The sequence below is a fragment of the Solenopsis invicta genome, chromosome 4, assembly GCF_016802725.1.
Source record: "Solenopsis invicta isolate M01_SB chromosome 4, UNIL_Sinv_3.0, whole genome shotgun sequence".
In the NCBI taxonomy this organism is placed as follows: Eukaryota; Metazoa; Arthropoda; class Insecta; order Hymenoptera; family Formicidae; genus Solenopsis; species Solenopsis invicta.
Genome location: NC_052667.1, coordinates 11029020 through 11101108, shown reverse-complemented (window position 1 = coordinate 11101108; position 72089 = coordinate 11029020). Strand labels below are relative to the sequence as shown.

At 33.7% G+C, this 72089-nt stretch overlaps 2 protein-coding genes across 2 annotated transcripts; both read right to left on the bottom strand.

Annotated features, from left to right (window-relative positions):
* Positions 1–2399: 2399 nt before the first annotated feature.
* Positions 2400–3140, bottom strand: LOC113004587. Its single transcript, XM_026138344.2, has one exon. It carries the CDS (start codon positions 3138–3140, stop codon positions 2400–2402), a length of 741 nt encoding a protein of 246 aa, XP_025994129.1.
* Positions 3141–22764: 19624 nt separating this feature from the next.
* On the bottom strand, positions 22765–70687 carry LOC105192954 (translocon-associated protein subunit alpha). The gene is made up of 5 exons (XM_039447742.1): positions 70455–70687; positions 62261–62434; positions 52760–53019; positions 46767–47034; positions 22765–23326 (listed from the first exon to the last, which is right to left on the bottom strand). Exons 1-5 carry the CDS (start codon positions 70516–70518, stop codon positions 23253–23255), a joined length of 840 nt encoding a protein of 279 aa, XP_039303676.1. The 5' UTR covers positions 70519–70687; the 3' UTR covers positions 22765–23252.
* Between the last annotated feature and the right edge of the window lie 1402 nt (positions 70688–72089).

Here is a 72089-nt window from a genome sequence, read left to right as displayed (position 1 = left end):
TGATAGTTAAACAATATCGAAAATTTTGACATATAGGTAATGGACCAACAATGTCCATATGGACGTGTTCAAAACGTCCTTTTGGTGTTTCGAATTTGTCAGGAGGATTCTTGGTGTATCGGTGTACTTTGCTTCGTTGACATGCTAAGCATGTGCGAGCCCATTCAGCAATATTTTTGTTCATTCCAGGGGGTCGATCATGAAACTTTTTCCCTAGGGCGGAAACGTGAAAAGTGAAAATCTTTACCATTGAAGTTAATGGAGAAATTTTTCACTTTTCACGTTTCCGCCTTAGGGAAAAAGTTTCATGATCGACCTCCTGGTCAGAAGAAACTTCTGCTGATTAGCTTCCTCGACGTACGGCCACTTGGATGTGATAGTCCATGTGTCAATGTAAAAATCTTCCTTCGTAGTGAAACTGGAACGTAGGGCCTTAGGTTGTCTTTTGTCACTTCACAGTATATGTAGACGTCTGAGTCATCGACCTGTATTCTGTGTAAATTCCACCTATTTCCGTTCTTGAGTATCTCTTGAAGTTCGTCGTCTGTCGTTTGAGTGTTTGCTAGCTCGGTAGTTGAGACGATTACTGGCATGTCGATGGTTTCAATGCGCGATAGCGCATCTGCGACTGTTATCTGTTCCTGCAATATGTATTATTTTCGTTGAAAATTGACCGATAAGGTCTAATTGGCGAGCCTGCCTAGGTGATGCCTTATCTGCCTTTTGATGAAAGGCGAACGCCAAAGGCTTATGATCAGTTTTTATGATTAAGTCTCTTCCTTCGATCATGTGCCTAAAATATTTGACACTTAGGTAAATAGCCAGCAATTCACGGTCATATGTGCTATATTTGCTCTGAGTTTTATCCAATCTATGCGAGTAGAAACCGAGAGGTTTCCAGTTTTCCTCTGCTTTTTGTTCTAGGACTGCTCCCACCGACACGTCCGATGCGTCAGTCCTTAACGCCATTATTGCTGCATTTTTAGGATAACTCAATAACGTCTATTTAGCCAATAGTTGTTTGCATTCTTGAAATGCGCGTTCAGACTCTGGTGTCCAATTGATTACTCGTTTATCTTTCTTTCGAGCTCCTATTAACCATTTGTTCAGTGGTATCTGAATCCTTGCAGCTCCAGGAATAAATCGGCGGTAAAAATTGATGATTCCTAAAAATCTTCTTAAATCACTAATCGTTTTTGGTTTTGGATGTTTCTGTATTGCCTCGACGCGTTCCGCCGCTGGTGATATTCCGTTTTGGCTAATCTGACAACCCAAATATTGTACTTCCTGTTGAGCAAAAACACATTTTATGATATTTATTGTTAACCCGTATTTCCTAAGACGTTCGAAAATTGTACGTAAGTGCTTTTCATGTTCTTCCTGTGTTTTTGACGCTACGATAACATCGTCTATGTAGCAGTGACAAAAATCCAGACCTCTTAGAACAGTATCCATGAAACGTTGAAAGGATTGTGCTGCGTTGCACAATCCAAAGGGCATGACGTTGAATTCAAACAATCCAAATGGAGTAATTACAGCTGTTTTCTGTTTATCTTCTTGTGCAAGAGGTATATGATAATAGGCCCGCGCCAGGTCTAATGTTGAAAAAAACTTACATCCGTGAAATTGGTGTGCTACATCTTGTATATGTGGTAATGGATATCGGTCTGGAATCGTCACGCTATTTAATCGACGGTAGTCCCCGCATGGGCGCCATTCCCCTGACTTTTTCCTCACCATATGCAACGGGCTGGCCCACTGACTGTTCAATGGCTGACAGATTCCTTCTTTTAACATAAACTCGAACTCTGCCCTTGCTGCCTTGAGCTTGTCCGGTGGTAGTCTTCTAGCTCTTTCGGCGATCGAGGGTCCTTTGGTCGAAATGTGATGCTTCACTTCGTGTTTCGCACAATAGCGACTTGTTGGCCGTGTGATATCGGCGAACTCTTCTAAAAGCGCTTGGCAGTGATTATTTCGGCTGATGGTAGATATGGTCTGCAACTTTGCGTTATATATGTGCCCGCTTGTATGTAATTTAGTGGTACCGTCGATGAGTCTTTTATTTTTTATGTCTACTAGCAAATTATAGCGATGCAAAAAATCGGCTCCAAGAATGGCTCTTGAAACCTTAGCTACTAAGAATCTCCAAGGAAATTGACGGCGTAAACACACATCTACTGTTAATAGTTTTTCGCCATAAGTATCTATGGTCGTTCCGTTTGCGGCAAACAGCTTGAAATCTTCTGATGGGCGACGCTTGTGTACGATTGACCTAGGAAGGACAGACAAATCAGCACCTGTATCTATTAGAAAACGCATACCTGTAGTTTTGTCGGCTACTATGAGGCGGTAATTGTTTGCTGCGCCGCCTCCCACTGCCTCTATAGTAAACGGCGCGCCTAGTTTTCCTTGTCCTCCGTTTTTTTGTTTTCTTTCCATGTGCATGGTTTACGGCATTTCCAGGAGTCTTTTTCGAACTTATTATGAAAATAGCACATGCCTGTTGAGCGGTCTCGTGATTTATTTCTAAATCCGTCTCGATTTCCGGAAAAGTTTCTTCTGCCACGACTTCGGCTTCTGCTGCGTGCTGTCCTCTTCATCAGCATTTCTAGCTTTCCAATTCGCTTAGTTAGTACGGCGATTTCAGAATCCTGTGGTTGCGCTGCTGCTGCAGATATAGATAAAGAAGATTCTTTGTGTGCTACTATCGATAGTTCTTGTCCACCTCCTGATCTTTCCATGGCCTTATCCGCGATTTTAGCTAACTTATTCAATTCCATTTCTCCCACTACTGTAAGGAGTTCTTGTATTCTTTTCGGCAATCTCTGTAACCATAATGTTTGTAGAACACATGCAGCGACATTACTGCCCGCTAACCGTGTCATTTCTCTGAGTAATTCAGACGGCTTTCGATCGTTTAACTCGATACCGGTTAATAATTGGCGTAGCTGTGCTTCTTCGGAAGCTGCCACTCTAGTTATAAGAGCGTCTTTAATATCACCGAATGAATTTTCGGACGGTGGGGCGGCAATAATGTCGGCTACTATCTTTGTCGTCGGCGTGTCTAAATGTCGAATTACCGCTGCGCATTTTACGGCATCCGATCGAACGTTATATGCTGCGAATTCGCGTTCGAGCATCGCGAACCATAATCTCGCCAAAACTGCGGCAATTTTGCATTTCTAAATTCACTTGCCTGAATTTCTGGCCGATCTTCCTTTATGGTGACTGTTCCACTACCTGACGTTTCCGACGTCGATATGATTCTTTGTCAAGGAGAAACTTGAAACTTCGTTAAACGGGTTTCGGCACCAGATGTGGGGGACTTATAATTATCCGATGTTAGGGAGAGCTCGTCGGATGGCAATGGGTATGTGTGTATAAACAGGATTACGTAGGATTAAACCTTTTTTATTTTTAATATAAACTCTTTACATGCGCTCAGGTAACCAGAGAAGAACACAAGGTATATAACAAGGGAGATAAGCTAACTCTATGCGCTTCTAACGCCACTATTTACTGAGGCGCCACACTTATAGCGTTTTCGATTGGGATGCACTGGCTGCACTCAGTGTCAGGCGCGTGTTCGATTGGCAGTGCCAATGCGCACTTGGCTAGTATCACGTGTTCGTTTGAACGCACGACACTCGCATAGTGCGCACTCAAGGGCCTCGCACATAAAATGCATAACAGAGCATAAACGTAGCATAAAGCCTCTGAACCAATAGGAATCTTATGTAAATTAATATGGCGACTTTATGTTGGATGGTCATTAGTCCATCAGTCTTATGTTGTGCTTATGTTATGTTATGCATTTCATGTGTGAGGCCCTTCAGTGCGCACTAAGTGGCACGAGATATTTTGACCGTGCCAGTTTAGTGCACTGGATGCATGCAAGCATCAGTGCATTATTGTAAGCAATAACGAACAAAGTTTTAAATTTGAAAGAATGAGCAATCCGGATTTGGATCTTTTTAATATTTTGGAGACATTTTTGGAATCTTCTTCTAGTTCAAGCGAGGAAGAAGAAATAATTGCAATCTTTCGAACTAGAAAAATGATTCCAAAAACTGTAAATTAGCATGTGTAAAAAAATGGATAATGACACCGTAAGTGTTATATCTTTTATACAAGTACATCAATTTTATTTTAAAATATAATTTTTTAAAATATAATTAATTACTTGATGTAATATAATAGCATTTTTTAAATAATTATATACTATTTAATTTCATTTAGTAAAAATCATTACTTACTGAACACGAGATTACTTTTTCGAGATTACTTTTTTCTTTTTCGCGTGATCTATTATAATTAACTCAAGTGACACTTGCACTGAAAATTTGGGCGTGTTCTTTTGCATTTGCACTATTCAGTGCAACTCATGGAACTTGTCCAGTGTTGGCGTGAACTGAGTGCGCACTGGTGCGCACTAACTTTTTCCCAATCGAAAACGCTATTAGTAAAAAGCACAGATTCGAATTGAATCAGAAATCTATCCGTAGAAAATCCAGACCCATTAAAGAAGGAATTTTACATTATCCAACGTAGGAATAACTTCTTTACAATGCTGACAAAAGAATAAACTTGCAAATTAATCCGATGAAATACGTATGAATAATGAACAATCAACAAATGCATGGTTTCTTAGGCTTATATTAGGAGTATAAATAAGTTTCCGCCGTTTCACAAAAAATGGCGCCACTAGTATGTTATGGTTGAAATTGTCTGTTGTAAAACGTTATATCGTAAGGTTGGACATCTGGCAACAACATAACCTTAAAATAGTAGCGATTTTGTATCAGTATTATATATCTTTGTTCGTGCAAAAATGTCGAGTTTTGAGCCGAATAAACATCATTTGCGGGAGTTTTTGATTTACTTCTTTAATTTGAAGAAATCTGCAGCCGAGGCGCATCGATTGCTTGTAGAAGTATATGGTGAGGCTGCCTTAAGTGAGAGAAGTTGCCGTGAGTGGTTTCACAAGTTTAAGAACGGTGAATTTGACGTCGAAGACAAAGAACGTAGCGGAAGGCCAAAAGTGTACGAAGACACGAAATTGGAAACATTATTAGATGAAGATTCGTGCCAATGGCAAGAAGCACTTGCACTTACATTAGGAGTGACTCAACCAGCAATTTCACATCGCTTAAAATCATTGGGAATGATTCAAAAACAAGGAAACTGGGTTCCATATGAACTGAAGCCGAGAAACGTTGAACGCCGATTTTTCACATGTGAAATGCTGCTTACCAGGCATAAACGAAAGGGTTTTTTGCATCGTATAGTCACTGGTGATGAAAAATGGATCCACTACGATAACCCAAAGAAGAAGAAATCATGGGGACTACCTGGCCATGCTTCAACATCGACAGCCAAGCCGAACATTCATGGAAAAAAGCTCATATTGTGTATTTGGTGGGATCAGCTTGGTGTCGTGTATTATGAGTTGCTCAAACCGAATGAAACCATTACTGGGGCTCTCTACCGAACACAATTGATGAGACTGAGACGAGTACTCAAGAAAAAACGTGCCCACTACTACTCCAGACACGACAAAGTTATTCTTCTGCATGATAATGCTCGTCCACATGTTGCGGCGCCAGTCAAAACCTACCTGGAAACACTCAATTAGGAAGTTTTACCCTACCCGCCGTATTCACCAGACATTGCTCCTTCTGATTACTACCTGTTTCGATCGATGGCGCATGGCCTGTCTGAGCAACACTTCACATCATATGAAGATACAAAAAATTAGGTCGATTTGTGTAGCTTCAAAAGATGAAGCATTCTTCCGCGATATCCGTATGCTGCCAGAAAGATGGGAAAAAGTAGTGGCTAGCGATGGACAATACTTCGAATAAAACATTAGGTACCGTTCTTTCACAATAAATGCCCAATTTAAACGATAAAAAACGGCGGAAACTTATTTATACTCCTAATACAATTCTTTAAATAAAAATAATTAATATTGATTACCATCTAAGAATTCTGGATCTGGTACATTATTTTCGAACACGAGACATTTTTAGTAAAAATATAAGTCCATTGTGTTAATTTAAAAATGTAGCATGTCACCGACGAGAGACTGTTGTTGTACCCTGTACAACTACGATAATTATACGCATAGCAACAGGAAATCAAGATTCCTATTGCTATGCATACGCGTAGCGGACTCGAATTCCGCATACGCTAGAAATATCGAAAAGACGCTGATGGTCTGTCGGGCTTCCGGCCCGCAACACCATCGCGCTGCGCCAGCTAATGCTGAGTCGCTTTCTGGTATTCGGATTTCGGCTAAGCGTGGGAGCTGCATGCCGCAAGGAACACGATTGGCGGAACCAAACGACGAATTTCCGTATAAATATCGCGACAAAATCGGAAAGCGACGGAAGAGTTTGACAAACAGCTGTCCGGTGTGTTACTCGCCGTGCGTGACTTACACGTCGAGCTTGTAACACAATCCGGAGATAACAGCCGACCTATATATACCGGGCCGTCCGGGAGAACAAGAAAACGAGCGACATACATAATCATACTACAAGTGTAACGAAGGCAATACTGAAGAAAATACATTATTTTAACGTTGGAACGAGCTAGTGTTTTATCTTCAACCACCGAGCGGCCCTTCCTACGAGTCCTAACTCCTAAGGCGCCAAAAAGATCCCGATATACCTACTGACGTCCCTGGAGCCATCATCGGGGCACAACATTATATTTGGTGGCAGCGGTGGGATCACGCTCAAAAGGACGGTACACCCGCAAGTCGTGACGACGACAATCGAGCGGAAGCGCCAGGAAGCAGCACGCCCAACGACGGAGACAACACCTGCGAGATCACAACGGAAAGAAGAGGACCCAGAGTCACAGAAGACGTCAACAAGAACGAGGCATCAGGATCGCCGACCTACCTCAACAGCCAGCGCAACGTAAGCCGAGCCAGCTGAGGAGAAGCAGATAAGCAGCACTCGACAACATGCGAGCGACCACGGTGATTTTATTGTAAGTTAGAAAATTCTTTTGTAAATGCCCAGACGGAAACGCGCTCCTGAAGGGACACGTAACGACGAAAAAACAAACGACGTTAGGTCAGACTCATCATCGTCCTCAATAGAAATCGCGGCAACCGCGTTAGAAGATATTCGCGACACAGTTAATAGAGTGTTAAACGAAACGGCGAGCGAGACAGACGATACAGACTTCGTTATAACAACTAGAGAATTCCCTGTAAAATTACACGACTTTAGTTTACTAAATATGGACGGACAAACCGGTACCTCGACACAACAGACTGATGCCACAACGGCACGCTCTCCCGTCGGAACGTCGAGAAAACTAACTGCCAAGGTAGCAGAAAATGATACAACTCAGCAATACGCCGAGCCCGTAGCAACGCCAAGAACAACTTACGATTTGCCAATAACAGAAAATTTCCTAATGCATGAGCTATTGCGCGAAATAAGGGAACTCCGGGTATCTTTCACAGGAACCGTACCATGGTGGAAGGGATAGCATGGTGTGTGCAGTTCGGCTAAACCACGCCCACTTTTGCTCTGCAAGGGTTATAGTTAATAAGACAGCCAACTGTGAAAAGTAAAATTATTTAGTGTCAGCCTGTTGGTATGCTGGATCTATCTTCTTTGTTTCACACATGTTAGTTTCTCTTTCTATCCTTGTATGTATATTTTCATGGCTCGATTTACATACGTCAGAAGGAAGGTGTGATTTGCATGTAAGTGATATTTTTTAATATTTTACAATTGAACAAGTTTGTTGTTATATCAAAATTAAATATTAAATTGGAAAAACTTAATAATAAGACAAGCAAATACAGTTATTTTTGTTCAGTTAAATTCTGAGCGTCCTCATTATTGTATAGATTTTTAGCAATAAAAAGTATATAGGTAAAAATTAAATAAGTAAATAAATAAATAAATAAAAAATAAAAAACAATAAAATTAAACCTAAGAAACATATAAAAATATAATAATACGAAAAATTTTGTAGTTATTAAAAAAATAAATATATATTAACAATAGACGCCATAAAGCAGATATGGATGGGGCGCGTGTATAGCAATATAGATATTTTTAGTTTATTTCTGAAAAATGTGTCTTCGAACTATAACTTCACCATACATGTTTGAATTTGTTGTTAAATATGCTATAAGTTTTGATATAAAGTAAATTTTAAATTTTTCAGAAATTTAGAAGAGAAGGAAAATTTCGAGAAAAATAACATTAAAAAAAATCTAAACAAAGTGTTATAAAATACATAGAAATATATAAAACTTTTATTTAAAACTTTTTTTTATATTTTTTACCATTTCGATGGTATTACTTAAGTATTAAGATTTTTTAATTCAGAAATTAAAAAATCAATTTATTTCAAGAGTGTGTTTTATCCTCTTGACAATCATATGGGCCCGTTGTTATACATATAAAAATACGTGTCCCACATTTTTATCTGTATTACAACATATTAAAAGCTTGTCAATTTTTTGCACACTCTTACGCTGTTTCCTATTTCTTTCACACGTGTTCTTACGATGAAAAGGAAATGGAGGAAACTAACCAAATGAACCGAATCTTCGGTCAAAAATTAGTGTAACACTTCACGTGCATAACTGTTCCCGATAGAAAGAGAAGCAGATACTTGAATAAGTGCATGAAACAAGGATAGATGACTCAGCATACCAACAGGCTGACGCTAAATAATTTTGCTTTTCACAGTTGGCTGTCTTATTAACTATAATCCACCGATAGACGAAGAGGGCAAATTTTTAGAGAGAGACACGCGCGAACTGCACACACCATGTTATCCTTCCACCATGAACCGTACCCGAAGCCCGCGGTACCCCACCTAGGGACACGAACCAAGAAACAAGGAGTTTCCATGATCACGCCCGCGAACTTTCTTATGGCCGATCAGTATACGATATTAGAAATCAGAGAGGATCAACTGTTAATTTTTTAACGTTAAAAGACGCTCGAAACATGATCCCAGATGTAGACGGAACTTCCCGGGATCGCGTAAAAGAATTTATAAACGCTAGCTCATATGCTATGAAAAATATTCACCCAGCAGAAGAGCACTCACTGCTTGAGGCCATGATCTGCACAAAATTTAAAGGAAAGGCAATGACGGATTTCCAAACACGGGATATAAGAAGTTACGAACAATTAAAAAGAGAGCTAGAAAATGAATATTTAAGTAAACGAAGCACTGCGCATTTACAAATCGAATTTAACTCACTAAAACAAAATAGTGGAGAAAGCGCACAAGACTTCGGACGCCGAGTAGATAAACTGGCAATGGATCTGTACGAATCAATGGAAGAGGGCAAGGAGCATACTCAAGAACAACAACGAGCCATTTTAGAAAGCATTAGAGAACAAGCCCTCCATAATTATCAAACCGGATTGCACGAGGATATCAAGCTCCTCGTACGCGCACAGCGATATCCAACGCTAGCTGAAGCGATAATCGGTGCAACGGCCGAGGAAAAGATTAAAGGCCCAAGCAATCGCAATTCGAAGTTCCAAAAACAGATCCCCTCGTATAGAACACCGCAATGCAAAAAATGCTGGAAAACAGGGCACTACGGACAGGACTGCCGTAGTAGCCGATATACAAACCGCTTCTCATTACCGAGACCGGACAATCGCTCTCACATAAATACTTTCGAAAAATATTGCAATCATTGCAAGAAGAAGGGGCACACCCGCAAAGAATGTTGGTGGCTAAACAATCAAAGAGGCATCGCAACGAAAGAAACAAAAACATACCAAAACGGTAAAAATAATAAAGCAGAAAAAATACGAGCCATAAAAAACTCGGGCGCACAAAGCAGCGAAGAAGAAGAGAAGGAAGAGCCAAATAAGATAACGTCGCGCAACGCCGCCGCGTATCGAGTATCACACATGCGACACGCGCCAAGGGAAGATACCGGGCTGGATATGATATCGCTGTCGGTAAAAGAGGCCCAAAGAAATCATATTGCTTTCTTGTTCGACACAGGGGCAACGATCTCAATTATAAAATTGAAGACATTAAAAGATGAAACTATAATACAAGATGAAAAAATAAAACTAACTGGGATAACAGGCAATTCGATTACTACACTTGGGAAAACGTATCTACATATACAGGTACGAGATGCAAAAATAAGCCCAGTATACGTAATTAAAGACAACGAACCTCTAGAGTACGATGAAATACTCGGGGCCGACTTTGTCAGGAAAAATAATATGACATGCGATTATGGATCGAGAAAAGTGACCATTGGCCAAACAAACTTCAACTTATTTCCATATCGAAGGATAATACTAAAACCACGAAGCGAAACTATCGTACAAGTGTCAACAAACCAAAATAAAATTGGTATAATCAAATCAGAAGAATTAAAAGCAGGAGTCTATATCGGATGCTGCTTGGTAGAACCAAATGAGTTCACGTGCCCCGCGAGTATATTAAATACTACGGAAGAAGAAATAGATATCCAAGCACCACAGATAAAAATCGAGGAATTAATATGTGAAGATACTCTCGAAAAATCAATAAATAAAATCGAGAAGAAAAACGCACCAAAAATTTCAAGAAAAGAGCAAATAAATAACCTCTTAAGAATAAGCCATTTAAATGAAGAAGAGAAGAAAACTCTCTTAAATATTTGCGAAGAATTTAGCGATATTTTCCACTTAGAAGGAGAACGGCTAACGTGCACCTCTAAGGTTTCGCACGAGATAAAAACACGCGCGGATACAGCAAGTGTAAATGTCAGACCGTACCGATTACCCGAAAAACATAAAATCGAAATAAATAAGCAAATAAAAAACATGCTAGACCAAGAAATAATACAGCCGAGCACAAGTCAATGGAATGCGCCATTACTCGTAGTCCCCAAAAAATTAGATGCGTCAGGCAAACCAAAATTACGCATCGTAGTCGATTTTCGAAAACTAAATGATTTAACAATTGGAGATTCGTTTCCAATACCCAATATCACTGACATCTTAGACCAGCTAGGAAATGCGAAATATTTCTCAACACTAGATTTGGCATCGGGATATCATCAAATCCCAATGTCCGAAAATGACAAACAAAAAACAGCATTCTCGACAGCGCACGGACATTACGAATTTAATCGAATGCCGTTTGGATTGAAGAATGCGCCTGCAACCTTCCAACGCCTAATGAATAGTATTTTAACAGGATTGCAAGGACTAAAATGTCTAGTATACCTCGATGACATCGTAATATACGGTTCGAGTTTACAGAAGAAGAACATAATAAACGATTGATTGAAGTATTTAAACGACTACGGAAAAGTAATCTAAAACTGCAACCTGACAAATGTGAATTTCTAAGAAAGGAAGTGATATATTTGGGACACATTATAACAGAAAAGGGGATCTCACCAGATCCATCCAAGCTCGAAGCTGTAAGCAAATATCCGACTCCACGTCGAGTAAAGGAAATTCAAGCTTTTACGAGGTTCAAAAAGTATCGCGAATTTTGAATTTTCGCGGGTTACGTATATTCGAATTTCGATCTTTTTGTGGCGTTATGTTGGTACTCATGTCTCTCACTTATGCCGACAAGCTCGGCCATTTTGAATGTTCACTTAATTGTTGACAGCTGCTTTGCTTGCACGTGTTTTGGATCGTCTTCGATTTTTACCTATTCAAAAAAATGGATCAAAGAACCTGTATCAAATTTTGTGTGAAAAACGAAATTAAGTGCGCGGATGCATTCCGAATGTTGACTGTGGCATACGGAGAAGCTACCTTGGACCGAAGCAACGTTTATCGGTGGTACAAAATGTTCTCAGAAGGCCGAGAAGATGTGAACGACGAAGAGCGTGCCGGACGCCCGAGCACTTCAACAACAGACGAAAAAATTAATGAAGTGGAGAAAATGGTATTGGCCAATCGTCGAATCACCGTTAGAGAAGTTGCTGAGGACCTAAACATATCGATTGGCTCGTGCCATTCGATTTTTATCAATGATTTGGGCATGAGACGGGTCGCCGCGAAATTCGTACCAAAATTGCTCAATTGCGACCAAAAACAGCATCGCATGAACATTGCTAATGAGATGTTGGACTCTGTCCGCGACGACCCAAATTTGCTCCAGAGGGTCATAACTGGTGACGAATCGTGGGTTTATGGTTATGACGTGGAAACCAAAGCTCAATCATCTCAATGGAAGCTGCCGCACGAACCAAGACCGAAAAAAGCGCGCCAAGTTCGGTCGAATGTGAAAGTTTTGCTGACAGTTTTCTTCGATTGCAGGGGCGTGGTGCATCATGAGTTCTTGCCACAGGGTAGAACGGTCAATAAGGAATATTACCTGCAAGTTATGCGCAATTTGCGCGAAGCAATCCGCCAGAAACGCCCGGATTTGTGGAAGAACAAAAATTGGCTTTTGCACCACGATAACGCCCCTGCTCACACATCGTTGCTTGTGCGCGACTTTTTGGCCAAAAACAACACACTAATGATGCCGCAGCCACCGTATTCCCCAGATCTGGCCCCCTGTGACTTTTTCTTGTTCCCTAAACTGAAGAGGCCCATGAAAGGACGACGTTACGCTACGCTTGACGAGATAAAGACGGCATCGAAGGAGGAGCTGAACAAGATAAAAAAAAATGATTTTTTGAAGTGCTTCGAAGATTGGAAAAACCGTTGGCACAAGTGTATAATATCTCATGGGGATTACTTTGAAGGGGACAAAATAGATATTCATGAATAAATAAATAATTTTTGAAAAAACACAAAATTCGCGATACTTTTTGAACACACCTCGTATAGGATTAGCAGGATATTATAGAAAATTTATAGAAAATTTTTCAAAGATCGCCAAACCGCTCACTAAATTAACGAAAAAAGGAGAAAAATTTGAGTGGACGAACGATCAACAAAATGCATTTGATGCATTGAAAAATAAGTTAATTACGGCGCCCGTACTGAAGTATCCAGACTTCAACGCGGAGTTTATCGTCACGACGGACGCATCAGATTACGCCATTGGAGCCGTACTCTCGCAAGGGATCGTAGGCCAAGATCAGCCGATCGCATATGCAAGCCGAGTGTTAACAAAAGCCGAACAGAACTACAATACGACCGAAAAGGAACTATTGGCCATAGTCTGGGCTGTTAAACATTTCCGACCATATGTATACGGTACAAAATTTAAAATTATCACGGATCACAAACCACTGATATGGCTATTCAATGTAATCGATCCGGGTTCTCGACTAATCAGATGGCGGCTTAAATTAGAAGAATACGATTACGAAATAATTCACAAGGCTGGTAAAATAAATAAGAACGCCGATGCCCTGAATCGAAATCCGATTCAAACGGACGAGCATATAAACGCGATAAAAGATGACGACGGCAAGGAAGGAGAAGACGAAGAAGATGAAGAAGGACAAGTAAATTACTCCGAAGATGAAAAGGAGAAAATATTATATGAATACCACGATGGCCCCCTCGGAGGACATCAGGGAGTAAAAAGAACTCTTGAGAGAATTAAATTAAAACATCAATGGTACGGAATGAAAAAATACATAGAAACATATATCGCGAAATGCGAATATTGCCAAAAAAATAAATTAAGGCAAAAAACTAAAATGCCGTTAGTAATAACGGATACGGCTAAAAAGCCATTCGAATTATTGTACGGATATCAGGCAACCATGCCCACGGCGTTAACAAAACCGCTAAAACAAGAATATACATACGATAATTATGCACAAGAAGTGCGAGAACGAATAAGAGCCTCAAATCTAGTGGCAAGAGAAAAATTAAAAGAAGAAAAACAAAAAGCAAAGCTCCAATGTGACAAAAAAACCAACGAAGAAAATTTTCGAATAGGAGATCAAGTACTACTGTTTGATGAAACCCTACGACGAGGAAGATCGAAAAAACTTGACTCAAAATGGACAGGACCATACACTGTGATCAAGAAACACAGTGACATAAATCTTACGATAAAGAAAGGCCGAAAGGAAATACGCGTACACGCAAACAGATTAAAATTATTTATAAATTATTAACGCGACGCGAGCAACAAAAATAAAATAAATACGGAAAAATGGTAATAATAATAATAATAATAACAATACACAAAAAAAAAGGGGGGGGAAAATTTATATATACAACTATATACATACTTATATACAAAAGAAAGAATAGCGTAAACATAATAAACTCACCAAAAAGATGGAAAAAATCCAATAACCCAGGAGTAATCTACAGTCCAAAAAATTGAAGTATAATCCAAAGGAGAAGAACAAAATAAAACAGAAGTCACTACACTAAACTATAACTAACTGCACTACAAACTAAACGTTTCCTTATACCAAACTACTCAGTCAGAGAGGACCTCGTCCTCGTCTTCCTCCACATCGGAATTGTCCATAACGAACATTGGAGGAAAATCCGGATCCAGCAAGAATTGAACGTTATGTTCACCATTCACTTCTTCGGAAAAAATAAAGTCAATGTTACCGACGTCACCCTCGAAGTCATCGGGAAACTCGTCGAGTATGGGATCATCGGCAAGCTCCCCATCGCCCTCCGACTCATCATCGGAAGGACGAACGTCTTGGGGATGAGGAAATTCATCATCATCGCGGACCTCATCAGGAACTTCCGCGGCGAAATGCAGCTCTAAGAGCTCGGGATCCACGCCAGGATCCCCGGTATCCCCGATAACCCCCGTCTCGAGCTCCACATCCGGCTCAGGCACTAAATCAAACATATTCTCTTTATGCAAGCAACGTAGCAGTCAAAGGACAACTGAGAAGAAATGAAGAACAGAAGTCGCAAGAAGAAAAAATAATCAAAGCTGAACCAGCAGAATAAAAAATTATCAGAGGAAAGCGACACCAGGTAAAAGAACCTGATAGTCGAAAAGAGAGAGAAAGAGAGTTCAAAGACTTTAGAGAAACTCACCAGAACCTCTCCAGGATCTGCCAGGAAGAGCACCTCCAAAATCAAAATCATCTAACAAATATGTCTCTGCAGAAAACAATTATCATCGGACGACCTTTCGTCATCCGAGAGTACCTCCGGCCCAGGCTCAGGAAGCACGCCAGGAACCTCGTCAAATTCAAACGGTTCCTCATAACAATCATACACTGTACCGGGAAGAGTAAACCGATCCCATATATTAATAGGAGATTCCTCCCTAACGACCGAAATTGCCTCAATATACGGGAGACGAGACATTTTCCCAGACACTCGACAAAAGCGACGAGAAGACTGATAAACCGAGTAAAACATAAAGACGGCACAACCAGTGCCAAGAAGAGGATCCACGGAATAAAATACGATAATATGTAACCGGATGATTACAGGTTATATACCATATGGACCAGCGTACAGGAAACGAAACAAAATCCCACCTTATCAGAAGATGTAAGAGAATCAACGAGCAACGAGCCGTACGAAGTAGAAGAATTTACTCACCATCCAGGAATATATTATGAAAAATTAGGAGAATTACACCCATTAGAATCAACATGGAAAATAGTTATAGAAATAGACTTTACCTCACTAATAAAACGACAAGAGCAATTACATGATTACATGCAAAAAACAAAAAACATGTGCCAACTACTCGCATTCGCGCACAAAGAAACATGCGACAACCTCTACGAAATAGCAAAAAAAGACTTCGAAGAAATAAATAAAAAAATGGAAAAAATAAAATTAATGTATCAACCATCACGGATAGAAAAAAGAGGTATAATTGATGGAATAGGAACCATCGCGAAATCTCTGTTCGGCACAATGGACGCAAATGACGAAAAATTAATTAATGAACAATTAACTTTATTACAAAACGAACAACAGACAATACAACACGCGACGAAAAACCAAATTAAGATACTACAAGAGACAATAGCCCACATAGATAAAACCGAGGAAACAATACAAAAAAATGAAGACTTCCTCGGAAACGTGACGAAAAATTTAAGGCAACAACTAAAATTCAATGACAGACAAAACAACATACACGAACACTTTCTAGTAATCAACGCGATATTAGGAAATTTAAAACGTGACACAAAAGACATAGCAGACTATTTAGTATTAATAAAACAAGGGATACTACACCCACAATTAACGCCAGTAACAAGTATAATAGATAGTCTAAAGGAAGCAAACTTGCAATTACCGGAAGGACTTTATTTCCCATTTTGGATTAACATAAATAAATAGTTTGAAATCGAAAAAATAACCACAATAAACGCATACTATAATAACGGTAAAATATTTACGATATTAAAATTTCCGTTAATCTCACACACGGAATATAGCATACTTAACGTAATTGCATTATCTATACCTATACCAAGAAATGAAAACCAATATGCAATCATTAAAATAAAAAATCCGGTAATAGCAATTAGCACAGAAAAACGCTCATATATTGCACTCTTGCAAAACAACCTAAAAACATGTAAAAATATAGATAGAAAATACTTATGCGAAGAAAACTTTTCAATACAACGCATAAACACAAGTCCAACATGCGAGATAGAGATATACGTAGAAAATAAAGTACAAAGCGACAATTGCGAAATAAGATACATAACTTCTAATAACACAATTTGGATACCTCTAGGTAATCCGCATTCATGGTTATACTCGACAACAAGAAAACAATCAATAATCATCCAAAGTAAAGACCACGGGAAAATAAAGAGAACGATTGAAAATACAGGTAAAATCACATTAAAAAATAATTGCAAATTAATAACACAAGAGGTAACACTACAATCACCTAAAATATTAAACGAGACAAAAATTGAGGCATACATGCCAGATTACAATATTTCATTACCGAAAGAAATAACGCATGAAAAAATGAATATGTCTCAAATAAAAATAGAAAGAATAGTGCAAGACCATCCAAAATTAAAAAATTTAGAAACTAAGTTAAAAGAATTAAATAAGGGTCTTGACACTCCGTATTTTCAATCAAAAAACTTTATTTACCCTATGGCAACAAGCAGCGTTACCATGTTGATAATCGTAGCAGTTGCAATAGGGATAATATTATATACTGTAAAAAGGAAACGGAGCAAAAAGAGAGAAACGTTAGAATACGAAATCAAGCATTATAATACTTTACCTAGATCAATTTTAAAACGCACACAAAGCACGCGTTTCTAGATACCCAACAAACTAAAAATATTAAATCGATCTAATATATTTTATAAAATGTAAATAATGATAGAAAACTACGTGCCTCCGTTTTCTTTCCCGGCGAGGGAGGGGTGTTAAAAGCGAAAAACTCCTTTTCCTCGTTTTTCTTTCCCGGCGGGGGAAGAGTGTTGTACCCTGTACAACTACGATAATTATACGCATAGCAACAGGAAATCAAGATTCCTATTGCTATGCATACGCGTAGCGGACTCGAATTCCGCATACGCTAGAAATATCGAAAAGACGCTGATGGTCTGTCGGGCTTCCGGCCCGCAACACCATCGCGCTGCGTCAGCTAATGTTGAGTCGCTTTCCGGTATTCGGATTTCGGCTAAGCGTGGGAGCTGCATGCCGCAAGGAACACGATTGGCCGAACCAAACGACGAATTTCCGTATAAATATCGCGACAAAATCGGAAAGCGACGGAAGAGTTTGACAAACAGCTGTCCGGTGTGTTACTCGCCGTGCGTGACTTACACGTCGAGCTTGTAACACAATCCGGAGATAACAGCCGACCTATATATACCGGGCCGTCCGGGAGAACAAGAAAACGAGCGACATACATAATCATACTACAAGTGTAACGAAGGCAATACTGAAGAAAATACATTATTTTAACGTTGGAACGAGCTAGTGTTTTATCTCCAACCACCGAGCGGCCCTTCCTACGAGTCCTAACTCCTAAGGCGCCAAAAAGATCCCGATATACCTACCGACGTCCCTGGAGCCATCACCGGGGCACAACACTGTTAAAGACCGCTAACCTTACGGGAGTTTGTGTGACTGTTAAATTTTTAATGATAAACTGATAATACAGTACTAATTTTATAATTTATTGTTATTTTGAAGTTTCATAGATATGCTTATGTATTTGTAACCCAAAAATTCTCGATTTTTATTAAAAATTGCAGTTTTGATGTTAACATCCAAGTTTGATTATCGACAGAGATAATAACTGATCAAAAAGTATTACAATTTTAAAGCAATATACAATGATATTATTAAATATAAGTATGCATATTTGCTTATGAAGTATTTGTATAATAAAAAAATCAAGATTTTAATAACGTATTACTCAAATATTTGTATTAACAATCATATAGTCGATAACATCATTGCTCTTCAATTACCGCCGGGCCCCTCGGGCCCTAGTAACGGCCTCGAAAATTTACCCAGGGTTGACGGTCTTTAATAGTCTCTCGTCGGTGAGCATGTAAAGAAACGAAAAGTTCAAACTATAATTTTAATTTTGTATGTTAAGGCGACGAAACATGACTGAACATGACTGAACATGATTAAAATGTACCAGTACCATACTTGAAAAAATAATTTATTTGCCCGATGTGTTGGCGCTATTGATGGCTGACACGGCCAAACTTAAGATTGAGCTGTGTTTTGCAGTGTCGCTCTGTGTCTCTCTGGCCGGTATTCATAGGCCGGTATTCATAGTCGAGTCTCAAGTCAGCACTTAAGATCGTCTTGGCGAAGATCGTCTTATTTGAATAAGATCGTCTCAATAGTAGTATATTTCATAGTCATGACTTGAAGCGACCTTGGCGAAGAAGTTCTTGCTCAAGTTGTGCTTATTTGATATAAGATCGTCTTCGCGAAGCAATGCTCAAGCTAACGCTTATTTATGAATCGACTGTTTCCGTGATATTTCCTATGAATTCTCCAATAAGAACATTGCATACATTGAGCTAAACGGATCAGACCAAATATTCCATTGAATCTGTTAAACTATAAAATCAGCGAACTCAAGTATTATACCTATATAAATCTTATAACCTCAACAGTAGACTCGAGAATTTCGAGTCAATTAGTGTAATATGATTAATTTAAACTTTATTAGATTACATTGATTGTAAACAATTAAAATAGTCGATAATCGAAAAATTTTATTTATTTAATGAAAAAAAAAATACAGCAAAATATCTCAAAAAATTCTACAATGCGGGATCATATAAATTAAAAGTAATGAAGCATAAAATTTTTAAAAAATATGATTAAAAGTAGGGAGAATGTTATAAAATATAAGATTATTTATTAAAGTTGTGTTTTGTGATTATATATCAAATAATATCCCAATCAGTACACAATATTTTTTTTAATGCTTTTTTAATATTTATTTACTATTAATTATTTATTGTACAATTCATTATAACAATAATATTTATTAAAAACTTTATAAATATTTATTTAACATTAATTAAATATTTAAAATAATGATTTTAAAAAATATTAATTTAATATTTATTTAACGTTTATTTAACATTTAAATTTCATTTATTACTCATTTAAAATAATGATTTGGAAAAATGTTTATTTAATGTTTATTTAACATTTATTTAATATTTATATTATATTAATAATTTATTTCCATTAATGATTTAAAAAAACATTACTTTAACATTTTTTTCAAAATTAATTAAATATTTATTTTACTTTAATTTTTTATTTAAAACTATAAATTTAAAAACGTTAATTTAACATTTATTTAACTTTAATTTAATTTATACTTTACATTAATTTTTTATTTAAACCAATAATTTTAAAAACATTAATTTAATGTTCATTTAACATTAATTTAATATTTATTTTACATTAAATTTTATTTGAAACAATAATTTCATAAACATTAATTTAACATTAATTGCATATTTATTTTATATTTATTTAATATTTACTTAATATCCATTAATGTTTAATTTAAATATTATTTAATAGTGATAGATATAATATTTATCGTCTCGGTAAATCAATAACATATGGTTATCCGCTGCCAAAATTGCGTTTCCGCGGAGATTTTTAATATATTTAACATTTTTAATATATTTTTTTCTATCAAACATTATTGATTATATTATTATATTTATATAATTGTAAATCATTCTTATATTTTAAATACCATAGTAAAAATTATAATTATAAATTTTAACAATTATTTTATGCAATTTTTGCACATATCAAAGAACTGCATAAAGAGCATGTTAATGTATATATAAGTTTTAAAAAAAACTAAAAATATTTTTTATATATATATATTTTTTTAATACTAGTCATGTTTTTACAAGAATAAAGGAATTAAAAATCTACGATTAACTAGTCTTGTCTTTGCTGTCATTTTTTTTAATTTAAATATTTCAACTCCAGCAAACATTAATTTGAGGTTAGAATAGTACTCTACAGCTTTGCTTAAGTCTACTTCGACCACGACTTGGCGAAGATTGTCTTATTTGGCTGTATATACGTCATACAAGACGTCTTATTACGACTATGAATTCATGACTAATAAGATAGTCTTAAGGGGATGCTAAAGTCGTTCTTTTTTACCGACCAAACGTTAATTTTTGGGCATACCGTTCTTCTAATTGCATTTACAAATTTAAAAATCCTTTTCCACAATAAAAGTATAGACAGTAATGTATAATGGACGCTATATAAGGATAATGAAAACGAAAAAAATTGGAAAATTATTCTCAATTTTTTTTGTTTTCCTTATCCTTATATAGCGTCCATTATACATTACTGTCTATACTTTAATTGTGGAAAAGGTTTTTTAAATCTGTAAATGCAATTAGAAGAACGGCTTGCCCGAAAATTAACGTTCGGTCGGTAAAAAAGGACGACTTTAGCATCACCTTAAGTCTGGTCTTATTTTGAATAAGATCTGTCTATGAATCATGTCGAGACCAAACAAGACGTTTCCAAACAAGATCGTCTTGGACAAGTCTTGACTTGAGATTTTACTCAAGCATTTGCTTGATTCATGACTATGAATCTAGAGGGTAACTTAAGACCGTACTTAAGACGATCTTGAAAATAAGTCACGACTATGAATACGGGCCTAAGTATCTTCGAATATTGGCGTTACAGAATCACAAAAACTTTTTATAGAATTGAAACACGTATAAAAAGAAGAGGTGCTTAGATAAATTTTACAAGAAAATCGAACAAAAGTTAATAAATCATTAAAAATTCATATAATCATCACCTGAGATTAACTTTACCTTAATACAGAAGTTGTGTAACTCGTACATACAAAACAAGAGTAGAGCACCCTTCAGAAAACACGCACGAATAACACTGACCGTGTGAAATTACGATTGAACGCCTAACAAAAAAAATATCCTAATGTGCTTTTACTGATGCATATTTCGCTCTACGAAGCTGAACTATTATAAACAGAGCAGTAATGGTATCCAAAACTAGTTGATAGGTTTTTTCGCAGATGGCGATATAATCAAAGAACAAAGACAGATCTATGTGTTGGACAAAAAGTGATAGCCTTAGTTCAGTTCAGTTAATTTAATGGTACTCGTCTTCTTGGTAAAATCCGGGGCGTTACGACCAAGTGTCCTGTGCCATTTTCAACCTTCCACAGGATTTTCACAATATATATATATATTCTATAGATTTTTAGATTTCTTGTGTGAAGAAGCAAGTCTCAAATGCATTTTCCCAAATGGATAGCTTTGGTATGACGACGGCGCCATTCTGTTACTATTACTAATTTTATGTAATTATGTAATAATTATAACATTAAAAAATTAATAATTTTGAACAAGTTCTTTGTTTTTTTTTTAATCTTTATTTTCAGATAAACCTACGGAATCAGATAACTTTTTATTCATTTCTTACGTAAGGAATGAAATCAATATTTAATTTATTAACTTTTCATATTTTGAGCGATATGGAAGAGGTTAACGATCGATATTCATTGATTCTACAGTCTTAAAATGTAACTAATTATAACACCATCGTATCAGCATCTTAAGACATTACTTACAACCATTAGCCAACGACTACGTACAAGTGAGTGAGAAGCGCGTGCGCCGGCCCTGAGCGCCGCAGAGCCAAGAACGCTTATTCGTTAATTTTAACATGCTCTCCTGCAAAAACTATTTGTCGCACGCAATTTTTCTAAAGGAAAAAGTTGTTTTTTTTATCGTAAAGTATCACGTCTTGTACTCCAAATGCGCAAATTTTGGGACACCCTGTATATGGTGATCAAAATCAATTCACAAACACATTTACTTCGTGGAAACATTATGCAAGTTATTTGTGCAAAATAAAAGCAGAGTCAGCTGTAGAACAAATGAATGAATAATGTTGACTCGTTAGAATTAAGTCAGGAAGCCAAATTTAAGAGAAACAACATTTGACAAATTTGTATATGTGTACATACGTGAGATTTCGATGTAGTAATATGTAAGAGTTTGTTGACGTTTCGTAAATCGTACGTATGTACTATAAATCATATATCTGTAAGTTTATCGGTTAAAGTGATTCCAACATCGTCTTAATAATTAACACGAACAATCCATATCGAATTTATGAGCTGTGTTCAAAAATATCATCCGAGTACTTTCATGTATGATTTTATCTTTGTTTGATATTCGATGAACAACAAAGATGAAATGATATATGAGAACACTCAAGTGATGTTTCCAAATGCAGCCTTAAAATAAATTTAAAAAAATATCTTCATACAAAAAATTTTTTTATTGAATTTTTACATATTGATACAATATAATTTTACAATAATCAAATTTTATTTCCAGACGCATACATACATGCATATTCATATTATTTGTAATAACATAGATTAAATTTAAAAAATGAACAATTATTCTAAATGAAAAGAAATTATATTATAACTCGTATTACTCTTAAGTACTATATACGTGATTATGTATAATTTCTGAACAAAAATAAATCATTGAGTATCATTATACTATTCTCTCTATTGATTTGGAACATATATAAAGTTCAACATATTCACAATAATATTACAGAATGTAGTCATATAGTTTTCTTTACAATAGTATCTCATTAAACTCATTGAGAAACTCCACGTTCTGTACTACTTATTAAAAGTAGATATTTCTTATTCATGTAATCTGCTTTACACTTAAGAGATTAGAAAACCATGAATTATTTTTTAAAAATTATTGCAATTTTCTCGTGTGGTGCAGCAGATTTACCTGCATTTTTTAAATAATACATAAATATTAATATAGTTCAATCATCAAAACCAGCTGTTCTTTTTGTTTTCCTTTGCCTTGGGCTTTGCTTCAGAGTTCTAGGAGATTTATCTGTAAACAAATAAACATAATTCGTTATTATTTTGATATTCTAAAGTTCTTTACGCAGAATCTTTAAGTAATAAAAATTAATAAAGAAATTTGTAATATCAATTATTTATGCTGCTTGTAATAACAGATAAACAGCGAGATTTGTTATTATTAAATAAAAAGATTTTAAACGGGCTAATAAGACTTATGACATTTTCTTTCAGGATCGATGGTATTATACATGAACGACTACTTATCATTAAAATAATTTGGTAAATATACCGATGAAGGAAGGCAGCCCCCGATGACCTTGACCCTGACATATGTTGTCAAAGTCATGACGCTGAGTAACCTCCAACAAGTTTTAACCGTCGCTCGTCCTTCGTTAAAAAGTTATAATCATAAAAAGTTTGTGAAAATTAAAAGTAAAAACACATACTCACATATACACATAAAAATATGGTACAGAGAACACGTAGGCGGGGGGGGCCGCCCCTCCCCTTGCACCCCCCCGTATTTTTTCTAACCTAACCTAACCCATAATTTCAAATCTAATATTATTACAACTTACAAATTACAACAAAAACAAGGATAGGTTAGGTTAGGTTAGAAAAAAAACGGGAGGGGGTGCAAGAGGAGGGGAGGAACCTCTCCCCGTCCACCCGTTCTCTGTACCACATATAAAAATTTGTGTATGTGTGTGTGTGTGTGTGTGTATTTTTTCTAACTCACAAGGAGTAGGCAAGAACTGTAAAATGCGAAATGAAATGAATCATAGCTCATTCGAAAGGGGGAACAAGTATATTAAAGGTGTAAAAAGGTTAGCGTGAATGGGCCTTACTTTTTAAGAAAATTGCAATTAGAGTTTAACATTTGGGCGGGTGGGTGTGCGTGTGTGTGTGTGTGTGCGTGTGCGTGTGCATACACACACACACACACACACACACATATACAGTGTGTCTTAGAAAAAGGGTCACATATTTTGATAGCAGGTAGTATTGATCAAAACAAGAAGAAAAGGTCTAATTAACATGTGTCCTAAAACTAATATCTTCAAAGATACAAACTATTTTGTTATTCGAGCTCTTTGTCATTTTCTTATTAGTCGTGTCATCTTTAGAATGTCTCCTGATATTTACATTTGCAATAGATACTACAAGTCAAACGACATTGCGTAGGCCTTGACGAATGTGAGCAGCCCTAGTAAACAAAAGAGTGTTTACTACTGTTGATATAAGAGAGTTCGTCAGTACGAGATTAATCGTCTCAGTCAACATTAAAATTTTTTGTTTTTTGTAAAAAAAGGAGTTTTTATTTTGTTATCATATGTACATACATTTAGTTTCTTTATTTCAGTTTTTTTTTATAGAAGATTAATGATTACATTTCATATTAAAATAAAAATTATTTCTTTATCCCTTTTTATTTATTTTTTATTTTTTAAGGCACCTAGAAAAAAGATATTCTTATTGTACCCCACTCTTCCCTACTCCTTTGTTCATTACATTCTAAAGATGACCCGACTAATAAGAAAATGACAAAGAGCTCAAATAATAAAATAGCTTGTATCTTTGAAGATATTAGTGTCAGGACCCATGTTAATTAGACCTTTTCTTTTTGTTTTGATCAATACTACTTGCTATCAAAATATGTGACCCATTTTTTAGACACCCTGTATATATACCCTATGATCAGAAAGTACCGGGAATTTTTAAATAAAACAAAATAGAGTTAAATTTCAGGCAAATTTATTTTATCTCCTTCAAAATATGATCCATCTGAAGCAACACACATGTGCCAACGCTTGACCCAGTCCTCCATGCATCCCTGCTAGGCCGACGAAGGGATGGCCTTTAGTTCCCTCGTCGCATTCTCTTTGATCTCCTCGATCGATTGAAATCTCTTTCCACGAAGTGGCAACTTCAACTTGGGGAACAAAAAAAAGTCGCACGGGGCCATATCAGGTGAATACGGTGCTTGCGTGATGGTATTTACTTGATGTTTGGTCAAATAATTCAATACAATTCGGGCTCGGTGCGATGGTGCGTTATCATCATGCAAAATCCAAGAATTGACGGCCCACATTTCCGGCCGTTTGCGACGTACAGCATCTCTCAAACGCTTCAAAACGGATAAATAATATTCTTTGTTGACTGTCTGGCCCGGTGGAAGGTACTCATAGTGCACAACGCCTTGGCAATCGAAGTGAACAGTCAACATCACCTTCACTTTTGAGCGGCTTTGACGCGGTTTTTTCGGTTTCGGCTCGTCTTCGAAGCGCCACTCGGACAATTGTTGCTTTGTTTCCATGTCAAATTCATAGACCCATGTCTCGTCGCCCGTAATTATCCGTTTCATGAAGGTTGGATCACTTTGGGCTTCAGAAATCATCTCTTCAGCAACTGTCTTTCGGTGGTGTTTTTGCAAGAAATTCAGATCCTTCGGAACGAGCCTGGCTGCCACGCGTCTCATACCCAAAACATCAACCACAATATGCTGTGCCGTTCCATATGCAATGCCAAGTTCACTAGACATCTCTCTTAAGCTGGTATGACGATTTTCAAGCACCATTTCTTTCACTTTCTTCACGTTTTCATCGGTGTTCGACGTCGATGGACGTCCGGAACGAGAGAAATCTTCCACCACTGTACGACCACTTTTAAAGTCTTTATACCACTCGTATGCTCTTGTTTTTGATAGAGCAGATTCGCAAAATGCTTTTTGCAACATTTTCAGTGCATCGGCACACGAAATTTCGTTCGCAACACAAAATTTCAAACAAACTCTTTGTTCAACAAAATTATTCATGGTAAAATGCGGCAAAATGAAAAAAGTTGACTGATGTAAACAAACGCCAGGCAGACACTAATGATCGGATGGCACTAAAACCTGACAGATGTGCGTCTTAAGGTCGTACCAACATAAGAAAAAAAAATAAACCGGTTCCCGCATGCGCGGTACTTTTAAATAAAAAATTCCCGGTACTTTCTGATCATAGGGTATAAATATATATATATTCACGCACGCACACACGCGCACACAAATTTTCACATGTGATACAGAAAACGCGTGGGCGGGAGAGCTCCGCCCCTCCTGTTGCATCCCCTCCCCGTATTTTTTCTAACCTAACCTAACCCATAATTTCAAATTTAATATCATTACAACTTACAAATTACAACAAAAATAGGTTAGGTTAGGTTAACAAAAATACAGGGTTGCAAGTGAAGGGGCGGAGCCCCCCCCCTCCCGTCCGCATGTTCTCTGTACCCATATGAAACAATAGTTACAATAATATAGGCCTCGTCCCGCGTTGAAAATTCATTATAATTTTCACAAACTTTTTATGATTATAACTTTTTAACGAAGAGCAAGCGACGGCTAAAACTTGTTGGAGATTACTCAGGGCCATGATCTTGACAATATATGTCAAAGTCAAGGTCATCGGAGCTGCCTCCCCTCATCGGTATATTTACTAATAATTGATTTAAATAACTTCTATTTTCAATAATATGAATCAATATAAATCAAACAGACCTTTAATTAAAAAATATAATATCCAAAAAGGATTAATAAGAGTCAAGTGCGGTAATTAATACACAGTTAAAATTATTCAATCTTGCAACATTTACCTATTTCCTTTGAGATTAATTTAATCTTAGAATATCCCAGCAAACGGAAATGGATTCAAAAAATTAAAAATGAATACAAATAGATTTAAAAAAATCAAGAATTTGAATTCAGCAATAACCATTCAAATTCATTTTTATCCAATTAAATTTAAGAATTTCTTAAATTCATTTCAATCTATGAAGAAAGATTAAAATTACGGGATTTTTATTTTTTTCAATCCAAAACAATTATGCGGTCCATATAATTCATTTTAATCCATAAAACGGAATTGAAATAAAGTGATTTCTGTTCTCTTAATTTAAAAGGAGTTTTCGCGAATAATCAAATCCATTTTAATTCATGTAGGATTGAAATGACTTAATTGCTGTCTGTTAATGCACAATGTATTCAAATGTATTAAAATGGATTATAAATTTTTTATCTATTTCCGTTTACTGGGATGTTACTTCAAATGTTAATCAGCCAGTAACTCAAACGTTTATGAACTAAGGACAAGTGAGTGCATTTCAGTAATATTATTTCGGTAATACGCTGAGGATGATTCCAAAGTCAAAACATTTGTAATTTTAATTTAATCAAATTTATATTCAATAAATGTTGAAAGATTAAAAAATTATAACAGTATATTAATAATTTATACTTGACGCTCATTAGCCCTTTTTTGATATTGTTTTTCTATTTGAAAATATAATTAAACATTACATTTTTGTATTATTATAAACATACAAGTTCCATAACAATTTATGTAATCTTTATTATGTAAATTGTTATGAAATTTGTACATAATATTATGTTTTATTTTTAAAACTTTTGTGAAATCATATTGCATTTTGATATCAATTCATTTTAATCATTATAAAAGTTTATAATTTTATAATAATATTATGATTGTATGTATGAGTTTTTCGTATATTTCTGCATATAACTCTACATATCTAAAAATAAATTAACAATTTTACAATGTATGTAAAATGATATATGTATATAGAATTATACAATATGTAGAATTGTGCAAAAAACTCATGCATACAATCGTATGCAATTTAATATTATTATCATTATAAAATTCTATAATGATTAAAACAAAATTAATATTATTAAATTCAATATAATTGCGAAAGTTGCAAATCGTGCTGACTACTGAGATATAGCATAAATGTTGTTGGAAGTACAAAAATATCCCCTGAAATAAATCGGAATAATACAAAGGTGATGTATATCACAATTGTTAGAGAAAAAGGAACACTTATTTTCATTTTATTAAGAGGATGCTAAATCTAAAACTGAACTTCCTCGACGTCGATATTGCAATAAAGGGGAGCGCTAACACCAAACTAACTAGTGTCCATAGACCTGTCTTTGTTAAGGCACTAAAAATATTCCTATAGTCCGCCAGTTTTAGTCCTTTCCCCCCTGCCTTCTCACTCCTTGCCTATATGCTGCCTCGTGACGATGGCAAAGCGTGAGAAGACGGGGGGGAGGAATAAAAATGGCGGACCGTAGAAATACCTATATCTTTAGTGCTCTATCTTTGTTCTTCGATTGTAACGCCATCTGCGAAAAGACCTATTAACTACTGTTGCATGCAATCACTGCTTTGCTTGTCATCGTTTACGTGCGCTAAGCAAAATTTGTACATATACAGCTGTTCAGAAATAAAACTTTTTTGTTAGGCTTTTGATTGAAATGGCACACAGTCAGTGTTGTTCGTTAGTTTTCTGCACTGCGAGACGGTCTCATTTCATACATACAAGCTATAAAATGTCAGTAAATGACAAAGGTTAATCTCGATTGACAGATCGACGAGCCAAAAAAAAAAATTTTTTTAACTTTTTTTCGATTTTTTCGTAAAATCACTCGTATCGCATTTTTGTTTGGTGCGTACTTTCATTCAACAAAAGAATTTGTGATCTGTCGAGCCAATTTGAAGATTAAAAACAACTGTAATGCATCGGTAATTGCTGTTCATTTAGCATCCTCTTAAATAACATTGTCAAAAATTAATATTTTATATGGAAACTTGAACGATTATATTCATCAAAGTGTTGTTTAACAAATTCTAGATTTAAAATAACAAAATATTTATTACTTCCCTATAAGCATACAATATTCCTAGAATATTATTCAATATTTTTAATATTACAAATTAATAAATATGAAAATCCATACTCTCAAGATTTAAAATCAATAACTCAAAACAATCCAGTAAACAGAAATAGATTAAAAATTTGTAATCCATTTTAATTCATTTGAATACATTTTAGATTAAAAAATAGCAGTTAAATCATTTCAATCCTATGTCATGAATTAAAATAGATTGAATGACCCATAAAAGCTCCTTCTAGATTAAAAAAATAAAAATTACATCATTTCAATCCCATTCCATGGATTAAAATAAATTATATAGTCCACATAACCTGTTTGAATTTAAAAAAATAGAAATCTATTAATTTGGATTTCACTTCATGGATTAAAATTGATTTAAGGAATTCTTAAACATTAATTAGATAGAAATGGATTTGTGTAGTCATTGTCGAATTCAAATTTTTGATTTTTTAAATTCAGTTTTATCCATTTTGAATCCATTTCCGCTCTTAGAAAGGACTAGTGAGCAAGCTAGATCAAAATAATAGTTATAGCAATGGTTTAATAAACATAAACATAAATACTAAACCGTAATTATGTCAATCTCAGTGACATAACATACAAATAAAAATAACAATTAATTTAAATCGCAATACATAAAAAAAATTAGCGCGCTCGCAACTTTACAAAAATTACAGCTTTTCCAGTTGAAATAAATATTAAACTTGTTTCATTATACAAATGAGTAGATCATATACTATTCACGGAGTAAATTCGAGAAAAATTCTAATGTATTTCCATGATTACTGTAAAAATCAGGGTGTTTAAAACTATGAATTTGTTTTCACCAAGTATGCATCTTAAAATTGCTTACAGAATATTAAGCTATAAATGTAATATTTATTTAACAGAATTTAAATTAGAAAATTATTAATATTAATTTTATTCTTCTTCTTTTTATATAATATTCCTGTTATCACTTTCGCTTTTCATTACGGAGATATTTAACTACGGATTTCTTTTAGTTTTCTCCTTGTTTCATTTCTGACAACTATCAGGTACTGATTATTTTTAAAATTATCATATAATCAAAATTTATTTTTTCCTTTTTAAATTATATATTAATTATGTTTTATTTTAAATTTCTTTCACTAAATATTATATAAGGTTTTTCCTTTTTTTCTTCCCTTCTTTTATTAAAAATTTTAATTTTTGAACTTAAATTCTGTTAAATATTACATTTACAGCTTAATATTCTCTAACGGACTCTATTTTTATTCATTTTAAATATTTTGAATCCATTACCGTTTGCTTAGGTAATCTTAATATGTATACTTGGTAGAAACAAATTCATCATTTGAACAACCTAACTTTTGCATTAATTATGGAAATACGTTAAAATCTTCCTCGAATTCACTCCGTGAACAGCCCAGAATCCATCTATTTGTATAATGCAACAAATTTAATGTTTAATTCAATTGGAAGAGCAGTAATTTTTGTAAAATTACGAACGCTAATTTGTTTTTTATGTCATCATTACGTAACCTGCCGCGTCCACTGCTGGATATAGGCCTCCCTTCCTTAACCCTCCATTGCTCTCGTATGAGGCGGATGTTCAGATCACATCTAATTTTTTTAATTGCATGAACGTGGCATCAAATTTAACTATGAAACTTTTTGACTTTTTACTTACAACTTTCTAGATTATATTTGTATGATTATTTTCTCAATTTTGTTTCATAAAATTTTTATTAAATGCTTTGAAAGTATTAACGTGTGATACGTCTGAGCGCCGCACTCATCATGTTGTAAAAATACTAGTATTCTTACACCATGGCACTCATGACAAGAGCAAATACGTAGTCGTGGAGATAAGAAATAACAGGAAGGAAGATATTGCCCCCTTGGCCAGGCTAAACAGACGTAAAAGGGAATAGTGAGCGCCATATTGGTATGGCCTGTCAAAGCGTGACATTTGAAATAGTCAAGAAAACAAAATTGAAAAATTCATAAATAATATTAATAAATATGATATATATGTATTATATACATATACAAATATATTGTGTTATGTTTTGGTATGATAACAGCTCATATGAAATCGACATCAAATTGACATTACGGATTCCATTATCATTTCTTGCTGGGAGAAGAGCGGAATAAAGATTTAGTACTTTATTTAACTTATTTGCTAATACTTATTAATTGCTAATTAATATTTAATACGTAAAATTATTTGTAATTACTCGTGGAATGTTATTTTTTTCATTGATCCTGATTTACAGCTGTATATGAATGAAAAAATATATATGTGCGTGTGCTTGTGCGCGCGCGCGCGCGCGTGTGTGTGTGTGTGTGTGTGTGTGTGTGTGTGTGTGTGTGTGTACACTGCCCAAAAAAGCGGTACACTAAAAATTTAGGGATAATTTACCAAACTTTAAACGCTTGTAAAACAGGAAATATTTATGATACAGGGGTGTTTCAAAAAAGGAATTAAAGCTTGAAACTAGTACTTTGAGAAACTTTTAATGCCGATTAAGTGGCATGATTAATTTGCTAATAGCCGATGATACAACAAAAACTTGCAAAATCAATAAATAGAACGTGCAGTTTCTAGAGTTGTGTGGAGTGAAGCAGTTGACATAACTCAAAAAGCGCGTGAAAATTCGAATTTTTCCCTTCAAAATGCAATTTTACGGAACTCTTAGAACATATAGACATGGAAGCAGAATAGCAGACTAAAATGTGTCCGGAGGAAGTGAGAAAAAAAATCATAGTTGCCTCTCTCTTGTGAGTAACTACTCGAAAATGCGCATGCGTCCCAATTTGACGCACACAAGCATCGTATCTGTAGATATAGATATATGTAGATACTTTTGTCTTTTTTACCACATAAAATACAACATAAGCCCATTGTTTAACTTTTGACAGTTCGCGAAAGAGTACGTATAACAACTTTGGAACCTTAAACGATCTTAACCTATTTTCATGAATAAAACCGGCCAAGGACTCGCGTTCGAGACGCCGTAGCGATCGGACGTGTGTGTGTGGCGCTGCTCTGAGCACTCTTATAGCAATAACGTACTGGGAGAACCTTGTCACGGATTGTGGCGGGAGGAGGAGCTTTAATTAAGTGTAAAACCAAAGGAAGGCAGAAAGAATGCCGCCGGTTCCCCCCATCGGAAGGGGAAACACAACTGAAACTGCGATTAAAAACAGGATGTCCACTAGAAGTGGGAACAAGAGTAAGGAACCAAAGAGACAGCAATCTACAATGAGTGGAATGAAGGGGGGAAAGATTAAGCTGATAATGGAAGATTTAAAAAGTGGAAAAATTGAAGAGGAAAAGGCTATGGAGAACGTGGCGATAGAGTTAGGAAATATAGAAGAGGAAATGATGGACTCAGCAAGTGAAACAAATTACATAGTGAACAACGAGGAAAATGAAAATGAGGAGATGCAAGAATGTCAGGAGAATTCGAATAAAGACAAGGACGAGCCGAATGGAAGGCAACAAGTAGGAAACAACACAGAAGACAATCGAGGAGGTCAGAGTTAGAGAGAGAACTGTATATCGTGGTTAACGAAAGGTTGCAACGAAGCAACGGTCGCGATATGTTCGGAAAGGAAAATGTAAACATTGAGAGATTTCCGGAATGTTATACAGGGTGTTGTAATGTTCATTGTAAATTCTCTGAGGCAAACGGATATACAAACGTAGGTAAAAATCAGATAATCTTACTAAATTGGTGTAATAAGAATAAAATTAAATTTGAAAACTTGACAATGATAAAATTTAACTTGGCTATCGTCTCGTTCGAAAAAGCTCAACAAGCGAACTTCTTTTTGAACATCTCAAAAGAAAATTTAAATAAAGGTTTTAAAACGTTTATAGACAAAAGAACTTTAACTAGTAAGGGAGTCGTTGACAGCTGGCCTTATAGTATTCCCGAGCTTTGGGAAAATATTTTAGACAAACAAGATATTGTCAGCATAGAAAACATGAAAAAAAGATTATGGAATAGAACAACTAAAAAGGTTGAATACATTTACACTAATAAATTTTTAATTACTATGAGAGGCAGTAAAATCAGGGACTCCATTGCTATATTTGAGAATGTAAGATTCGGTTTAAAAATACGTCCATATATAGAATCGGTAAAACAATGTTATAACTGTTTTAAGTACGGTCATATTAAAGCTTACTGTAAAGAAAGCACAAAATGCATTAGATGTAGCGATGAGTCACACGGATTTTGTGACAAACCTTTGAAATGTGGAAACTGTAAAGACGAACATAGATCGACTAATAAGAAATGTCCGGTGTATGGAGTAAACAAAACATTAAAATGGTTATGGGACATAACAACATATCATTTATAGAAGCAAAAAATATGATCTTCGGAAATAACAAAAACAGAGAATATGATAGATTTAAAAATCCAGGGGGATGGCCTACTTTAAAGTTAGATACTAGTTCAAGTAAAGAAATTACTAATAGCAAGACACCAAAGGAATCTTATAGTAGTAAACTCAATAAACAATATAACGAAAATCATAAAAGTAAAGATAATAGAACGGGGGGGTCTCGAGAACGTGAGGAAGTTATTAGGAAAAAAAATACATACCATAACTTTTATCAAAACTTTAATAATAGAGAATTAGAAATCACTAAAGAAAAAAGAGGGATTGCTTTGAAAAGATTAGAGAATGTCAATATAGAAAGAAAGAATACGAGCGATGATTCCTTCCAGGAATTCAACGATAGAGAATTTTTCAATAATTTCAAAAAAATTTTTTTGACTTCCGGTAAAATAAGAAATGATATAATAGAGTGGATTAGCAGTTTCTCTATGGATGAAGATAATTATAAAACAAATGAAAAAAGACAAGATTCAACAGAGGAAGACAATCATAGGGTACTAGATAAAATTTCAATATGGAAGAATCGTTTTGAGGAGGCCAAAAATAAAAGAGAATTACTGTTGAATAATAATAGAAAGAGTTACTGGATAGATAGAGACCGATTAATTGAATAATTTAAAAAAAAAAAAAAATCAGGTATGGCTAAAATTTTAATCTGGAACGCGAGAGGGATTAGAGGTAAAAAACTAGAAATTGAAAATCTAATTAAAAATTATGATATCATTGTTCTATTGGAAACTAAATGGCCAAATGATAAAATTTTATATTTTTCAGGTTTCAAAATAGTAAAAAGTAATAATTTGACAAACTCAGGGGGGGGGTAGCTATTCTAGTTGCAAATTACATAGATTTTGCAATCATGGAAGACTGGAGAATTAATATTAAGAATTTTGACTTAGTCGGAGTGAAGATTAACAATTCGAATAATAAATTTAATTTAATTGGGGTATATAGAAAACCGGCGGGAAATAATTGCTTAACGGATTGGAAAAAAATATTAAGATTCAAAGAAGTTAATGAGAACTGCTTAATAATAGGTGACTTTAATGCACACCACACTCTATGGAATTGTGAGAATATTGATAAAAATGGAGAATTCTTAATGAATACAATGTTCGATAAAGGGTATATTTGCATTAATACTGACACCAAGTCGAGACTTAATTATGACAATCAACGAGTTTCAAATTTGGATCTAATATTTGCTAATCAATACTTGGCAGGAATCATTGATTACGAACAGGGAAACGACACTTGGGGACCACTTTCCTATTTCAATGTCAATGGGTAATGATACTTATTTATATAAAAAACGATCCAATAGAATTACTAACAAAAAAACAGCATGGGCACAGTATACGGCTTTAATGGATGAACTCTTTTGGGAACAAAACTCTGGAGAAATGAATAATTTGAGGGATATTGAGCAAAGCTACTCTAAATTCGTTAAATTGATAGTGAGAGCGGCTAGATTGGCGTCAGGTAAACCTGCTGAGGACAACTTGATAAATGGCAACGGAAATATAAAAATTAAACTTAGTAACAAACGTCAAAAACAACAGGTAAGATGGTGGGACCAAGAATGTGTGGAAATACTGAAACTAAGAAAAAACAAATTAAATAAATGGACACACACTCGCAACATAATAGATTTCATAGAATATAAAAGAATTAGAGCCATTGCAAGAAAAATTTTTAAAAGAAAAAAAAAAGAAAACTTTATAAATTTCTGTAACAGTATCAATAGATTCACAAATCTCAACTATGTGTGGAACACCATGAGAGTTTTTAAAAATGTCAAAAAAAAATTAACTGGAATAGTTGGAAAACAAAAAATAGAGAGGAAGAAATTATGAAAACCATCGAGGAGTTGTCTCCAGCATGGGTGCCAGTAGATTATTCATTTCAGATAAATGTTGATTTAGGGACAGATAATTATCTAGATAGCCCCTTTAACATGTACGAACTTGAGAGGGCCGTGAGCATGGTTAAAAAAGATTCAGCCCCGGGAGTGGATGGGATAAGTTACCCTATGATAAGTAACCTACCAGAATCTGCAAAACAAGTATTATTAACTATTTTTAATATTTGGAACGGAGCGACCATTCCTAGGGATTGGAGAAGATACCAAGTCTTCTTCATAGATAAAGTAGGGAAGGAAAAGGTTAGACCAATAGCATTGTCTTCTTGCTTGTGCAAAATAATGGAAAGACTCGTAAATGAAAGATTCCTATGGTGGCTTGAAAACAATAAAAAATTGAATAGATTACAAAACGGTTTTAGGAGGGGAAAATCCTGTTCAGAAAATTTGGCCAAAATCATTGCGGACATAAAAGGCTCTATCTTGTTGGATGGATACTCATTGGGGGTATTCTTAGATGTGTCCTCGGCATATGACAATGTAGATTTTAGTACATTAAAGAGAAAATTAATTTCGGAGAGATGTCCAAAAAGAATTTTCAATTTTATTAACAGGTGGTTACAAACTAGAAATACCAAATTTATTGTTAGCAACAATAAATCACTGTTTAGAAATGTTGACAAAGGTTTGCCTCAGGGAGCGGTACTCAATCCAGTTTTGTATGCGTTTTATACGAATGACATAACCAACGAAATAGATAATGTCTTACAATTCGCGGACGACATCGCGTTATATAGGCGTAGCTATAGTAGATTAGACAATAAGAATCGTATTGAAGCAGCTGTGCAAACAATTGGGAAAAATTTAAGTAAAATCAATTTAGAATTAGAACCAAAAAAAACAAACCTCGTAGAATTCTCAAAATCAGGTTTTATTGATAAGAATTTGAACATCAAAATCAAGGGAGTGGAGGTCAATAACCAGGGGACAGCAAAATTTTTGGGTATTTATTTCGATAACAACTTAAAATTTGTTCAACAAATTAAGAATGTTAGAGGAAAAATTAATAAAGCAAATTCAATCCTCAAATACCTAAGTAACGTTTCAAGAGGAGTAGAAATTAACACGGCACTTATGCTGTACAAGAGTATCGTTAGATCCATAGCGGATTACGGTAGTTTTATATACGCACCCCAAAATAAAGATGCGAAATTAAAAATAGAACGGGGTCAATTTTTGGGCGTAAGAACAGCCCTAGGTTATAGGAATTCTACTCCAAATAATGTGATAATGGCAGAAGCTAAATTAACCTACTTGTCAGACAGAGCTTTAATGTTAGCAAAAAATTTTTGCCTTAGAGTTTATAAATATGGAATAGATAGTATAAGATTAAGTCTGAATAATCTAGTCGAATCCGAAAAATATATTAGATATAGGAACCCCCTGAAAAAGATCAGTATTTTGAGCCAGGCTTGGATCTACGCTAGTGGCAACAGCAATGTCATTGGAGAAAAAGAAAACGGTTACGAATTATGGAATATGGAGTATGAGACTCTTAATACGAAAATAGAGATGGACTGTGAAATCGGTCAAGAATATAATATTATACCAAAAAACGTTCAATTTAATGTCAATAATATTAAAGGTTATAACAATCTAGATAAAGAATTTATTAATAACACTAAAAAGAAATACAAATTAAATGACAAGACATTGTTTGTGTACACTGACGGGTCTAAGTCTTTAAACTCAGTAGCCATAGTTTTCGAGGATTAGGAGGAAGGGTTTTATGCGAGTATTCCTAAAAAATGTTCTATTTTTACGGCGGAAGCGTTCGCCATAAAGACTGCGTTGGAAATGGCGTATAGAAAAAGAGATAGTTATAGTAATTTTGTTATTGCTACGGATAGTAAATCAGTGCTGCAAGCTGTATGTTTTAAAAAATTGTATACTTACCAAAATAAGTATGTACTAGAAATTAAGAAATGATACTGTAAATTTAAAAAGTCAAACAAAGATAATATTTGTGTGGATCCCATCTCATCGTGGGATATCCGGTAATGAACTGGCAGATTATTTGGCTAAGTGTGATACGGAGGAAGCAGCAAGCGAAGAGATTGAGGTGCCAATTTACGATTTAAAAGTTGAGACGATCGAACAAGCATGGAGAAGTACAATGGAGAAGAACACTAGGCTCTTCGAAACAAAGGGATGTTTCTATTACGAAAACTTTCACAATAAAGACAAAAAACTCTGGTTTCACGGAAAAGAGGCGGAGAGAGGTTTTATGACCTTTATTAATAGAATTAGAGCAAACCATTATAATTTGAACGCCTCACTAGCTAGAAAGGGATATATTGAGGGCGAGAGATGTGAATGTGGAAACGAGACGGAGGACATCGATCACGTGGTGTGGCGCTGTAGCAGATACGACGAGGAGAGAATGGTGATGGGAGAGATCCTACAGAGAAGCGATTTGGAGGGAGTGGAGAGTATCGTGGATTTGATCAAGGGAGAGAATTGGCCTAAAGTCAAAATAATATACGACTTTATAAAGAAGACGAGAAGAATCATATAGCATCGTGTGACTCGATGCTTTTATGCTTGAAGCTCAAGAGTGAGCAAAGTCACACACACACACTGGCGTGACATAACCTAATTCCTACTGAGGAGGTTCAAGACGCATAATCTTAAAAACCCCCATAAAACCGGCCAAGCAAACGTAAGCCACACATGCGCACTGTTAAGCAGTTACTCACAAGACAGGCAACTATGATTTCTTTTCTCACTTCCTCTGGACATATTTTTCTTTCGAAAACAATAGGCATTCTCCTTCCATGTCCATATGTTCTAAGGCAAAACTCGATACGATAATTTTTCGCTAATTTATGCCAATTTGAAGAAAAGTTGTTTTTTATGAGATAATAATGAATTATGAATTGCAATGTCGCCGTTATCAATGCAAATCACTATAATTCTGTCCAAGACATGTTGTTGATTTAAAAACATATCCGTGTGTGTGTGTGTGTGTATGTGTGTGTGCGCGCTCGCGTGCGTGTGTGTGTTTGCATACCACAAGGATAAGGACCGCGTGGTTCATCAATTCCACAGTATTTATTGTCGTCATAATTAATCAATAATTCGTAGGCAAAAAAATTAATTATAATTTGAATTAAAGTCGTACAAAACGTCTCGAAAGAAAAAAATCAAGGAAAAAAATTTCCCGAGACAGCACAAGTTTGTGAAGATTTTCTTTAAAGATTTTAGCACAGTCAAAAATCTGCTAGACTTTCCGCGGATACGCTCATACACTAATGTTCGTTTGTCGAACGAGAGCAATAGAGGATTAAAAGTGTCCATCCCTCACGGTTCCACGTTTCTTGTATCCAGTTTATTCCGATACGCTTACAAGGAACACTAGGCAATCCAAAAATTCAAAAAAAATCTGAAACTTTATGTACAAATAGAGATCATTCATAACACAAAAATATTTTTTGTTGGTGCCTAATCTCAGTTTTAGAAACTAACCCTTGTGAAACACCCCTTTAAAAAAAATCGGTTTTTTTCTTTCGAATATCGTCAAAACTATAAGAAATAGAGAAAAATGTTCTAAATAAAAGTTGAATGGCTCGAAGAGTACTTTATAACAGCAAAAAAAATTTTTTTTTAATTTTTTTTAATACTTTCTCCCACCACCTACCTATTTTTTTCAAAATTTTTATTTTTTTTATAAACATAATAAAGCTTATTTTATTACAAATTTAACGGTATATGATAAAGTTACAATGCGACATTTCCATTTTCCAAAATTAATTCCAAACTCTCTATAACGCATAGTCCATGTAACCGTCCGTGCACTATGGAAGTGCCCCCCTTTGATTTGGACGAGTCTTTAATACGTTGTCCTATAGATCAAAATCAGGGACACGTATTTTTTTATACGTGCTCAATCTCACTTTTAGGGGATAAAACACTCCTTTGAAAAAAAATCGGTTTTCTTCTTTCGAAGCGTGTATCGTCGAAACTATAAGAGATAGAAAAAATTCTGATTAAAAGTTAAATGGCTCAAAGAGTACTTTATAACAGTGATAAAAAAATTTTTATTAAAATTTTTTGTATACTTTTCTCCATCACTTTTAACTCCATTTCTCCGTTTTATCTTCCATAACGAGTGTTGTAGCCATAGCAACAAGAAATCATTTCATTGCTATGTTCGCATTTTACAAATTTCCAAAGTGCGAAAATAACTGGAAAATAAGTGGAAAATAAGCGGAAGATAATAGGAAGTTCAACAGGTTATCAGCGTCATCGAATTCCAAAGTAGAATATTTGCGATATGTTTTATTAGTTTAATAGTGTAAATTAAGTTTTGATCTTTAATATACAGTCAGTCAGTTCACAAAGCGATCCAAAACAAGACGTAAAAGTCGTACAAAGGTATTTTTTTTTTTTTATTTGTATCAATGTTTTATTCTAGATGTTCATCGTTTCCAATAATTGTGCTGCATAAGAAAATAGGCATAAAAAACTGCCTAACATACGGTAGAATGTGGTATAATAAACACCAAAAAATGCAAACTGCGGAGAAAAGTTATTGCTGCAAACACGTGAACGACCTCGCGTGAACGACCTCGCAGAAGGATGCGAAGCTCAGATAAGAGTTAATATAACGTTGTGCAACGTAGGAGTTAGTATAGAATATCTAAATCCAAAAGATAAAAAAGAAGAAAAATATACATATATCTGGTCATTTTTTGACAATTATTGAGAGGAGGAGCTAAACGTAAGTAATATGCATTTATACTTTTAATTGTAAAGTTACACATACACACAGAAAAAGATTTCTTTAGATTCAGTATTCCTATTTATTTGAAAATTTGTTTCATGAAAATAACATGCTTATACAAAACATTATTTATTTGAATAAAAATTTTGTTTTTTCGTTAAAAAAAATCTCTATTGGTTGTCAAAAACACTATTATTTGAAGTAATATCTTTCAACCAAATGATATATTATTGGATTACAATAAGTATACAAACAATAAAACAAATAATTTATTTATATGAAAATGGCAAAACATATATTGAGAATATATCTTTCGTTTCAAACAAATGATTTAAAACGAAGATATATATTGTTTCAAATTCAAATAATCGTACTTATTGATTGAAACATTGGTTTGTTTAGACCATTCTAAATAAAAAATTTGTTTTGATACAATAAAATTTATTAAGTTTGAAGAAATTGTTTTCTCTGTGTAGTACATTCTAAAGTATTAACGTTCTTTTCTGTTTTTTTTTTGTTTTTAGAATAGAAACATAAGTAATGCAGAATTTTAAAGGTGGTACCGCCCTCTCTTTAATATTGATGAATGGGAGAGAACTGACATCGTCTGGTATACAAAATAGCATCAATAAAATACATTGACCATTACGGTCAGCTATTCCACAGTCAAAATTAAATAAACGATATTTTGTAAAAATAATAATTTCTCTATTTATATTGGGTGTACAACTTAGTTCGGTCCGTTTTCAACAGATGGCTCTAGGTGATATAAATGGTTGACGGCTGATTTTCGCTGTATCGTAAAGTGTCAACATCTGTCAACCAAATATTGTTTACAAGCCTTTAAGTTTTGCACAATAAGTTTAATTTTTACTGCGTTGAAAATGTCGAGTTTCGTCCAAATTAGAAATATTACTCAATCAAGATTCGTATCAAACGCAAGAAAAACTCGCAAAAACATTAGAAGTTACTTAACATGCTATTTCGAAACGACTCAAAGCTGCGAGATACATCCAAAAGCAAAGAAATTGAGTCCCATACGAATTGAAACCGAGAGATATCGGACGACGATTTTGCATGTCCGAAATGTTGCTTGAACGGTACAAAAAAGTCTTTTCTGCATCGAATCATTACCAGGGACAAAAAATGGATTCAATACGACAATCTAAAACGCAAAAAATCATATGTAAATCCCGACCAACATCAACGCCGGGAACGTCAACGCCGAAGCCGAATATACATGGTGCCAAAGTAATGCTCTGTATTTGGTGGGATCAGAAGGGTGTGATCCATTATAAGCTGCTAAAACCTGGTCAAACCATCACGGGAGACTTCTACAGGCAACAATTGATCCGTTTAAAGCAAGCTACAGCCAAAAAACGTCCAGAATAAGCGACCAGACACGAGTCCATAATTTTTCACCATGACAACGCTCGACCTCATGCTGTTCCGGTTAAAAACTATTTGGAAAATAGCGGATGAGAAGTTCTAGCTCACCCGCCTTATAGCCCTGACCTTGCCCCTTCCGACTACCATTTGTTTCGATCGATGCAGAACACTTTGACTGGAAAACGCTTCATCTCAGAACAGGGTATCAAAAATTGGTTCGACTCATTCTTGGCTTTAAAAGATAATCGCTTCTTCCGCGACGGAATCCATAAATTGCCAGAAAGATGGGAAAAAGTAGTGGCTAGCAATAAGCAATACTTTGAATAAGGTATTAATTCATTTTAATAATAAATGCGTTTTTCAAGCAAAAAATGGACCAAAAAAAATGGACCAAATTAAGTTGTACGCTCAATAACTCGTTTTTAATTGTTCAAAATATTACGTACATATTTTAACATTGTCAAAAATATTTAACTGATTTTAGCAGTCAAGTTAAAAAAACTCATTATTTTATTATTTCAATTATTATTATCATTATCATCATTATTATTAATATTATTATTATTATTATTAAAGAAAACTCTTTTTTTATCATTCATTGTACTGTACTGATTTGTCTTCAACGCTTTTTCGCATAATTAACGACGTTAGCGAAACGTATAATATGAATCCGTATTGCGTATATATAAGGAGTTCGATATTATTTTGTCAAAAATGGTATATCGGAAAAACACTTTATTATATATGATTGGATTTGTATAAAAATAAGCTATAAATCTGTCATTAAAATATTTGAAAATTTTTTAAAACAAATGTAAGTGGTGGGGAAACGTATTAAAAAAACTTTGAAAAAAAATTTGTTATCGCTGTTATAAAGTACTCTTCGAGCCATTTAACTTTCAATTAAAACATTGTTTTCTGTCTCTTATAGTTTCGACGATACACGCTTCGAAAGAAAACCGATTTTTTTCAAAGGGGTGTTTCATCCCCTAAAAGTGAGATTGAGCACGTATAAAAAAATATGTGTCCTTTATTTTGATCTGTACGACAACGTATTAAAAATTCGTCAAAATCGAAGAGGGGCACTTGCATTGTGCACGGACACGTTATAGGGTAGTTTTTAATTATTTTTGGAAAATAGAAATGTCGCATCATAACTTTATCATGTACCGTACTTTATTTATCCAGCTATATGATCTAGCTTGCTCACTAACTCTTGTTTTACAAGTTACTTTTATATTGTAAAACTATTGTGTTAATGTTATATATCCGTTTTTACATAATATTCACAATATATTACTTCAATATCCGTGTAATACTATGAAAATGTTCTACAAATATTATTAAAGTAAAAAATTAATGTGAATTATGCATAAAATATTTTCATAAACTTTATAATTATTACATTTAAAAGTTATAGTATTCCCGATAATTTAAAATATTGAAATTAATATTATTTATTTTTTCACATAATATTCACATAATATTATCAGGAATGGACATATAATCATTTTTATTAATATTTCGGGAATATTACTTGATATAAAAATAATATTACATATTGATAAGGTTAGGACGTGATTTATAAATGTGACGTACTGCGTAATCGGTAAAGGAAAAGTAGTGGCAATACTGTTGCCCAAAAATAAATTTAAAAAATTGGTTAACTTTAAAAAACACAGTACTTTATTACAAATATATATATTTTTTTAACCCCTTCGGTACGGATTTAGAAAAATAAGTGCATGACGAGTCTCTGTCGTCAAATGTACCCAAGGGGTTAATCTCTATCGTTTAATTTTTCCTGGTATAGAATTTTCCGGCGTTCAGAAACGTTAAAGATATCATTATCCTTGTTTAATATTAAATAACAAGCATGATAACTCCAATATTTCTGAACACAACCCTCTAGGGTGGCAATCAATTTATCAAAGTAATATTTTAACATGAAAATTTTACTTAAAAAGCCATATTAACAAAATCCCATGTTAATGTTTAATAATTTGTTTGAATAATTCGTAATGTGTACAGTCCAATAAAAAATTTAATAATAAAATATACATAATAAAAAAAACATTTGAATGTACAATGTAGTGCATTAATAAGATCCTTTTTCGGTGTAGATAAAATGTAGATGAGCGCGTCATCCAGGGTAGTCGTCGCACCTATAGGTCTATACCGAAAAAGAACCTCATTAATACACCTCATTGTACATGTGATAATATACGCTCAAGTTTAAATAAAAACAATGAGGTAATATATACAGGGTTGGATAAAAGTCCGAAAACGATCAAATATCTCGAAAAAGATCAACTATAGCAAAAAATATGTAAATAGCAAAGCTGTAGGGCTTAATAAAATGTACCTAATAATGGCTAAAAATTTGACTTTGGGTGAAGGACAAAGATCATATAAAAGTCAAATTAAATTTTTTAAATAAAACTGCCTACCTTTTATTGCATATTCTTATAGCTTATCTTGAGATTTTTCCAAAACACTATAAATAAATAACTATTCTGGTAAGCTCGTATGCAATTTAACAATTAATTGAAAAGGCCAGTGAGACGAGCAACAAGGTGTAGATGTTCGTATAGCTAATAATACATATTTATTTGTATATAAAGGACACAAACGTTTCGACTCTACGGAGTCTTCTTCAGTGTGTGTGTATTCTTACATTACAGACGCAGAACGCAAACAAATCTTCATAACAGCCTTTTAAATACAATAGTCCGGGATTTAAAGCCCATAGTCCGAAATTTCTATTCTTGCTTCGTCGATTTCCAGTCCGCGAAACAAATCGTGTCAACAATTCGGTCTACGTATCGCTTCTTGTACGACTCGTGCAAATTAATTAATCTCCGACTATAAATAAATGTTTTTTTGTTAAGTATTTTTCAAGTTACAAGACTTGAAAGTTACAGTACCGCTGGCTAGATTATCGACTGATTTTACCTTAATTGATTGGATCATCCTTCGATCTTTGTTCGAACACAAAAAAAATGTAAATGCGACCAGGCAACCTTCACGTGATACACTTTAAGTGATGCTAGGTATATTTAGAGTTATGAGGCTTGAAAGGATTTTTGTCTTTTACTGTTTCTGTTTCATAAAAACGTATCACTGTGTTCTCAACAGTGGATTTAGAAATAAAATTGCGATCAAGATATGCAGCATTAAATTGTAGATCAGTTACTTCTTCGTATAATCTAATAGTAGAGTAAGATACAAGAGAGCAGTGCACCTTGGGTTATGCTAATGCTGGCGCTACTGTAACTTTTAAGTCTTGTAACTCAAAAAATACTTAACAAAAAAAACATTTATTTATAGTGTTTTGAAAAGGTCTCAAGATAAGCTACAAGAATATGCAATAAAAAGTAGACAGTTCCATTTAAAAAATTTAATTTGACCTTCATATGATTTTCGTCCTCCACCCAAAGATAAATTTTTAGCCATCATTAAGTACATTTTATTAAGCCCTACAACTTTGCTACTTACATATTTTTCGCTTTAATTGATCCTTTTCGATATATTTGACCGTTTCCGGACTTTTACCCAACCGTGTACAACTAAATACTAAAATGTACCTTAAAAAAGTTTTAAAGTGCTCAAAATTAAAAGTTTTATAACAACTGTCAGTTATTGTGTATTGGCATATTAGCCCCATTAAAAAACGGCAGGCTATTAAATGAATAACTCTAAATAAGCAATTGTTAGAATTCGTTACCTAATAACTGATATAATAAAAATAACCGTAATGTCTACAATTGCCATATTATCCCTTTCTCCTCTACTGTAATATTTATGTAATATTGCAAAGAATTAAATTATTTCAATATTTTTACATTACAAGTATGGAAGACCGGGGCAAATCGTTAGACGGGGTAATTTGATAATTTGAAATATCTTTTTATGGATACATATTACAAATTTACTTTAAACATTGTAATGTTCTAATGTAACGATATTACTAACAAAGTTTTGTTGATAACGGCGTCATATTGAAGTCGTAGTAGTGAAAAATGTGTTTTGCGACAGTCAAAGTAATTTCTGATAGTCAGTATTTCCTCGAAATTTAAATAAGATAATAAGGTTTCTTTGCAAACTTTGAATGTATCGTGTCCAGTTGAATGTATTTGAAACATTTCGTGTTTACTTTTTGCTGTGTGATGTCTATTTTTGTCGATCATACGCAATAATGCGCACAGTTGATGTTGAGGCTATTCGTAATACCAAGCACCGGGGCAATTCGTTAATACTGATTGCAGCACCTAACCTAAGTTGGGTAACCCTAACCCTTTGGCTGTGTTACGAACATCTGCGCTACGCAGAGTTAAGCATTGAGGTAAAGTTCTTCATTGATTTAGTTCAAACTTAATAATATTGTGTATTTTAGTACATAGAATATGAATATAAATATAAAATCGTCGCTCTTAAGCAGGTAAAAAGTTATAAAGCGTTAAAGATTGATACTTGTAAAGTTAGAAAATCTGTCATACCGATGGCATAAAAAGACATGCGAACGTGTATGTTTGCATTTGTTTTTTGTGTACCTATATCTTTTTTTTTAATAAAAGAAAGTCTTAACAACAGCTTTTTTACAGTCTTTCAACTTAAAACACAAATTTCGAGATATTCTCGGACTAGTTACGAATTACCCCAGGCTTGAAACAATTCGTAATTTTTGGCATTGGTCGACATTTTTATATGTAATTCAAAGCAAGTACACTTCCATGTTCTATCTATACCGGCATTGTGAAGGAGAAGGTTCAACCTTTCAAACCGTCCCTTATTTTGTTCCATGGTTCTTTTCTTTTCTTTTCTCTTTTTTTTTTTTTTTTTTATTTTAAATGAATATGGGACTCAGGAGACACAAAAGGAAAAAAAGGTCTAAGGAATAGCTCCGGTCAACCCTATGTACACAGTTGCATTATATTGAAGCAATGTAACTACAACAATTCATTATTATTTATAAATGTTCAACATATGACTAATATTTTTGTAGAATAGATGTAAATTAGATGCAAATTGAAAAAATAAAATAAAATATTTATATTTAAATGATTTGTAATCCTAAAAGGAACAAATCGTTTAATTTATTTAATATTCCTAGCACGTTGCAATATTATGTGCTATGTGTTAGTATCTAATTAACTTATTGTTAGATGTAAAGTTCCAAAGAATTCCTCAGTTTCATTTGAAAAAAGTTGAAGTTTTGGAACTATTCGTCAGATTTCAACTTAATTTAATATTTTTTATTAGTTTTCAATCATCCAGTCACTTACTGATTCTGTTGAGAGTTTCTTTCGGCAGCCAGTCATAATCTACGTTGTTAGGATTGGATGTACCCATTTCAACTGGCACTTTACGAGTAGTAGAGGAGCGCGATTTGCGTCCCAAAGATGATAACAATTGTTGACCTCCTACAAGAGTCAATATAACGCATGCCGCTAGGAATACATATAGAAAAACGGTTTCTCCATCAAGACCGTCATCTATCTCTATAATTTGTATAGTTTCATTAAAAACCGCCTCATTGTAAGATATTCCATTCTGCAAAAAATAATATATTAATACGTGTCATTCCCAAACAATTAAGAAATAGTTTATGTATGATAAAAAATACATAATACACTTCAAAATAAAACAATAAAAGGAGAAAGCAATACACACTATCGCTCAAATAATACATGTGTGAAATTTTCACCTCATAGTTAAATATTTCGGTAAAAAAAATCATAGAGAAATATTCAAAAATTTAAAGATAAAAAATGGAGCTTTAAATTTGCTTTTACAATATAAAAGTTACAGTACACTGTAACTTTCAAGCCTCACAACTCAAGAAGTACTTGACAAAAATAAACTTATTTATATTGTTTTGGAAAGTTCTTGACACCAGCTATTAAATTCTGGAATCAAAAATAGGATGTTCCATTTAAAAAAGTTAATATAATTTCGATGTGACCTTAACGACACCATCCAAGGTCAAACTGATAAAATCATTAAATAGACCTTTTAAAACCCTAAAACATTTTTTTTTAAATGCTTAGTTTTTGAGATATTTCGCCGTCCCGATACTTTTTCTCCATCGTGTGTGTGTGTGTGTGTGTGTGTGTGTGTGCGCGCGCGCGCGCGTGTGCGCGTGCGTGTGCGTGCGCGTGTGTGCGTGCGCGTGTGTGCGTGTGTGTGCGTGTGCGCGTGCATACGTGCGTGCGCATGCGTGCGCGTGCGCGCGCGTGCGTGTGTGCGTGTGGTGCGCACGCGCGCGCGCGCGTGTGGTGTGTGCGTGTGGTGCGCACGCGCGCGCGCGCGTGTGTGCGTGTGTGTGTGCGTGTGGGTGTGTGCGTGTGGGTGTGTGTGTGTGTGGATGTGCGCGTGCGCGTGTGTACACTTGAGACACAAGAAAGAGAATGTTTGTTATTAATAACAAAGAAAAATATAGGTATCAGGTTTAAATCCAGGCGGCTTCAAGAAAAGAAGTTTTTATGAAGCACTAGTGTCTCAACCACGAATGTCGAGTAACAATAAATAACTTGGCCACCTTCGAAGAACTAATAGATTCGAGCTGAAGAATCCTCCTTGGGTGAGACATGAACCCTCGGTGGACTAAAACTTCCCACTGTAAAATTCATCTTGGGGGGTGGCAACTTGTCATCTCAATATCTACTAGGAGTGATAATATCAGTTCTAGTCTAGACATGGAACGGCACAGTGGAATTCACGATACATGGCGTTTCAACAGCGGTGTAAAAAAACAATGGAAAACAATCACACTATACTTTCCGAGAATAATTATATAACTATATACTCAAATCACGGTCCCAAGTACGGGTACCCTTTCAATAGGGCAGGGATGTTAAGAATCTCCCGATCAGTCAAATGAATGTTCACAAAAAGTAAAGATAGGTACATGGAACATACAAAGCATGTACAGAAAAAAGCTGAATAACACACTGCAAGAAATGGAAAGACTAAACATTCCAATAAACGAAAATAGATTGAAAATTTATAATTCATTTTGAATACATTTTGGATTAAGACAGTAATTAAATCATTTCGATCATGTCATGAATTAAAATAGGTTGGATGATCCGCGAAAACCCCTTTTAAATTGAAAAAATAAAACTAACTTTATTTCAATCCCATTTCATGGATTAAAATGGATTATATACTAACTTTTTTTGATTAAAAAAAATAGAAATCCCGTAATTTCAATCTCAATTCATGGATTAAATCGGATTCAAGTAAGTCTTAAATTTTAATTACATAGAAATGGATTTGTGTGATCATTGTCGAATCCAAATTCTTGATTTTTTAAATCCATTTCTATCCATTTTAAATATTTTGGATCCTTTTCCGCTTGCTGAGATATCCATACTTAAAATTAGCATTGACCTCATTCAGACATGCTAATGACAGACACTCATGCCATATACTGTTCCGGAAAAAAACAGCAACTACCGTCGCAGTTGAATAGCCGTTATCGTATCCAAAGAGATACAGAAAGCTGTGACAAACTTTGTTTCGGTCTCCGAAAGAATCGCTCTCCTGCAAATACGGACGACTCCACTCGATGTCACTTTAATACAAGCATACGCTCCAACATCTGCAGAGGAAGAAGAGGTGGAACGATTCTATGTTGATCAATAAATGTCTTAAGCAAGTGAAAATTGTCGTCATGGGTGTGACATGAATGATAAAATTCGGGTGGGAAGAGTATCACGGTTGACAGATACGGACTCGGTATGAGAAACGAGAAGGACGAAAGATTTCTGCAAAGGACATGGACTGGCAATCGCAAACACGTACTACAGGCTGCTTAAATGACGTCTGTAAAATGACACATTGCCGCGCGACAGACACATCACATTGTGTAGCATGAGAGATTCAAGAACTCTGTCAAGTCAGTAAAAATATACGCAGGCACGGATGTCCTCTCGGACCACTGCTGACTCGGATTCAACTTCGGCTAAAAAAGGCAAGAAAAAAAAGAACAAAGACTTGAACTTGATCCAGAAAATTTAAGATCCAAGCTAATAACAAGAACGATAACTCAACACATGAAATCGAGCATACTCGTATAACTAATAGCCAATCCATCAAAGAATCATTGAATCAGTGGAAAAACATGCTGACAGAAGTGGCAAAAACAAAAGTTGAAACGGACTTGGCATGCGGAGAAAGTGAAGATAACTGGAAAATTGTGAATATTAATGGAACATAGATGTCGATACAAAAACAGAGATAAAAAGCAATACGACGAGTTTAATCAAATAAGTTGAAAAATAAGACAAGCAATGATGGAATGATATGAAGAGCAATGCATGAAATTTAAAGAATGCGAAAAAAGGCATGATTCATTTCACCTTCATAAAAAGAAATAACTGAGATAAAAAATAATCCAGCAAACAAAAACGGATTTAAAAAATCAAGAATTTGGATTCAACAATGACCATACAAATCCATTTTTATCCAACTAAAGTTTAAGAATTCTTTGAATCTATTTCAATCCATGAAGTAAGATTAAAATTATGGGATTTCTATTTTTTTCAATTTAAAAAAGTTACGCAGGCCATGTAATTTATTTTAATCCATAAAACGGAATTAAAATAATTTTTATTTTTTTAATTTAAAAGGAGTTCTTGCGACTCATCCAATCCATTTTAATACATGACATAGGATTGAAATGATTTAATTGCTGTCTTTTAATCCAAAATGTATTCATTTGAATTAAACTAAATTACAAATTTTTAATTTATTTTCGTTTACTAGGAATGAAGCTGGTTGATTAAGCAGGAAATGAAATTATTAATGAGGAACAACGTCTCAAAGTATGGAAGCAATATGGAGAACTCTTCCAAAAGCAGCAAAGCAACCACGAAGCAGTAAATTATTCTGCTATTACCAGGGATGAGGTGGGAAAAACAAATAAGATGGTGAAAAAAAAGCAACAAATCCAGATTAAATCTACGCGGAAGTCTAAGTTATTAGACGACAAAGTGATCTTAGGGATCTGCCAACTGTTTAATAAAGTATATAATAGCAATCATATATCAACAAATTGATTAAGATCAACTTTCATATCTCTTCCTAAAAAAGCAAATGCGAAGAAATGTGAAGACTACCGCCATAGTATAAGAAAGAATATAAAGCTCACTCGGCACCTTTAATCTCATGACTAAAAGATCGCCCATGTTGCTGATTGTGTACGGATTCACTAGCGCTTTCGAGTGCAGTGTTTTAACTCAACCCGAGTCAGGTTAATGACGCCATATGCTAGAATCGTCCAATCAGAACTTAACTGCCATTGAGTTGGTTGTGCGATTCAATTATGCGCAAAAAACAACTTTTACCGTGCTTTGTGACAGAGTGAACCTATTATTCTTTCTTATACTATTGCACCATCAGTCTCATGAACCACGCTGTGACTCTTTGTTCGAATCATTCATGCCAAAATATGTAGGAAGATCGAGGACGGGCTCAGCGATTTGCAATTCGGGTTCCGTAGGAGACTTGGAACAAGAGAGGCTCTGTTCAACATCCAGGTCTTGATGCAAAGATATCATGACATCAATTGAGATGTCTACTTTTGCTTCATCGATTTTGAGAAAGCATTCGACAAAATCTAGCACAAGAAAATGATCGAAATACTGAGAATCACAGGCATCGATAAAAAAGATCTAATTGGCTCATCACCTAATTGGCTCATCACCAATCTGTACTGGCAGCAGAAAGCTAACATCAAAGTCAAAGGCCGTACCAAGGAAAAATTTGAAATACAAAAGCATATAAGACAAGGTTGTATACTATCTTCTCTAATCTTCATTGTTACCCCAAATACATTTTCAAAAAAACTCTGTATGACGCAGAAGAAAGTATCAGAATCAACAGAACAGTGGTCAACAATATCCAATGCGCAAACGACACTGTCTTGATGGACGATATGAGAAAAAATTGCAGGATGCCTTCTAAATCGCCATGAACGCTCGCCAAAAATACTACATCTAAATATCAAGAAAACTAAATATGTAGGTAAGAATTCACCAGTGATTAAACATCATAGTAAAAAAAAAAAAAAAAAAAAAAGTTACAAAAAGTAGAAAAAATAACATCTGGAATCCACATTAGAGGATTGGGACCATACATTAGATGTCCTGTGTCGTATCGAAACGGCGAAGGTTACGTTCTTAGGCTGCAGAAACCCTAGCAAATAGAAATGGATTCAAAAAATTTAAAATAGATAGAAATGGATTAAAAAAATCAAGAATTTGGATTCGACAAAGACCACACAAATCCATTTCAAGCTTACTAAACGTTTAACACTCTGTACTATTGTGTCCAAAAAGTAAGACCAGTTTTTATTTATTTCAAAAAATATTTATTCTTTCAAATCTATGTTGTCGCCTTCAAAGTAATCCCCTCCCGACACAATACACTTATGCCAACGTATTTTCCAGTCCTCAAAACAAAAATTAAAGTCGCCTTCTGGAATGGCCTTCATAACATGTAGCAATTTACGTTTATCTCTTCTATCGTCTCAAAACAATTTCCCCGCAGTGGTCTTTTGAGTTTCGGGAAGAGCCAGAAGTCACACGGCTAAATCAAGCAAATACGGTGGTTGTGGAATGATAGATCAAATTTTTCAATCTTGCAAAATAATCTTAAAAAACCAATGCAATGTGAGACGGCGCATTATCATGGACGCATCTGAGGTTCAAAAGATCTTTTAAAATGGTGTTGATTGAAATGCTTTTTGAAATGCTAACAGTATCAGTGAGGTCTCTAATTGTCAATCGACAATTTTTGAAAACCAAATCTTTGATTTCCTTGACGTGTTGTTCATCAATTAACGTTTTTTTTTTTAGTCCAAGGCGCTCTTTGTCATTAACGCTTTCTCTGTCTTCTTGGAACTGTTTGTATCACTTATAAATATTTTTTTTCGACATAGTCTTGTCACCGAAGGCCTTCTGCAACATCCTTAACGTTTCTGCAGCAGAAATTTCATTCCGCAAACAAAATTTAATGTAATTTCTTTGCTCAATATAATTAGGCATTGTAAAAATCGCCAAATGCATTTTTAGCGTCGTACAGAACCAAGCGTAAAGCAAAAACTAATGTTTTGACAAAATTTGTCACAGATGTCTGTCACAATGCTGCCAACTTAGAAAAAAAAATATTTATGATGTGCGGTTTACCCGCGCGATTTAAATTGAAAACTGGTCTTACTTTTTGGACACATTAGTATATATTAACAGCTTCCATGTAATATTATACATACCGTATCTTTATAGTTCAGATTGACATTCAAGCCAAACGGTCTTCCAGCAAAACTCTCGGATGGTATAAAGGAATAAGCTAGGGTAGCTTCATGCTTTGGCTTAACAATCTTGTTAAATGTAAACGTGGAGAAATTTTGAATGTAAAAATTGAAGTCCATTGCATAACGGAAAGAAGCATCCAGTGATTCCAGAACAAAATCATTTTCACCTTTGTTGGTAAAGCCCACAAGAAATTCCACTATATTTCCAGCTGGCAATTCTATTAAATTTACAATAAATTTTAATATTTTAGTATTAAAAAAACCATACATCTTAAGGAGATTCTTCAGCCTCTTCAAATAATAGAAACGTGGTCAAATTTTAAAAATAAATTTATAATTAATATACAGACATTTCTGAATTTCTTTAAATTTATTAATTGTACAATTATTAAAAAATTCTAAAATAACATGGAAAGGACAGTTTTAAGCAATTTAATCGCAAAATTTAAGAATTTTGAAAGTCTATATTATTTATAAAAAAAGAATTGTAACAATTATAAAAAATAATATGTAATTAAAATAGAAATGATTTTAAAGAATTAAAGTTTTTTTAGAATTAAAAAATAAAATTTTTATATTATTTTCGCATGAAAATATGACATATGGACAAATTATATAATTTTCTTTAAATAACGTCATACTAATGAAAATGTGTATGTGCGTCGTTTGTACCTACATTTAAATCATTATTATAAACAATTTTTTTTCAATTTTTGCTTCCAATAATTATCAATATTATAAAGAATATACTTTTCAATAACAATTTATCATTTTTATTTCTTAAATTTTATTTTAATTTTAAAAATTATATAGATAGATATTTATTTTATCAGCTTACAAAAAAGCCATGAAGAGACTTGGTTTACAATTTTTATTCTTAACTCACGCATTCATCCATACCCCGTTCCATTCCATGTTAGCCTATCTCTGTTCCTACTCTTTATACGCATTTCTCTCTCTTTTCCTTGAGCTCGCGGTGCTAACTATACTTCCCTATACTTATTCTTTTATCTATCCTTGGTACAGCACGGCGCAACAGTCCGCCCAAGCAAATGAACACCGTACCATATACAACAAGTCTGTCCACCCAAATGAACCCCAGCATCACACCGCACATATTCCTATATCTATACCTATGCCTATGCCTAATTCTGTTTCTATCTTAACTCCTAATTTACATTCTTTTATCCTCACATTCTTCTTTCTTTGTACCTCCATTCCTTGGTTCTTCCTTTTCTTCTTCTCGGTTCTTCTTTCACCTTTCTTTTCTCTTCTCTCTCTTCTCTTTCCTGCTTCTTATACTAAATATCTTTAATAATCCTTATAGCTTCCTTTTCACCCAGCCTTCCAGAGATTACTTGTTATCTCCACGCAGAAATGCAGAAATTAGGTATCTTATGGAATCGTTCCAATACAACGTGACAAGAATTACCCACAGTGTGAACTTGATGCTGTAAAAGAGATCCACGGTGCTCTTCCGTCCCTTCTGCATCTATCTCTGTTGTCTTATTTCATACAATCTTTCTTCAACCTCTGTAAGCACAATCTCCAAAGACAAAAGATCCGACTCCGTTTCTCCTTCTCTTTTAATAATCCAACAGCCTCCTTTTTTCCTATTCTTACTAAAATTCCGGTTTCTCTTTCCTTTCTGCTTACACCTTTGTCGCCTCCTTGTCCTATATATTTATTCTATTTCCTTTTTTTTCTTTTTCTTCCTGTACCTCTTCCTCTATCCTTTATGCTTCATAACCTCAATCTCCTACACATCTTTCACCATCCTTTATGCTTCGTAACTTCAATCTCCAACGGCCGGTGATCTGAGTTCCCTCGATCTCCTTCTTCATATACCAAGCCATCCAGAATCCTTAATTAACCAATTACTTATATAATTCAACTATATCTTTACATTTCTATTTCTTTTACGTTTACTTTTACAATATCTACATCTATACTTATGTCTATACCTGGTTTTATTTCCTACCTTACGTTCTACGTTTTCTTTCGCTACTTCTTTCCTATAATATCACTCTTCTCACCGTCTCCGTACTTCTATACATTCCTTCCAATCTCCTTTCCTTACATCCATTCCTTCTCTCATTTACAATATGTCACTCATTCTCCATAAACCATTCTGCCTGATTTCTTGCATTACCTATCGCCTTTTCTTTCCTAAAGTTGTTTCTGCCTGTATTTCTAATCTTTTATTTCTCTAACCTATTCTCCTAACACTCTTTCTCTTTGCCCTTTTCGTTTTCCTTAACTTCCATGTTTAATTATTATCTTACCGACCCTCCCGGATTCTCCCGCCTCATTGTCCGCCCTAACCTATTCCTGTTCCTTCCACCTATGTCTTACAATATCTCAATTCCTTTTCCCCTGCATCCGCCTCCAATTACCGTCTTCTTAAAAATTATGTGTGTGTGTGTGTGTGTGTGTGTGTGTGTGTGTGTGTGTGTGTGTGTGTGTGTGTGTGTGTGTATGATATAAATATAATATATAGATATTATTTTGTCCAACCCTTGTGTGTGTGTGTGTGTGTATGTGTGTGTGTGTGTGTGTGTGTGTGTGTGTGTGTGTGTGTGTGTGTGCGCGCGTGTGCGCGCGTGTGTGTGCATGTGTGTTCGTGTGCGTGCGTGTGTGTGTGTGTGTGTGTGTGTGTGTGTGTGTGTGTGTGTGTGTGTGTGTGTGTGTGTGTGTGTGTGTGTGTGTGTGTGTGTGTGTACATAGATACAAAAGGGTTGGACAAAATAATATGAACATCTGACATATACACAATATTTATTTATTAATAGGTGTTGACCATCACCATTTACTTGTAGAACAGCTGCAATTCTTCGCAGAATAGATTCAAAGAGTGTCTAAATAATTTCCAACGGAATGTTGTCCCATTCTTATACCAAAGCATCCACCAATTGCTTCAATGATGTTGAAAATGGAAATCTGCTCTTTATTTTCTGCTCTAAAACTCTCCACAACGGTTCAATTATATTGAAATCTAGCAACTGTGCTGGCCAGGGAAATGTTTGATGATATTCTGATGCTCCTCAAATCGAGACTCAATCTTTTTGGCTATGTGTATGGGCGCATTATCATCTTGGAATATGGCAATGTTTGGCAGCAGTATGCTAGTCATAGTAAGAACTTCATCATTGAAGATGTCGAGATATTCATTCGCAGTAATCCGACCAGTGATGTGAAAGGACCAGCTGAATACCACGATATAGCCTCCCAAATCATAACGGAACCTCCCCCATGCTTGATTGTAGAAAGCAGGCAGTCCAGATCATAAGCTTCTTTTAGGGTTTTCCGTACATAAAACCGTCCGTTAATAGGAAACAAATGTGGACGATGATTCATCGAACCATATCACATTCTTTCAATCATCAAGTGTCCAGGTTTTATTATCGTGGCATCACTTCTTTCGCAGCTTAGCGTTGGCTTCCGTTATAAAGGGCTTTGCAATTGTAACCCTTCCATGAATGTTAGCTTTGTGGAGCTCCTGCCGTACTGTTTTTGTCGAAACAGTATTACTCAGGTGAGCGTTGAGTTCTGTTGTCACTTTTGCCGCGGTAGTTTTATGTTGTCTAGCCACAATCCTTTTTAATGTTTGTCAATCTCTGTCAGTTAACTTTGGGTTTCGTCCATTATTCCTCTTCGCCGATGATGTTTTACCATGTTTTGTGTATGCCGTCATTACCGTGGATACTGTCGCTCGTGAGACGTTAAATAGTTCAGCTGTTTTCGTCATAAACGCTCCCGCTAACCAAGCACCAACAATTTGCCCTCTTTTAAAGTCTAAGAGATCACGCATTTCACCGATCGCTTGTTATAACCGTTGCAGAACAAAGCGTATAATACACTGAAATATAACCTATAAGACCTGCCCTGCGTATGTAAATTGCACATTACATACGCGTCACATTATTTACACGAAAGCAGTGTTGCCAACATGCAACAAACTGTACTATATTAGATGGTATTCATATTATTTTGTTCAACCCCTGTATATATACAGGGTGTCCCGTAACGTATCATAAATATTTCAGGGAGCGAAACAGGATGAAATTTTGAACTAACAGTTCCTTTGCCAATTTTTGGCTCAAATCGTTATTTACCGAATTATTAACAATTAAAGTTGATCAATCAGATTGCGCTCAGCCGGGGCGTCCAGAAACGTAGCGTGCCGTGGGGCTTCTCGCGCTTGTTGTAAACATTCTCCCGATTAAAATTTTATTCTAATTCTTCATATTAATAAATCAATCAATCAATCAATCAATCAATCAATGGATAGATAAATAATCAAATAGATAAATGAATAAGAATAAATTACAATTAGAAATCTATCCAATTTTTGATTATTTTTGATTCTTATTTATTATTTATTTATTTGTTTGTTTAATTCAATTATTTAATCTATTTGTCTTTTTATACCCATGACAAACACCTCGTAGTTAATTTTTCCCCATCGCTACGAGGTTAGCTATAAAAATTAAGTAACTAAATGAATAAATAGATTAAATAATTAAATTAAATAAATAAATAAATAAATAAAAAATAAGAATCAAAAATAATCAAAAATTGGATAAATTTCCAATTGTAATTTATTCTTATTCATTTACCTATTTATTTGATTATTTATCTACCCACTTATTGACTGACTGATTAATTTATTTATTATTATGAATTAAAATAAAATTTTAATCGGAAAATGTTTACAGTAAGTTCCATGGCATGCTACGCTTCTGGGCGCTCCGGCTGAGCGCAATCTGATTGATCAACTTTAACCGTTAATAACTCAATAAATAATAATCTGAGCCAAAATTGGCAAAAAAACTTTTAATTCAAAATTTCATCTTCCATTGCTTACTTACATTTACAGTAACAATATCATTACGTAAATATTTCTAATGAAAACTGTCATTAGAACTGTGATACATTACAATCAGCATGATACTATTTATCCGAGTATCTTACAGTGTTTAATATGAAAAGTGTAAAGAAATAAAAATAGTTAAAATTTTTTCCTTGAAATTACACATAATGGTGAGATTCGAATTGTGTTAATTAGAACTGTTGTTTAAAAGGATAGTATTTACTGTGTTCTTGTACTTTAGAGAGAGAAGTGTGATGCTACATTCGCAAAGTTACATTATTTAACTTTTCGTTTTTTGCTATAAAAAATGATAGAAATATTACAAAGAACAAAATACCTAATAATCGTGATCGCGAGTGTAGAGCGTTGACTCAAGCCTCGGCGTGTTGCGGGGGCATAAGGAAGCGGTGCAATGTCAAGCTATCCTTCTCGCCGCGCGCCATTTACCGTCGCTTACAGTCGAGTAATGGTGGGCGATTCCTACGGCTCAAGCGAGCGACCGCTTGTCTTTTCGCGTGTTCTTATTCGGCTGATTTTAATATTTTATTACTGGAAAATTATTGCAAATATCGCAAAATGGTATTAGACTTTTTGGTTCGTCACGATTTCTTCTACCTTATGTGACAAGTTTCATACAACGGTCTGGGACACACTGTATATATATATATTTTGTAAAATTCATGTTTCTAAAGTTACGAAAATAATAAATAAAGTTACTTATAAGAAATATATATTTTTAAAAATAATTTATTACATTAAAGAAAATGTACATTTGATAAAGTTAATATCTCATAAAACAAAAAACAGTTTTTAATTTAATATTAATAGTATTCAATATTAATATTAAAATAGTTATTTAATATTAATAACATTAATAACATACTGTTTATATCATAAACAGACGTTGTATAACATCTCTCAGTTGAAAAAATAATGCAGCATACTTGCAAGATCCAGAAATGCCACATTTTTTTAATCTTACTAGGATAAGCATATTTTTTTTAAGAAAATATACAAAAGTTGCTATTTATGTATCCAGAATAATAAACCAAAACAAATATTTATCATTGAAAATGACTTTATTGTTTTTCAAAATATTCTCCGTGATGATCGATACACTTTTGCATACGTTTGAACCAATTTTCATAACACTTTTGCACCAATCGACACAAACCTTTTTTTGAGCGAATGTCAAATTATGCCGAATCCAACGCGAATAAATTTTTTACACGGCTAAATGTTCATGTAAAATCTTGTGTATGATTGTCATACTAATGCCCAAAGATGCTTCAATCACACGGTACATCACATGACGATTTTACATTATCAGTTCGCGCATAACATCCATGTTTTCTGGCATAACCGATTTTGAATGACCTTCTTTAAATTCGTCCGTGAGCGAACGACGGCCACGATTGAATTCACTAAACCAGTGATATACAATAGTTTTAGATGGTACTTTATCGCCAAAAGTCGAAGTGAGTTGATCGATGCACTATTGTTGAAATAATCCACGTCGAAAGTCGTAATAAATTATGGTACAAAACTTTTTACGAGTTAATTCCATTTTTTGACTCAAATAAAATTTTTAAGTTACTGTAAACAACACAAATAGCGTCCGTATGACAAAACGTATGTATGTATACCGTCAAAAATGTTAAACTTTACGATGGATATGTCAGATGGCATCTAGCAACACTGCAGTGTTGCTAGTTCCGGATACATAAATAGCAACCTACGTATATACCATTACATTCATTTAAATATTTAATTTCAGATAAAATCATTATATTAACGCCTTATGATACAACTTCTATATCTTCAATAAATAATAATTCTAAGACTTTAAGTAAGTAGTTTCTTATTTACATATTTGAAATAGAACATTTTGGAACAAAAAAAATGAAATATTTTAAATTTAAAAAAATTAACTTTTACCGTATCAATTTCACATAAGAATATAAAATATAAAGAATAATAGGACTCGTGAAAATGTAAATATAAAGGTATATAAACGGCAAATACGAGTCAAGCGCGGTAAACAATGCGCAAAGAAAATTAACAAAAAATTAAGACTTTTACTTAGATTTAGTAAATGAATTTAATTGTAAATATTAAAAACGAATGTTTCCGGCTCTAATTTTAAGCCAACTTTAGCGCAAATACATCCAAAAGCGTTTGAATTGATTAATTTCCATCTGTAGTAAGGTTGAGGGTTTTTTTTCTCTATGAGGAAGCCCTCAAACTCAGGTGGAATCTAATTTATCAACTCAAATGTATTTTGGATGTATTTGCGCTAAAGTTGGCTTAAAATTAGAGCCGAAACATTCGTTTTTAATATTTACAATTAAATTCATTTACTAAATCTATGTAAAAGTCTTAATTTTTGATTAATTATTATTTACAGAAATAATAACCAATCAAAAAAAATTGAAATTTTGAAGCAATATATATGATATTACTGTATTATTACATGCTTGTTTATAAAGTATTTGTATAATAAAAAATCAAGATTTTAATAATGTATTATTCAAATATTTGTGTTAACAATCATAAACTTTTATCTATAGTCGATAACGTCATTGCTCTTCAATTATTTCCAAGCCCGCTAACCCACTTGACAGTTAAAAATATGTATCCATGGCCGGCCGTCTTTAATAGTATCTCGTCAATGTCTAACAAGGGGAGCACCAGATATTGTCCTCTCCGATTTTGTTGAACTTTATATATGTTATAAACCTATCCTCCCACTAATTCATCTTAAAGTAATAGGACCCGCCTCTCAAGCATTCGCGAGAAAAACGTTTAAAGATTTACGTGTGCGTAATGTACCGTATAGTAAGAACAGATTGACACCTAAGCAGCGTAGCCTAGTCGGTAAGGCGCCTGACTACAATGCTGCATATTACTGGTTTGAATCTTACTTTTTCCAATTTTTTTTTTTAATTTCCTTGCAACGTACTATTGTGTGTGGTGTATGTTTTTAAATATTTAGCCTATAAAATAACTTTTAATTATACAATTAATTATATTTCAGAAATTATAAAATTCATCTATTTATTAATATTTTTAAGGTTTTGTGAATAAAAAATAATATAATTTTATTATATAATTTTAAAATGTGTTAATAAAATATTATTAATTATATGTTGAAATTTATTTTCTATTCAATTAAACAAATTTCAAATTTTTGCCACGATTTTTCTTCTTGTCGCAACGAATTTCGGCTACACAGACAGTCCCTTTTGGCAAGGATATCTGTGTAGTTATATGCGCGCTACCTGAGAACTTGTTTTCTTTGTAACACTATAAGGTTGTTTAAATGGTTTTGATTTTCTTCTCTTATTTTCCTTTCTTTTCATTACGTATTATAAAATATTTTATTTTCTTCCTTACTTTCCTTTTATTATGTATTATAAAATATTTTATTAACTTATTCTGAAATTACATAAATTTTATTCACAAAACCTTAAAAACATTAATAAATAGATGAATTTTATAATTTCTGAAATATAATTAATTGTATAATTAAAACAGTTATTTTATAGGCTGAATATTTAAAAACATACACCACACACTATAGTATGTTGCGAGGAAATTAAAAAAAAATGGAAAAAGTAAGATTCGAACCAGTAATATGCAGCATTGTAGTCAGGCGCCTTAACGACTAGGCTACGCTGCTTAGGTGTCAATCTGTTCTTACTACACGCTACATTACGCACACGTAAATCTTTAAACGCGTTTTTCTCGCGAATGCTTGAGAGGCAGGTCCTATTATTTTAAGATGAATTAGTGGGAGGATAGGTTTATAACATATATAAAATTCAACGAAATCGGAGGGGACAATGTCTGGTGCTCCCCTTGTAAGTAAATCTATATAAGAAAAACCATGTAATAATCCATGTAATGAAAAACTGTCAAAAGTTAGAAAGCGGATTGCCGTTAATTTATACGTAAAAATTGTAAAGTTGACTGTAAATTTAAAAATCGGAATCGTAAAAATATTAAACTATATAACTTACATTATATTACAAAGAATTCCAAGAAGACTTATAAATGTGTTTAAATGATCTATGTGTGTAAAATTTGACAAAGAAAACTATATGTATCGAATAATATGCCTGATGTGATTCGTTGTCACTAACAGTAAACTGACAAGGAAACCTCGCAAAGTGAGAAATTCAGATTTTAGAAATTTTTAGTTGCGGGTAAAAAACGATTTAAAGAAGTGAAACCATTCCTCAAAGGTAAAGAACACTTGCTTTTTTCAATATATCTCGTAAACTAAACGAAATATCACAAAATGTTTTAAATCAAAGTTTCACAGTACAAATATCTCTATTTAACTAATCCATTTATTTCACTAAAAAGATTTTTTTCAATATTTATGAACATAAATTATTTTTCAATAATAAATTATAGTTTTTATTACTTAAATTTTGTTCATTATTTATTATTTTAAATACAAAAATATCTAGAGCACTTATGTTAAAAAAAAATATGAATAAAAATTATGACTTCCATTTGTCTTTTTAAAACTGAGGAACCTCCTTAATATCAATATCACAAAATTCAAATAAACATACCAAGAGTCGACAGTGTATTGTGAACAGGTTTCGTAAAAAGTATTGTTGTATCAGCGTCGGCGGAGGCATTACTAGTATCTTCTTCTACTTCTTCATCAGTTATTATACTACCTTCTTCACCTTCCACATCAACGATGTCATCAATATTTTCATCCTCTTGAGCATAGACACAATCTGTAAAATAAATATAAATACAAGTGGATCTGTCACGCACGCATGCACGCACAAGCTTTTTAATATAAGGTAACTATATCCTGTACAGCCAACCTGAGCTTTGCAATTTTTTCTAATTTTTAATAAGTCCAAAATTCTAAACTAATGGCCAGATTCAAAGTAAGAAACATTTCTAACATTCATATCTTTATTGGACAATTTCAAATATCTACGTAATAACTTTTAAAAAAATTTTTAGAAAGAGTACCTTAGGTTGAAACTATATAGAGTCTAATTATGCTTTCCCCTTTTTTCACACAAAATATTAGAAAAATGGATAATTAAAGTAATCCAAAGTTACATTTATATGTTTATTAACATATTGATATGTTTATGATATATTGACATATAAGACACAAAGAACTATTTTCGTCAATAATCCATTAAGTAAACAGTTGACTTATCTTGACTTTTTCGTCTTAAAACCCAACAAACGGAATAAATCTAAAATATTTAAAATGAATAGAAATGAATTAGAAATGAATTTAAAAAATCAAGAATTTGGATTCAGTAATAACCACATAAATTCATCTTTATCCAATTAAAGTTTAAAAACTCCTTGAATCCATTTTAATCCACAAAATAAAATTGAAATTGCGCGATTTCTATTTTTTTTAATTCAAAAAAGTTATGCAGGCCATATATTCCATTTTAATCCATGAAAAGATATTAAAATAAAGCTTTATTTTTAATCTAAAAGAAATTTTCGCGGGTCATCCAATCCATTTTAATCTGTGACATAGGAATGAAATGACTTAATTGCTCTTTTAATTCAAAATGTATTCAAATAAAATAAAATAAATTACAAATTTTCAATCCATTTTCGTTTACCAGACGCTCTCTGCGCATTCGCAATCGAAATGAGCTTTTCTTACGTCTTTCTTAAGGGAGACTTCTTGTGTGACGGGTCAAAAAAATCGAAAAATTTTTTTTTTCATATTTTTATAGTTTGACATCTCAAAAATGACATCTTTAAAATATTGAGACGAAATTCATTAAATTGACGAAGTTATAAAGGACGCAGCCTCCATATGGCGCGCCGACCGAGTTTTCCATGCGGCGAGCACATCGTTGCGTATCAGGTAGTGTTCTCACACCTAGTCAGATGGTGCTTAGGACGATTCTTTGTGATCCCTTAGGGGAATATCGTTTAAAATTTCTGTTACAAGAGAAAAAATGAAAGTCATAATGAAAGTCTGAATTGGTTAATTTGGAAAATTGCACCAAAACATTTGCACTGCGGGACCAAAACGGTGGAAATTGCTACTTTTTTGGCAGTATGTATTTTTAATAAAAGTTTTAATTCAATTTTAAAAATCATGAACATAATGGGATTAAAAATCGGCCAAAATGCCAAAACTTTCGTCGATAATAGAGACAACGAGCGCGTCAAACGTTCGGAGCAGCACACATCACATGAGGCAAAGAAGGCCAGAATTACCAAGAGACAGGCAAAAACAGATCAACACGAATTTTTTGAAGTTGAGGAAGGTCTCTTATGTGGCCCTGGCATAGCTGACTAAGGGTAAGTTACAGAAATTATTCATTATCTACCTCAAAAGGGCCTGCAAAACTTTAAACGCGTTTTTCTCAAAACGACATTTTGCAAATCGGGCGCCATGATTTTTCAAAAACTACTTGGCCGATCGATTTCAAATTTTACAGAAATGTTGTGCACATATGTAGCTATGGTGTGAACCAAAATATTTTCGATATCTTTAAAATTACTATTTTTTTGGACTGTGAAATGTTAGAATTTTATAGTAAAAATCAGACCATTACACTTTAAGTGCCGCCATTTTGTCAATTTTTTTTCAAATTAATTTCTTTTGGTTCACACGATAGCCACATTCATTACGAAAAAAATAAAAAAAAAATTATGTATTTCAGATGACCAGGACCGTATCAATCGTGGCGCCCGATGGAGGAGAATTTTAAAACTTACTTTTTTAAATAATTTGTATTTTCCATAATTTTGAGTAAAAAAGTTTGAAAAAAATTGAGGTACTTTTTAAAAGATGAATAAGTTTAAGTATAAAACATTAAATCTGTAGGTCTAACCATTTTTTTTAAATTAATTCTTAAAAATTGCATTGAAAACGGCCCGTCACACAAGAAGTCTCCCTTAAATATATTTACACCGGGTGTCAGAAAATAACCGTCTATGCTCTTGTGGGTTGATAGAGCGAGTCATACTAAGAAGAAAAATTCTTTACCGGTGGGTCCTTTGCCGATAAAGCGCGCCCTATTACCTTCTGCCTGCCTTCCGATCTCCTCCGCGCTACTACGTGCGTGCGCGGCATGTGTGGCAGCCGAGCGCCAATGCGCTGGCCGGTAGTCATTGCTGCTTCTCTCTTCTTACCGCGTCGCCACCCGCGACTGCTCCTAGCTTGGCGACCGACGAGCGGACCCCGCGTGCGGTGGGCCAGTGTTGTTAGACGGTTTTTCGCGCATGCGCGACTACAGTCAGCGCTGTAACCGGTGTACCAAGAAATGGGCGCGTGGCGGGTTCGTCATATGATTAGGATTGGTTAAGAAAGCATATACATCCAGGAAGGTCAAAAAAATCAATTTTTTAATTATTACATATTTATAATATTTAATATTCCAAAAATATCTAGTGAAAGTTTCAAATTAAAATTCCGAAAAATGATAAAGTTATAGCCCTGATAGCACATTGGCGCGCCGCACCGCGCCGCGCGCCGCTGAGATATCATGGTTGGACCACGGCCCGTCCCTTCGGTTTCGTGTCTAATACCTCAGTAAGACGCATTATTGGAGTGCTGTGTTTTGGCTATACTCAAAATAGCAATAAAAGTTTTAACAATATAATTTGGAAAATAGCCTCAAAAACAATGCACAGCGGTGCTATTACAGTAGAAATTACTGCAGACATAACTGCTTGCATAATCAACAATGATATAACTTCAATATTACAAATAATGAGCATTATGAGCATTTCACTCGGACCGAATGCACACCAATATGCTACACGCAAAGATGATCGCCGCATAGCGCAAGCCAAAGTATGCACAGGAACAAACAAAAGAAACGCGAATACGTCGCCAACAACAAAATTTAGACAATATGTGCATCGCACCTACTGCAGAGAACATGTATTATAGCCCTGGAATTGAGGACACTGTGTAATTTTTAAAAAATTTCATGTTTTCTTAATAAAAACATGTTACATATTAAAACGCATTTTTCTCGAAACGACCTTTTTCAAACTGGTACCAGAAATATTTCAACAACCAGTAAACCGATTTGCTTAAAATTTATACTGGCTATTCTACACATGATTATCTATCGCGTATCAAAAGGATTTTTTTTAGACCTCTTAGTTTTTTAAAGGGAGCAAGAAAACGAACAAATTTTGTCTTGAAAATCGCAACTTTAAGTTTAAACGCCCACCATTTTGTCAAAAATTGATATTTTTAAAATCGGCCCCGATACACTAAAGATATTATTATATATTTTAAGATTCCATAAACATTTTTTGTTTCAGTTGATTTTTAGCGAAGGTACACCTGGTACCGTTTTGGGCAATTTTTTCAGGGCTGCCTCTTCACGACACCATATCTCTGTTATTTTGCGCAATTTCTTAATTAAAAAAATCATGAAATTTCTTCAAAATATATATTCTTAACTAAAAAAAATTTAATTCGGTAACTCCATTTAAAAAAAAAAAATTCCAGAAAATTGCCATTTTTTGCCTCCTGGGTGTATATGCCCCCTTAAAGTAAATATACATCGGTTTGTTCACGTTGCTTGCACTCAATATCTTTTTTTTTTTGCACTCAATATCTTTGTTGTCTCCCTCTCCTATATATCTCTCCTATATCTCTCTCTTATTTTCTTGAATATATTCATTGAATATATTCTTGAATATATATTCATTTTATTTTAAGTATAAGAATTTTTAAAGATTTCAAGCAACGCAAACAAACCTATTTATTTTAATATAGATTTATAAAAATCAGAGACAAAAGAAGCAATCAAAAAACATCAATTTAGAGAATTCCAAAATTTGTATGGGCTACCAAAGATTTCCTTTCTGTCACTAATTGTAAAATATACTTTACTGAAGCCTCATTTGACGCGCATGCGTAAAAAACCAGGCTCGTCTAACAACACTGCGGTGGGCAAAGAAAATACACGTTTATTTGCCAAACTTTACTAATTTTTAAATCGTTAACTATTGCGAATAATGAAAAATGGTAAAGGACTTTTCTTCTCAGTATGACTTACTCTAATAACCCACGAGAGCATAGACGATTATTTTCTGACAGCCTATATATTCTCAAAGTTTATCTATTAAAATCTAAAATATCCAGTATATACAAAATATGCTGCGCAGTAAAAATTATTCACGCTACATTCATATTCAAAAGTTTGACCAAGTCACTCAAATCGCACACTTATCTATCCCTATGAATTGGTACATTAAAACTTTTTAACATGATTGTATAATAAAGACAGGTGATTTTTCTAAGAACAATAAAATAAATAAAAAAAACTTTATCCTTAAGCAGTTTATATTCTTATGACTCTTCCATTTAATTATTTTCTTAATTATCTTCTGATTTATCTTAATCTATTAAAATATTGCCTTTGTCTTATAACCTTTTAACATTTTCAAAGATGCTGTTTCAGTCGTGAGACTTTTGCACTTACTAATATTTCACAAGCAATAGGGGAGACCGAGGCTATTCGTTAAATCTTTTTTTTCTTTTGTGTCTCCTGAGTCCTATATTCATTAAAAAAAAAAAAGAACATAAGACAGTGAAAGGTTGAACCTTTCCCTTCACAATGCCGGTATAGATAGAACATGGAAATGTACTTGCTTTGAAGTAGATATAAAAATATCGATCAATGCCAAGTATTTCAAATAGCCCCAAGCCCAGAGTAATTCGTAACTAGTCAAAGGCAAATATACACGTTCGCATGTCCTTTTATGCCATCGGTGTGATTTCCTAACCTCACAAGTGTCAATCTTTAACGTTTTATACCTGCTTTTTACCTGCTTAAGAGCGATGATTTTATATTCATATTCATGTTCTACAATACACAATATTATCAAGTTTGAACTAAATCAACGAAGAACTTCAGTTTATCTCAATGCTTAACTCGTTGTAGCGTAGACGTTCATATCTCTGTATACTTAGCAGACAAGTTTAAATTTCCTAATTTTTTTTTTAGTGAAAAAGTTTGAGAATAGTTTGGAAAAATTTAGGAAAACAATTTTATAATTTAGGAAATAATAATTTAATTATAATTAATAAAAATTAATAGTGAGATGCTATAACACTGCCGCAAGTTTTGAACTCCTAAAACATTTTAAATGACAAGTTGTGTTGCCTAACACAAGTTCGTGAAGAGTTGCGGCTTCTGGCGTTCTCCTAATAATTATAAATAATTATTAGAAATAAGAAATCGACACTATAGTGAGATGCTATGACATTGCCGCGAGTTTTGAGCCCCAAAAACAGTTTAAATAATAAATTATATCGTCACATACTAGTTCGTGAAAAGTTGCGGCTTCTGACGTTCTCCTAATAATTATAAATAATTATTAGAAATAAACAATCTACACCATAGTGAGATGCTATAATTATTAGGAAAATACCAGAAGCCGCAACTCTTCACGAACTAGTACGTGGCGATATAATTTATCATTTAAGAACGTACTGGCGGTAACGTCTAACATTGACAATGCCTTGAAAATTTTAGAAATTGTTTTTATTTATTATCTAAACACATGTTTAAAATTTAAAATCGATCCTCTAACTGGTTCATGAGTTATTCAACTTTAAATTTTGCATGTATTCTTTATATGGTGTAGCAGTATATTTCCACTTATATCAACAAAATTATAAAGAAGCAATATTGCCAATATTCTGAAACTTTTATAAGTAAATAAAATATTAAATAATATTTCTAAAAAAAAGTTTATATCGACTTACTAACTCATTATTAAGATATCAATGATAAAACAACGCGAAATTTCAACAATGTCAAATTTTCGAATGGACTACATAACCACTTTCTACTTTGACTTGTATAAAGTGCTAGAAGGGCAAATATTATATTAATGATATTTATTTAAATATCTTATGGATTTTTAAGTACCATTTGATATCTAATATACATTAAATTGCATTAAATGTTATCAATATGCGTCTAGTTCTTTCATTTATTATAGTTGATTTCTAGTAAAATTCACCAAAAGTTTTTTGTCGATGATCGCAATAATTGCAAAATATACAAATATATTTATTTGTAGTGCCAAATAAATCACGTTAACTGACATTATTTAAGTCCTATACATGATACGATACATATGGTGTACGTCTTAAGTTATAAAAACATAGAATTTCATCAATTTCAAATTTAAGCAATTTTGTCTGGGATTGTATAACCAGAACATCCTTAAACTGTTTCTGGGGCTCAAAACTCGCAGCAGTGTCATAGCATTTCACTATGGTGTAGATTTTTTATTTCTAATAATTATTTATAATTATTAGAAGAACGCCAGAAGCCGCAACTCTTCACAAACTTATGTGAGGCAACACAACTTATCATTTAAAATGTTTTAGGAATCCAAAACTCGCGCAAAAATTCACCTGTTTTATTTTTTGATATGTGTATTGTTTGTGGGTCTTTTTGGAATCATTAATTTATGCATGTAATTTTTAATTTTTTATGTTTTATTCTTGTCACCTATATATTGACTAGTTACTTATTTTTTAATTTATTTCATTTGTTCATTTTCTCAGTTTCAATTTATTTAATTTTCTCTAGTAATTTATATATTGACTTTTGTTAAAAAATTTTTTAAAGGACATTTATTAATGGATACAAATATCAATGTCCTGGATTTTAAAAATTAATGACTTGGAGTGGCGGCTGCATCAAAAATGTGAAAGAATCTGGATAACGCTACTGACAATCGCTTTGACGTAACTATATTATTTCGAATTATTAGCCATTTGATACAATGTGGACTACAGTTACTGACTCTAATGCTTGTCATTTTAAGAAATGTAATTAGCATCAGGACTTAATATAATGATAACTTTGTTTTATTGTAACGTTCAAAATTAATAATGTAATTAGCATCAAGACTTAATATAATGATAACTTTGTTTTATTATAACGTTCAAGATTTATAACTTTATGCAAATTTTTTGATATTTAACGTCTTTGAAGAGAACCAAGTAAGGTCAAAACATGTCCAATAATGAATAGTTATGTATTTATGTAAACTTTATTTAAGTAAAAATTTAGATTCGTTAAAGTAAAATTTGCTTGTTAATTTAGCTTAATATTTATTTCAATTTATTATTAACATAAATGAGCTGATTTATTTGCTAAAATGAATTAAATATTTTCAATCTATTTAAATTAATTTCTGGTTACTAGTTAATAAATATTTCTACTTACTAGGTCATAAATATTTCTGTTTGCTAAGTAATAAATATTTCATAACTTTGATAAAATTTATTAAGCAACACTTTGAACATAAACATTTAGTTTTAATATAAAATATTAATTATTAACAAAGTTATTGAATAAAATGTAAGTAAATGGCCATGATACCATCTCCTTCTCTATCAGTTTTTGAAACTAAAAAACAGATTCAAAGTTTATTTTTCCTCATTAAAATACCATTTTCAAAACTTCTCTATATAAAACCAATATTTAATGTAAAACTGTATAAAAAATTTTATTAGCATATTGTACATTCTTATTTACAAAAATATAAATACATAATCCAAATCAAAAAGCAAAAATTCATTGAAAATATTATGAATCCATTCATGAAAAAATTGTTGTTCGAAAATATTTGGTTAAATTTAATTACAGAGGGAAAATTGAAAGTTTAAAATTCGTATTTGTAACCAGGTGTTATTTTACATTTATGATTTTTATGTGTACACTGTGAAAAGCATTATGAGAATTATGAATCTTATATTACCTTCTTTCACCGCAAGTACAATTGTTGAAACAATCAAGAATAAAAGAATATTAAAATTCCTCATTTTAATTCGTTGCTCGACAGGCAACTTCTGTTAAGAACACTGATTAATCTCAATTTAACGTCCACTCACGACAATACTTCTGATCCTACAATGCTCCGACATAACGCCGACGACTGTTATCTTCATACGGCGCTGCGTGCTACGTGGAAGTTCAGCACAGTAGTCGTCAATTCCTCAACGTGGAACGTGAGTACAGTTTGGTGCACTGAGATTGCGACACTTTTTTCTGATGTGTTTAAGAACACGTGATCAAGCTGGGTTGCGTTCCAAAACTTTATTTTAATAGGCTTTCTCAGAGAACCTCTAGAGAGAGAATCGCCAACTGGGGGTGTATTCCGAAAGTTCTATCGAAAATATTGCTTTTAATAATAAAGTTGGTAACTAACTACGCTGTGTTCCGTAATAAAAGTTGAGTTTGTGATTTCGTTAGCTTGCAGAGACCATCGGAAAAGTTATAGTTTAATTTCTTCTAATTTAATTATTTATAAAATAATTTTAATGACGCATTATCTATTAAAATAATTCTAATCATGTATTATTAAAATAACATTTACTAATAATAATTTTTATTTTAAAATAAGAATTAAGCAAAAGATGGATTTCCAAAAATTCCGTAAAACTAAAAATCGCAAGTTCTGATTAATTTTAAATTATTAATTGTAAGTAAATTAGATTATATCCGTTTGTATGCACTAAAAGTGCATAATAAAATTTATGCTATTTAAGTAGTTGGAGAGGCTACAGTAGCTTAGCTAGCATGCTTATAAATGTTAGACTTTTATCAAATATTATTATAATATAATTTCATACTTATTTCGTACAAAATCAAATAAGTGTGAGATTATAAAAAAATAACAATATTAGCAATATCAAAAAATTTATTTTACAAACAAACTTTGCTGTTAATTTTTAGTCTTTGGAAGTTCTTATGCTCTTCAATTCTTATTTTAAAATCAAAATTATTGTCAGTAAATAATATTTTAATCGAGCAGATCCTGACAGCGCACGGGACCGATAGCCCACCACCACTCACAGTAGCCGATACCTAGAGTTTTCCGTTGGTTGGGTTAGATAAGTCAAGATGATTGGTTGATAGGCTATCGCACCGTGCACTATCGGATCCCGTCCATTTTAATCAATAATACATAATTACAATTATTTTATAAATAATTAAAATTCCAAAAATAAACTAACTTTTTTGCTGATCTTTGCAAGCCAAGAATAATCACAAATTCAACTTTCATTACGAAACACAGCATAGTTAGTTACAGTGCTACCAACTTTATAATTAAAAAGACTATTTTCAATAAAACTTTCAGAATACACTCTGGGGCATAAACATAGCATAAGGCCTCTGGACCAATGAGAATGTTATGTAAATCAATATAACAACTTTATGCTGGATGCTCAAGGGCTTCGCACATGAAATGCATAAAAGAGCATAAGCGTAGCGTAAGGCCTCTGTAGCAAGATTTTGTAACATCTTATCGACAATTTGGTATCGTTAAAGCGTCGTTGCGCAGATATTATACACGGTAGAAAAGATGCGCAACAACCCGTAACGATATCCC

Excerpts from the sequence above, each read along its gene's own strand:
- LOC105192954 (XM_039447742.1), bottom strand. The coding sequence starts at position 70,518 with ATGAGGAATTTTAATATTCTTTTATTCTTGATTGTTTCAACAATTGTA. Across the intron at positions 53,020-62,260 it reads CAATACACTGTCGACTCTTG|AATTGCCAGCTGGAAATATA; the intron begins GTATGTTTATTT and ends TAAATTTAATAG. Across the intron at positions 47,035-52,759 it reads ATCTGAACTATAAAGATACG|AATGGAATATCTTACAATGA; the intron begins GTATGTATAATA and ends TATTTTTTGCAG.
- LOC113004587 (XM_026138344.2), bottom strand. The coding sequence starts at position 3,140 with ATGCTCGAACGCGAATTCGCAGCATATAACGTTCGATCGGATGCCGTA.